This window comes from Physcomitrium patens, chromosome 3 (assembly GCF_059467195.1).
Source record: "Physcomitrium patens ecotype Gransden chromosome 3, ASM5946719v1, whole genome shotgun sequence".
Classification (NCBI taxonomy): domain Eukaryota; kingdom Viridiplantae; phylum Streptophyta; class Bryopsida; order Funariales; family Funariaceae; genus Physcomitrium; species Physcomitrium patens.
The window spans coordinates 16,857,693-16,929,781 of record NC_143412.1 but is presented as its reverse complement, the minus strand read 5'-3'; the positions used below and the strand labels follow the sequence as shown (position 1 = coordinate 16,929,781).

Below are 72,089 nucleotides of genomic sequence, written 5' to 3'. Positions count from 1 at the left end.
CTTTCTTAGTAGAGTGTGGATTACCCCTCTACTTGAAGGTATACTAGCATTTTTTAGAGGTTGCGGATTACCCTCCTCTAAACTGATATTTTCTCAATCACAATATCAGAGCTTAGTTCTTTGAAGCAGAGAGTGGACTACCCCTTTCCTTGGAGATACTTGAGCATTCTAAGGGTTGCGGATTACCCTCTCTTGGACTGATATTAATTCCTTCTTTTTATTTAGCATAGCTAGTAGAAAAGACTATTAACATCGATTTCAGAGGTTTGCCTTCTTGATAGAGTGCGGATTACCCCTCTTCTCGAAAGCATTGAGGCATTTGTAGAGGTTGCGCATTACCCTCCTCTAAAACTGAAATCGTTTAGTGTTTTTTTTTTTCTTTTCTCCGAGTAGGTTTTAGTGACAGGTAGTGCTACAATTTTCTCCAAGAGACTTAGCAATTTCTTCTTCTCTCAAAATTTTTCCATCTATTCTCTAAATATGAAAGTAGACTAGGTTATAGACAGTGCATCTCCACAAGTAGACAATAGAGTGGCAACTCTTGCAGATCTTCAAGCTCTTATGAATAGTGTACGAAAGGAGATTGCATTTCTTCGCAATCCAAGTAAAGAACCTCAAATTGATCTAGTGACCGAAGAAGCTAGACGCGAAATTCATAGCCTACAACAAGAGATTATTCGATTGAGAGAAGCAAGACATGTGTCACATATGACCCCTATAGATACTTCAAGGATTAGTACGAAAGAACCAAAAGCGAGTATGCCAGACAAGTTTGACGGAACAAGAGCCAACTTTCGAGGTTTTGTGCAACAAATACGGCTTTACCTACGCCTATATCCTTCTCGTTATCCGAATGGATTTACCCAGGTTGCTTTCATAGGTACTCTTCTATCAAGAAATGCTCGCTCTTGGTTTGCTCCACTATTGGAGAAGGATTCTCCAATATTGTACGACCTAGAGGCTTTCATAGAGAGACTTACTGCTGCGTTTGGAGATAGTGATGGAGAAAGAGTGGCTGAAAGAAAGATACAAAATCTGCGATAAGGATCACGTTCTGCTGCAATCTATGCTGCAGAATTTCAACAGCTTACATGTGATCTTGATTGGAATGATAAGACGTTCATGACACGATTTCGATATGGACTGAGAGATGATGTTAAGAACTTATTGATCACCATGCCTAAGGCGGATACTTTAGAAGAACTTATATCTCAAGCAATTATTTGTGACAACTGCCTCTTTGAATTACGACAAGAAAGACGATCAGGCTGGAGAAATGATGGAGTATTTGCTACATTTTCAAAAGGTCCAGAGAATCACTCCACAGATCCTAAACCCATGCAAATTGATGCGGTACGTTTCAAACCCCTCACAGCTGAGGAAAGGAAGCGACGGTTTGAACAAAACTTGTGTTTATATTGCGAAGAAGCGGGCCATAAAGCTGTAGATTGTCGGAAGAAACAGAAGCCTCAAACAACAAGACTCAGGAGTACAAGCATGCAGGAAAACAAGGACGCCTAGCCACAATAGGGACCGTATGGCTGGACATCTCAACATCCAAAATTAATCAAGGTCCCTTTCTCTCAGCTCAACCTTCAGATTGTTTTATGGTACCTTTACATCTGGGTATTCAAGAACTACAAGTCGATGCTTTATTAGACTCAGGTGCATCCGCTTGCTTTATAGATGAAGAGTTTGCCAAGCTTCACAATATTTCTCTTGTAAAGAAACTTAAGCCTGTCCATATAGAAGTCATAGACGGACGACCATTGTCTTCGGGCAATGTTATCCATGAAACTAAACCATTGAAGGTACGTCTTGAAAACCATGAGAGCAATATTATGTTTAATGTTATCAAGACCCCTTCATGTCCTATCATTTTGGGACTATCTTGGCTTGATAGATATAATCCATTGATAGATTGGAAGTTGCGGAAAGTGACATTTCCAACAAACTCCTTGAAGGTGGAATCTGCCAAGACAATGTCTAAAAACAAATCCTTGTTTATAGGTGCAAGGGCTTTCATGAAGGAAGCCAAGCAAAATACACCTCTTATCATCTTCGCAACTCCGACTCGAGAAGATGCAACTCCAACTTTGGTTATTCCAAAGCAGTATGAAGAATTCAAAGATGTCTTTGAAAAGAAGAATGCTGATATGCTGCCAGAGCATGGACCCTATGACTGTGCCATTGAATTGCAAGAAGGAGCACAACCACCTTTTGGACCAATCTACAATTTGTTGCAGACGGAGTTGACTGAGTTGCGGAAGTACATTGACGAGAATCTAGCCAAGAACTTCATCCGTCATTCGAAGTCGCCAGCTAGGGCACCAATCTTATTTGTGAAGAAGAAGGATGGCTCACTACGGATGTGCGTGGACTATCGAGGTCTCAACAAGGTGACAAAAAAGAATCGCTACCCATTGCCTTTGATCTCTGGTCTTCTAGAACAACTTGGGCATGCAAGGATCTTTACAAAGATTGACCTAAGGGGAGCTTACAACCTTGTGCGAATTAAAGAAGGAGATGAATGGAAGACAGCGTTCCGAACAAGGTATAGCCATTTTGAATACAATGTCATGCCATTTGGTCTTACTAATGCTCCAGCGGTCTTTCAACACATGATGAATGACATCTTTCGAGAGCATCTAGACGATTTTGTTGTCATCTATCTAGATGATATTTTGATATTTTCTAAGAACGAGGAAGAACATGAGAAGCACGTTCGTCTGGTACTCAAAAAACTACGGGAGCGAGGACTCTATGCCAAATTGGAGAAGTGCTTATTTCACCAAACTGAGATGGAGTTTTTGGGATTCATCGCGACTACAGAAGGCTTGAAGATGGATCCAAAGAAGGTGGAAGCAATCATGTCTTGGGAAGTTCCGAAGACGGTTAGGGACGTACAATGTTTTCTTGGATTTGCTAACTACTATCGGATCTTCATCAAGAATTATTCTCAAGTTGCTGCCCCTCTCACTCGGTTAACGTGTAAGGACAAGCTCGAATGGGGACCTATCGTAGAAAAAGCATTTCAAGATTTGAAGATGGTATTTACTACAGCTCCAATTTTGGTACATCCGGACTTTACAAAGGCCTTTTATTTGGAGACAGATGCGTCGGATTTTGCTTTGGGAGCTGTACTTTCACAGATGGGCGTAGATGAGAAGCTCCATCCAGTTGCGTTCTATTCTCGAAAATTCTCTGCTGCTGAGATCAACTATGAGATCCACGATAAGGAACTCCTTGCTATAGTAGATTCTTTCGAAGAGTGGCGCCACTTTCTCGAAGGAACTGCACATCCAGTGACCGTATATACGGATCACAAGAATTTGGAGTATTTTATGTCGGCTCGGATTTTGAATCAACGTCAAGCTCGGTGGAGTATGTCGCTATCCAGGTTCGACTTTGTTATTACTTATCGGCCTGGGAAGCAACAAGGGTTGTCCGATGTATTATCAAGGAGATCATATCTCGCGCCAAAGGCTGGAGATGCAGCATTTGATCAACAGTGCACGACATTGTTGAAGCCAGAGAAATTTCGGCTCAACGCAGCTATTGTACCAATTGATGCTGACTTCCTCGACCAGGTACGGGCCGCAAGCATTGAAGATTCTCTAGCCCTTGATATCAAGCAACATGCTAGTGATGATAAATTCAAGATGGAAGGAGATCTAGTATATTTCGAAGAGCGGTTGTATATCCCAAAAGGGCCAGCACGACTCCGAGTTCTTCAATCTCGTCATGACTTTCCAACTGCGGGACATTTTGGATTCAATAAGACCTTGGAACTTATTTCCCGCGATTTCTGGTGGCCTCAAATGTGGAAGGATGTGAAAGATTTTGTTGTATCTTGTGACATTTGTTCAAGATCCAAAAACCCTCGACATCGGCCTTATGGACTTCTACAGCCATTGCCTATTCCGCACCGACCATGGTCTTCGGTTTCCATGGACTTTATTACGGATCTACCACCATCGAATTCATTTGACAGCATTTTTATTATCGTAGACCGGCTTACAAAGATGGCGCATTTTGTCCCTTGCAAGAAGACATCGTCAAGCAAAGACACAGTAAGACTCTTTCTTGATAATGTGTATCGATATCATGGTCTACCAGATGATATCGTATCAGATCGAGGAACCCAGTTTGTGTCAAAGTTTTGGAAATCTCTTTTTGAAATATTGAAGGTGGATATCAAGCTTTCTTCGGCATTTCATCCTCAAACAGACGGCCAAACAGAACGGGTGAATCAAGTTTTAGAGCAATATTTACGTTGCACCATCAACTATCAACAAGATGATTGGGTCGCTTATCTACTGCTAGTCGGGTTCGCATATAACAACATCCTTCATGCGTCAACTCAACAAATGCCATTCTTTTCCAATTATGGATACCATCCGAAGCTTGACTTATGGAGTTCGTCAACGATTAACAATCCGGCAGCTGAAGGATTGGTGAAGGAGCTTTCACAGCTTCAAACTACATTGAAGCTTCAATTGCAAACTGCCCAAGAATCTTACAAGGCGTCCGCGGATAAATTTCGGAATCAGGCACCTAAATTCACGATTGGAGACAAAGTTTGGCTGCTTCGACGAAATATTAAGACCAAGCGGCCATGTGACAAATTGGACTATCGGAGATTGGGACCATTTGTTATCCAGAAGCAGATCAATCCTGTAGCGTATCATTTGGAGTTACCAGCTACTATGAAGGTACATCCTATCTTTCATGTTTCTTTGTTGGAGCCTTATCGAGAATCGTCTTTTCCTGGAAGAGTACAATGTCCACCACCTAGCATAGAAATAGAGAACCACGAAGAATACGAGGTGGAAAAGGTCTTGGATTCACGGCAAAGACGGGATAAATTAGAATACTTTGTGCATTGGAGCGGTTACGATATTAATGAACGAACATGGGAGCCGGCCGAAAATTTCGCGAATGCGCCACAAAAGGTACAAGAGTTTCATCGATGATATCCTGAGAAACCCAAGCCGGTTCGACGATAGCTTCTTACTGAAGCTTGCTCATCCAGAAAACAGAAAAGAGGAGAAAGCACCACCAAAATCCATAGTTGATGTAGTCATTCTCTCCAAGATAGCGTAGAACTTTGTTAGTAGCCCAAGTTTGTTCTTATTATTTTAGCCTTTGAATATGGATAGCCAAGATACTACACTTGTCATGTCATCTCAAGCAACTAGCTCACGAAGACGACCGCGAGATGAAGAACCGCCTGCACCACGACGACGTCGAAGGATTCCGAGCAATAGATCGTTGGTGATTGTATTTGAGGTCGAGCCTGCCTACAATGGTCAGCCAGAAGGAGTGTTTGCAGGACAATTTCACAATGAAGACACGGAGGTTCATGCTTGGTCAGAAGTTGAAGGCGTGGGCCACTACCGTTGGCTTCAAGGACCATTGAATCACTTGCCTCGTGAACAACAATTGGAGTTCATAGCAGAGGTTATGCGACAGATCTTCATTTTCTTGCGTTGGTATTGACTGACGATAACATTGCTTCTCGGAGACCTCGAAGCTAAAGGAGGAGGTGATGTTAGGGACATAGTCCTTAGACCTTTCTAGAGACAAGTTTCTAGAATCTTTTAGAAAGAAGTCTCTAGAAACTTCCAGAAGATTCATTGAATATTCTCTTAGAATATTCTTCAAAGATTCCCTAAAGATTCTTTGAAGATTCTCTAAAGATTCCCTTAGAAGGCTCTAGAAGATTCTTAGAATATTCTAGTAGATTCTAGGAAGTTACTTAAGAAGCTTCCTAGCTCTTGGGTAGTTGCTCGAGAAGCTTCATAGTTATTGGGAAGCTTCTTCATGCGCTTCCTTAGAACCATAGGCTAGTAGTATATATAGGAGTCGAGGCTGAAGAGTTCTTCAGTTTCGACAACACATCTCTTGGAGTTTTAGCTCACCTTTCTGGTGTTGTTCTTGTACTCATCTGTTTAATCTAGTTCTGCCACTTCTTCTTGAACTTCTTATTAGATTTCAAGTCTGTATTTTGTGTCCGTGACAATAAGTTTGCTCACAATTCTTAGTCTCCAATCAACCAAAGAATCCTAGAATTGTCATTAGTGCTCAATTTTGTGCCCCAAGTTCTGATTTTGACCTGATTTACAACGAGTCCTCTCTTGGTATCAATTCTTAGTATTTTGAAATAATTTTTGCTAAACCATATTCTTAACTCTCTTATAAACATGCCTATATTAATTAATTATCTTATCTACTTTGATTTGGCTCATTTATATTCCTATAAAGTAAGCAAGTCTTTTCTATAAAAAGGCAATATTAAGACTAAAAGTTTTTTTTAACCTTTCTATTGTTTATTCTTATTTTGCTACTATATCTTTCTATTTGGCTCTTTCATAATAAAATCCATATTTCTTTTTATCTTTCATTATATAGTCATGTTACCACATAATAGTAGTGCTTCCAAAGTTGTTATATTAAGTTTTGTTTTTATTTTTTATTTTCATTATAGTCTTAATTCTCCTTTCTACATTGAAAAGTTTTATGACATTTTTTGTGATTATAGCAATAAATTATGACTTATGTGATAGAAGTATTAAAATGATTGTTTTAGGAACATCTTTTTGAATTTTTTTTTGTATATTTTGGTTTTTTTAAAGAAAAAAATACATCTATATATATATATATAGAAGGCACTTGATTTATTTGATTATTTTTGCCCATCATATCATTTTGTTGTGGAACATTAAAAAGTCACTCTGTAAAAGTAAGATCACGAATTCATCCTTGGGATATTAAGGATAAGTGCCAAGAATCAGATAAACCTGATAATAGTAAAGTGACTTGTTACAAATTGCTAAATTTGCAATTTTTTGTAACAGCTTCGTGTAAGGTTGCTTGCTAGTTCTTAAGAAAGGCAATGACGTCATTATTCTTTGTCATTTGCATATGACACAAATGCTATTAATCAAGTCGGAACTATGGATGATACAGAAGCTGATCCTGCCGCTCAAACAGCCTGGAAGTTGAAAGACTCACAAGCCAGGTCTATCATTACTTGATTAGTAGCACTTGGGGTATGCGTTTCAATTTGAACGCTCCAAGTCACATAGTAATCAGCTGTAAGTGGAGAGATGATGTATGCACGCGGTATTGTTGAAGATTGTGCTGCTATGTTTTGGCAAAATGTTATGCAGCAAAACCTGTTTTAATCAACTCAACTTAGACACCTTTTAATGAGAATGCATTAGCTTCATTTTATAAGAATGGCACAACACAATGCTCTGAAACCACGTGTGAATTATGTGAAGGATAATATCATTATAATTATTAAGAGAAAGAGATACAATCCATTTAAGAATGTTGAAATGTCTTGACTATCCTTAACTAAAAGGGTGTGACGTTACCCAAGAGGTTGCAACTCTTACGCATAACCTCATAACCTCTATCTTTGAGCGACAGGGAGTGCGTGGTGTGCAAGGACTTGATCGCGAGGGCGTCAACGAGGACGAGAATGTGCTCATTGGTGAGGTTTTTCGATTTGAAGCTGGTGTAGAGGATGGGCAGCTCATAGCAGAAGAAGAAGGAGAAGAAAAGCAGCGTCATCGCCCAGCTAGATGACGCCATTGTTGCTGGATCAGAGCTGCGGTAATGGCCCATTTCTTTCTTCTTTTTTTATTCATATTTAAACTTCTTTTTCCAACTTGTGTTTATAGCTTTCTAGACGTGCTGCTGTGTTCCTCTAAAAAGTTGACAAGTTTTAGTTGAAGCTACTTGGTGGCTTTGTCATTCGCACCACAAAAGGGACGAGCCCTCCTCTGCAGTATCTGCTGACATTGTTTTCTGTTTCTGCAATTCAGCATGAAACTCCGCCAGCTCTAGCAAACTGCTTTGTCGATCATCAATGTCATCGCTAGCCATGACTTGGTACCCCTTCGGTGCCCTCTCTGATTCTGCTCTTTCAAGTCTTGCATCGTCAGCGATGTTTGAAACTTCAATGAATTTAAATTAAGTTCTGTTACCATATCTTTCCAATTCTGCACCTTTCCTGCAACATGATGGCATGTACACCTCTGTAGCCCTGTATAAACTCAGGCCTTTTGAATCAATGACTAAAAGTTGTGGTCGAAGTTGCATTACATTAGAGGAATGTAGGCGCCTTCGTGGCCTCTACAAAGAATAAGATAGACAACCATTTTAGGCACCCAGTCAAGCAATTGCTTACATTGTAACTCATGCTGATTTGCAGCTGGAGTCCACAACGTCAGAGAATTCCGTCGCAAGGGTGGCAAGTTATAATCAGACGCTTAGGTTTGAAACCTTTTCCAGGAGAGTATACACATTTTTTTCCAATTGTCTTGATAGTTCCATTGGTACTGCCCCAGGAGCGAGCCATTTTGTGAAGTTCCGCTGAAACTTTGAACTGCAAAAAACGAGTCTTAAGTTGATGTGGCTGAATTTAATGAAATACCAAAATTGATGTGGCTGAATTTAATGAAGACAAATGTCAAACATTTACTTATTGACCAACCATGCTTTGCTGAGACAACTATCATTGCCAAAGCAGATAACTTCAATGAATCCATAGAATGGTTCTTTGTCTTGGGGAATCAAATGTTGTAGTCTAACAAGATCGACCAATTCCTGCATTTTGTAGATTTTTTAAGATGTTCTTCATTTACCAGCTTATTACTCGAGTTAATAAGTACTACATTCACATCGCACACACATTGATGGGCAAAATCACAGACTAATGGACCAATTGACTGATTACTACATTCTAATTCTACCACCTTTCTAGTAAATCTCTTCAATTTGCATGCTTCAAAAAATAGCTTGTATTTATTCTAATATCTCATTTCTATAATCTCATTCATATCTTTGATTGATATATCTATTTTTTAAAACAAAGCCTTACAACCTTTACCTTAGCCAATTTGTTTTATTAAAAAATCCTTCATGTTGATTAAAAAGCTCTTATCAAATCAATCCTCAAAATGGATTCTATCAAAAAAAAAAAAAAAAAAGAAGATAAATACAAGTAAGAGTTTAGTAGGGTCAAAAATTATGGCATGGCCTTTATTTCTCTATTTGTGTAGGATTTTATTATTCATGATTTTTTTTTCTATAAATTAATTTTTATTTTTGAATATACAAAGATTTCTTTAAACACTGATAATACAAATATATATATATATATATATATATATATAATTGAAGATGTTATATTGACATAGGTTTTTAATAAATTGACCTACCTATAACAAAGAATATGGTAATCATATTGAATGTTGTTGGTTTTCATTGATTTTGGATCAAGTAGTGGACAAATGAATCTAGAGGTAATTTATTTTTCAAGATAGGTAGATAAATTTAGTAAAATATTGGATATATTTAATATTATATATATATATATATGTATATATATATATAATATTTATAAATATAATAATCTTAAAAAATTAAGTATTTGGAATTATTATTAATATCAATATCACACCAAATAAATTCTTAAACATATTATTTAGATATATCATGATTTTTTATTTTTATTTTTTATCTAGATATGAAATATTATCAATGGTTTAAGGGATTTATTATCTACTTTTGTAAAGAAATTAAAATTAAAATTAACACAATGCACAATTTTAAAAACTTTAGACTTCATTATAATATAAAGCAACTTCAAACTTGGTCTTTCTTTAGAAATATTTTTACCATAAAAGAAAATTTATATTACAAATATCTATAGTATTTTAGTAAGAAAAAAAATTACTTTATTACAAGAGACATAAATTTGTATAAATCTATAAAAGAAGCATCATACAAAATCAAGAAAATCAATCTAAAATAAGTATATTTATAAATTAAGAAGATACTATAATAGTTATTATTAAAAATAAAGAGAAAATATTTTTTTAATCAAAATTAGAATATGAGAAGATTTTTAAGATGGCCTTAGTTTCATTCCTATATATAATATCAAATAAGAAGGCTATGTAGAAGCTTCTTTAAGACTATAAAGATTATAAGTTAGATATATAAATTTCAAATTATTTCTACGATGACTTTCTAAAATTACAAAATCACATAGAGTTTATTTTTTGCAGTTATAAGATACACCTACAAATCCAATCCATATCTAAAATATATTTTGATATTTTTTTAAAAAATATTATATTTTAAAAATAAATTTGATTAATTTAATATTTTATTTATTTATATAAGTATAATATATATTTTTGAAATTATCCATTCTATTATTTTTAGATAAAATTTTTATTTTAAAAAATCTGTATTAAATTAGTTTATAGGTTAATAAAATTATAAAACAGTTACAAATTTTAATTTTACTTTATACAAAATTAATTGGTGGATCTTTTGAGCCATTAATAATATTTTTTTGAATAAAAAACACCATTAAATTATTTAAATAATATTAATGATTAAAAATAAAAGTTTCATCAAATAAATAATAAATTTTACTAATAAAAATAAATAAATAGATATTAATAAACTTATTTCTAGAATAATCAATAATTCGTAATGAGTAGATATTAAAAAGAAAATATAATTCATATGTTGTAGATATATTATAGTGAGCTAGATTAGTAGCTTGTGGCCTTTTTTAAGAAAATTATTTAATTATAACCAAACCTTTCTCTTAGTGGTTAAAATAACTTCATTTGAAATTTTGTGAGCATTAATTGCAAATTATGATTATAAATTTGATAGATATAAAGATCATAATTTAAATTCATAATTTTCAAATTTTTAAATCTATATATGGATTAAAATAATTGGTATACATGTAATATAAAGGTATTGATGAATATCTTATTTAAAAAATTAACTAAATTATAAAATAATAAATAATAAATTTATATCTTAAAAATATTTATACTACATTATATTTTTTTTAGCATTATATATGGAAAATTTTATAATAATAAATAAATATTTGTAATTTTTTAATTAAACTAAAAAAATTATTATAGATTTTAAAATAATAAATAAAGGTCTAATAAATAAAGAGACAAATATTTACATATGGTCATTAAAGAAGATAGAAAATATAGCTTTATTTTAATATTTAAAAATAATTAATTTATAAAGATTCTTAAAATATTTAATATGTTTAATTTTTAAATTAGAAAAAAATTAATTAAAAGAATCACTCTTAATAAAACTAAAGAAATTAAAGCAATAAAAGATATATTATATTAAATTACTATTAATCATCTCATACATGCCTCAACAATAAGAAGAATTGACTTAGTATATTTTAATGGTCAAGTTATTAAATTTATGATAAATTTTAGTTTAACATATTAATTTTCTATTAAAAAAATAATAAGATATATTAAGAAATATAAGATTTTTTAAACATCCATATAAAATTTAAGATCAAATTTATCTAAATTATGCTATTTACAATTAATCAAGAAAGTTGATATTAGTTTTTTTTGTTTTGATTTAATGGTAGTATTTTATTTTAGAAATATTGTTGGCAATCAACTATTTTTTTATCATCAATTAAAAATATATGTATTTCATGTACATCAATAACAAAAGAATTAATATAAATCAAATATTTTATCAAAATTATTAGATTTATTTAAATTAAACCATTATTTATATAATATAATAATTAATCTTATATTGTATTAGCAAAAAAGCTTTACAAGTTTTTATTTTTAAAATATAATAGAAGCTTCTATGAAGCTTCTCTAAAGCTTCTCTAAAAGACTTTAAGAAATTATTCTATATTTATCTATTTCTACTTAATCATATAAGTAACTATTGAGGTAAATATATATGTCTATTACATTATCCCTCCTTCTAATGACGAGTTCCACGAGGAGCGGCCCTCATATGTTGAGGAAGTCTAAGATGTGATGAATTGTATTTCCTACATACTCCGATCTTTGCTCTCTTCGAAGATGGTTGATAGGTCCTCTCAACTATCTATAGTGTCTCATACCAAGGTAAAAAGACCACCTTGTTATTTTGTCATTGTTGAGGTCTTCATAACTTCCTTCAAATAAAACATTTGGAACACCGTCAGGAGTTGTTCTTACCTCTAATAAAATCACTAAACATCGGGAGTTTCTTCCAAGGTTGTAATATTAAACACGTTGTATCTCGCCATCTATTCGAGGTAGGACATGTTGTTCTTGAGGATCTTCATCTCAATTCTGTCGTCTTCAAGGTTGTGACAATTGCAATGTCTTGTCTAGTAAGTCCGCAAATGAAAGCTCTTGAGTTGAATCTGCTGGTTGTTGGTACTCAATCTCATCACAAATACACAAAAGATACAATGAAAGATAGAAGGTAGAATGTTATTTTTCTTTTATCTTGTTTCTTTTATAGCAAAGGTTTGCTATTCTTCATCTTGGTTTTGATGGATATCGTTGATGAAAGACTTCAATTTTCTTTGCTGCATTTGCAAGATTCTTTAATGGCTCCTATGTACATTGAGTAATATCATATCAATGCCAATGAACAAGATATTCCAACCTATTTTGGTGCCACCTTGAATCTAAGAATTCTTCCACCTCAAATTCTTGGTTATTATCCACTTCTATAGGAAAAAGTGGCATTTGTCTTCTTCCTAAGATATTTATTGTCTTATACGGTTCTAAAAGAGACATGTGAAATACAAGATGGATCTTCATAGACTTTGGTAGATGTAATCGATAGGCAACATGATTGATTTATTGACAAATAAGAAAAGGTCCTAGCGTATAATAATCTAATTTATCACAAAGATGAGTAGTCTTGATATTATGATGAAGTAACTATAACTTATCATCCATATTATATTGTGGTTGCTCCTTGCGATAGGCATCCACATTGGTCTTTTGTCATTCTTGAGCTTCCTTTAATTGTATCTCCATTGTTGTATATAGCTCTGACAAACGACTTGCTAAATCTTTTGTCATAAGATTATCAACTTTTAAAAAGTCAAAAGTATGAAGACGTGGATGATAACCATAATTGGCAAAAAAAGGTGTTTGTTGAGTAGAAGAATATACCAAATTATTATATGCAAACTCTGCCAATGGTAAAAGAGTTGTCTAATCATCTTAATGATAGTTGATGGTACATCTCAAATACTGCTCTAGAACTTGATTTATCAATTCCATTTGTCCATCAATTTGAGGATGAAAATATCAAGAAAGCTTTATATCTATCTTTAAAATCTTGAATAGGATTCTCTAAAAACTTGATACAAATTGAGTCCCCCTACTCGATACAATATCCTTTGGCAATCTATGATAGCAATAGATATTGTGTCAAGGACAAAGACTCGATGAGGGAAAATATACACAAAAAGGCTATCTCGATATAATAAGTCAAAATATAAACAAGTAGGTATATTAAAAGAAAACTGGAATGGCTATTGCCACAAGACAAGAAACTAAAGACTCTTGAACCTGGACTAGAAGCAAGAAAGGAGTTGACAAGAGTGAAGAAGCCTTCACTCTTGTCTCTATATATACTATCTAACTAGGGGCTACGTAGCGACGTTCTATAGGACCTCCAATATGTGTTGACTTTGTAGGACACATGCCTTGACTTACAAGGCAAGTTTTTCTACGTGCGGGCCACATAGTTAGCTTGATCTTCAAGCTAACAACATGTGTGGCACATGGCCAACTTGTTGACCACGTTTCTAATCCAAAAAGTGAATTAAAGACACCTATGAAGTCAAAGCAGCGTCTAGGAAGTTTCTAAGAAGCTTCTATATTAAATATTATAGAATTAACTTACTTTTATCTACTTTTACTTACTTCTACCTATTTCTATATGTAATTATTAGCTTACATGATTATGGCCGTGACATTACCCCCCTTTCTAGAGACGAGTTCCACGAGGAGCGGTCATCATATGTTGAGGAAATCTATGATGCGACGAATTGTATTCGCCACATACTCTGATCTCTGTTCTCTTCGAAGATGATTGATAGGGCCTCTCAACCATCGGTAGTGTCCCATACCAGGGCGGGAAGACCACCCAGTTATTTGATCATTGTTGAGGCCTTCGTAACTTTCTTCGAATAGAATATTTGGAACACCATCAGGAGTTGTTCCTACCTCTAGCAAAATCACCAAACATCGGGAGTCCCTTTCCAAATCGTGATACCAAACGCGTTCTATCTCACGATCTATTCTAAGAAGAACATGTCGTTCTTGAAGATCTTCATCTCGATTGCGTCGTCTTGAAGGTTGTGACAATCGTAATGTCTCATCTGGTAGGTCAGCAAACGAAGGTTCTTGAGTTGAATCTACTGGTTTTTGGCTCTCCATCTAATTAGCGTCACAAATGCAAAGAAGTTACAAACAAGAATAAGAAATTGAATGTTATCTTGCCTCAATCTTGTCTCTTTTATAAGAGAGATTTTCATCTTGGTTTCGATGGATGTCGTTGATGAAAAACTTTGACTTTAGCTGATGCATTTGCTAGATTCCTGGATGGCTCCCATGTGCGTTCACTAATATCATATCCGCGCCAATGAACAAGATATTTCAGCTTATTTCGACGCCGCCTTGAGTCTAATATCTCTTCCACCTCAAATTCTTCATTATTATCTACTTCTATAGGAGGCGGTGGCATTTGTCTTCTTCCTTGTATATCCACTGTCTTATATGGTTCAAGAAGAGACACGTGGAATACAGGATGGATCTTCATTGACTCCGGTAGATGTAACCGATATGCAACTGGGTTGATCTGTTCAGAAACAGAAAAGGGGCCAAGCCTACGATAGTCCAACTTGTCACAAGGTCGAGTAGTCTTGATATTGCGACGAAGTAGCCATACCTTATCACCCACATTGAGTTGTGGTTGCTCCTTACGATATAAATCTGCATTTATCTTTTGTCGTTCTTGAGCTTCCTTCAATTGTGTCTTCATTATTGCATATAACTCTGACAACCGATTTGCCATATCTTCTGCTGCAGGATTATCAACTTTTGAAAAATCAAAAGTATCAAGTTGTGGATGATAGCCATAATTGGCAAAGAAAAGTGTTTGTTGCGTGGAAGAATGTACCGTATTATTATAAGCAAACTCTGCCAATGGCAGAAGGGTTATCCAATCATCTTGTTGGTAGTTGATAGTACACCTTAAATACTGCTCCAAGACTTAGTTTACGCACTCTGTTTGTCCATCAGTTTGATGATGGAAAGCCGAAGATAGCTTTATGTCCACTTTTAAAATCTTGAAAAGGGTCCTCCAGAATCTTGACACAAATTGAGTTCCCCTATCCGATATGATATCTTTAGGTAATCCATGATAGCGATAGATATTATCAATGAAAAGCTTAGCTGTTTCTTCACCTGTGATAGATTTTGTACATGGCACAAAGTGTGCCATCTTGGTGAAACGATCTACTATCACAAATATAGAATCATAAGATCTTGAGCTTGGAAGATCTGTGATGAAATCCATAGAAACAGAAGACCATGGTTGTTCTGGTATAGGTAATGGCTGAAGAAGTCTGTAAGGTCGATGACGAGGAATTTTTGATCTTGAACAAATATCACATGATTGTACAAAGTCTTTGACTGACTTCCACATTTGTGGCCACCAAAAATCTCTTGATATGAGTTCCAAAGTCTTATTATATCCAAAGTGCCCTGCTGCTGGAAAGTCATGACGTGCTTGAAGAACACATAAACGTGCTTCTCCTTCTGGAACATATAGGCGTCCTTCAAAATATAATAGATTATTCTTGAACTCGAACTTAGAAGGATCATGAGACTTGGAAGAATTATTCTCGATATCATGAATAAGAGGGTCTGAGGACATACTGGATTGGATTTGCTTGAGAAAAGTTGAATCAACAGTCAATGTTGATTTCATTGCTCGGAGATGAAATTGCTCCGGTTTCAAGAGGACCGTTCTTTGTTGCTCAAAAGCTGCATCTCCTTCTTTTGGTGCAAAATAAGAACGTCTAGATAGAGCATCGGACAAACCTTGTTGTTTTCCTGGCCGATAAGTGATAATGAACTCGAATCTTGACAAAGACATACTCCAACGAGCTTGACGAGGATTCAACACGCGTGCTGATATGAAATACTCGAGGTTCTTGTGATCTGTATACACAGTGACTGGACTAGAAGCGCCTTCTAGATAATGACGCCATTCTTGAAAGGAATCCACGATCGCAAGAAGTTCTTTATCGTGGATCTCATAATTCATCTCGGCTGCTGAGAATTTTCTTGAATGAAAAGCTATCGGATGAAGTTTGTCATCTGTTCCCATTTGTGATAAAACTGCATCCAAGGCAAAATCTGATGCATCTGTTTCCATAAAAAATGCCTTGAAAAAGTCAACACGATATAAGACTGGTGCAGAGACAAACGATGTCTTTAAGGCTTCAAATGCTGCTTTCGCTTCTTGATTCCATTGAAATTTATCTTTACTAGTCAAGCGTGTAAGTGGAGCTGCAACTCGTGAGAAATCTTTGATGAAGATCCGATAGTAATTGGCAAATCCCAAAGAACATTGGACATCTCTTACTGTCCTTGGAATCTTCCAATCCATGATTGTTTGGACTTTCTTAGAATCCATCATGAGACCATCATTTGAAATGATGTATCCTAAAAAGTCAACTTGAGTAGTGTGAAATACACACTTTTCCATCTTGGCGTACAATCCTGCATCTCTAAGTTTTTGTAATACTTGACGAACATGTATTTCATGTTCTTCGACGTTCTTAGAATAGATCAGGATATCGTCTAGATAGCAGACGATAAAATTGTCTAAGAATTCACGAAATACATCATTCATGAGATGTTGAAAAGCAGCTGGTGCATTCGTGAGTCCAAAGGGCATGACATTATATTCGAAATGTCCATACCTGGTTCGAAACGCAGTCTTCCATTCATCTCCTTCTTTGATCCGTACTAGATTATATGCTCCTCTTAGATCTATTTTTGTATAGATCTTAGCTTGATTCAACTGGTCAAGGAGTCCTGATATCAAAGGTAATGGATATCTGTTCTTGATTGTGATCTTGTTGAGTCCTCGATAATCAACACACATTCGTAAAGATCCATCTTTTTTCTTTACGAATAGAATTGGAGCTCCTGCTGGAGATTTTGAATGGCGTATGAAATTCTTCGCTAAATTCTCGTCAATATATGTCTTGAGTTCAGCCATCTCATCTTGCGATAAACTATAAATTGGTCCAAATGGTGGCTGTGTTCCTTCCTTGAGGTCGATTGAACAATCATATGGACGATGCTCAGGAAGAATATCTGCATTCTTTTTCTCAAAAACGTCTTGATACTCTTGATATTGACTTGGAATGCCACTTGAAGTCTTTACGTTTTCAGAAATAGGTGCAGCATAAATAGCAAAAGTTGATCCTTCTTTTGCTACGTGTATAAATGCTTTTGCACCTATCAGTACGGGTTTTACTATACTAGACTTATAATTTTTTACTTGGTTAGTAGAACTATTAATAACGCTCTGGAAAAAGTCAAGTTTACGTGAATTTCAATCTATTTGAGGGTTATATTTTTCTAGCCAGGATAAACCTAAAATAACTGGATTGGACGAAGATTTAATTATGTTAAAAGCTATGTAGCTATCATGACCGTCTATTGTTACTTTTATAGGATGAGTTTCATGAGTGACATCTCCAGAAGACAAGGGACGACCATCTATGACTTCTACATGTACTAGTTTAGGTTTCTGTATAAAAGGTATTTTACGACTTTTAACAAATTGTTCATCTAAAAAACATGCTGAGGCTCCTGAATCTAATAAAGCAGAGGCTTTGTAATTCTTAGGTCCTAAATATAAGTCTATTATAAAACAAGGAGAGGGTTCTGAGGAGAGGATACGACCTTCATTAGGAATTGTATAAGGTTCCAGCTGCACGGTCCCTATTGTAGCTGGACGAATCTGTTTTCCGACATGTTGTCTTCTTTGACCGTCGTACCCCTCATTTTATAGTTGCGTCGTTTCTTTGGACAATGTTGAGCAGTGTGCTTAGGTTCTTCGCAATATAAACATAATCCTTCTTGACGACGACGAATCTTTTCTTGCTCAGTTAGGGGTTTAAAACGTACCGCATCAATTTGCATGTCTTCTACTTCTGAATGTACGTTTGGCAAAGATGTTGATGTTGCCATTGAGTAATAACGTTGAGGTTCTCGTGAATGATTCTCGGATCGAAATTCGAAAAGTCGATTATCACATTTTACCGCAAAATTGATTGCTTGATTCAAAGTTTGAGGATCAGGTAAGTTGAGCATCAATTTCTTTACTTCGTATTGCAATCCATAAAGAAATTGACTGATGAGTGCAGCATCATCCCACTTGATGTCAATTGCAAGTTGTCAAAATTGTGAAGCATATACTGTTACTGAGCGATTTCCTTGTCGCAGAATTCGGATCTTATTTGTTGCAACACGAGTTGCATCGTGTTCACCATACATAGATCGAAATTCCACCAAAAAAGCTTCCAAATTATCCAATATTGGATTTCGTTGTTCAAGAAAAGACGAAAACCACGATAATGCAGAACCAGAAAGTAGAGTGCCAATAAACCTGACTTGTGATCCTGGAGTTGGATAGCTTTGCGGTTGAAGTTCAATTGCCAATTGTACTTGATTGATGAACCCTCGAAACTTAGATCTCGTACCATCAAATTTCTCGGGTAAGGCAATTCTTGGTTCTCTAGTGCTTACAGGATGTTGTACAATTGGAGAAGGAACGTGATTTGTTGTAGATGTTGAAGCAGCTCCGATCATCTCTATATCCCCACTTTCTGCTATTCTTGTTCTTTCATATGTTGGTGAATTGAGTTGATGCATCGCAAGTATTAACTCCCTCATTTGCTCTTGCATTTGTGCCATTGCACTCTTCATTTCAACAAGCTCTGCCATAATGACACTAAGAAAAATTTGTTTGATACTGCTCAAGACAAAAGAAAAGAAAGACTTGATAACAAAGAAGATACTAAGAACATTATCAATTTAGAAGTGGGTAATCCGTAAACTTCTAATATGCTTATGTCTTATCAAGAGAAAGGGGTAATCCACTCTCACTTAAGAAAAACAAAGCTCTGATATTGTAAGTGTACTCTTGTCAATCTGTCAAGGACAAAGACTCGATGAGGGAAAATATACACAAAAAGGCTATCTCAATATAATAAGCCAAAATATAAACAAGTAGGTATATTAAAAGAAAACTGGAATGGCTATTGCCACAAGACAAGAAACTAAAGACTCTTGAACCTGGACTAGAAGCAAGAAAGGAGTTGACAAGAGTGAAGAAGCCTTCACTCTTGTCTCTATATATACTATCTAACTAGGGACTACGTAGCGACGTTCTATAGGACCTCCAATATGTGTTGACTTTGTAGGACACATGCCTTGACTTACAAGGCAAGTTTTTCTACGTGTGGGCCACATAGTTAGCTTGATCTTCAAGCTAACAACATGTGTGGCACATGGCCAACTTGTTGACCACGTTTCTAATCCAAAAAGTGAATTAAAGACACCTATGAAGTCAAAGCAGCATCTAGGAAGTTTCTAGGAAGCTTCTATATTAAATATTATAATATTAATTAACTTACTTTTATCTACTTTTACTTACTTCTACCTATTTCTATATGTAATTATTAGCTTACATGATTACGGCCGTGACATATTGTCAATGAAAAGCTTAGCTGTTTCTTTACTTGTGATAGATTTTGTACAGATACAAAATATACCATCTTGATAAAATGATCTACTAACATGAATATAGAGTCATAAGAACCTTAGATTGGAAGATTTGTGATGAAATCCATAGAAACAGAAGACCATGGTTGTTCTAGAATAGGTAATGGTTGAAAAAGTCCGTAAGATCGATGACGAGGAGTTTTTGATCTTGAGCAAACATCACAAGATTGTACAAAATTTTTGACAGCCTTCTACATTTGTAGCCATCAAAAATCCTTGGATATTAGTTCCAAAATTTTATTGTACCTAAAATGTCCTGCTACTAGAAAGTCATGACGAGCTTGAAGAACATGTAATCGAGTTTCACCTTCTGGAACATATAGGCGTCTTTTGAAATATAATAGATTATTCTTGAATTCAAACTTGGAAGTATCATGAGACTTAGAGGAAGTATCCTTGATATCTTGAATAAGAAGATGAGAGGACATGCTTGATTGAATTTACCTTACAAATGATGAATCAATAGTCAATGTTGATTTTATAGCTCCAAGATAAAAATGCTCGAGCTTCAAGAAAATTGATCTTTGTTGATCAAAAGATGCATCTCCTTCTTTCGGTGCAAGATAAGAACGTCTAAAAAGAGCATTCGATAGATCTTGTTGTTTTTCTGATCGATAAGTGATCTTGAAATTGAATCTAGATAAAGACATGCTCCAACGGACTTGACAATGATTTAAGACATGTGCTGACATAAAATACTCAACGTTCATATGGTCTATATACATGGTAACTAGACTTGAGGTGCCTTCTAGATAATGATATCATTCTTGAAATGAATCCACGATTGCAAGGAGCTCTTTGTCATGGATGTCACAATTAATCTCGGCTGCTAAAACTTTCCTCAAATGGAAAGTTATTCGATGAAGTTTGTCATCTTTTTCCATTTATGACAACACGGTACCTATAGCAAAATCTGACATGTCTATTTCCATAAAAAAAATGCCTTAGAGAAGTCAACGTTGTCGAGGTAGAGAGAATTTGCCTCAAGAAAGCGCTGAGCTTCTGGCTGCCACTAAATGCTCAATCAAGTCTAAGATATAAAAGTAACAAGTTTATATATATAATATATTTCTTTTTAGGGCAATTACATCAATACATAAGCCCAAGTACCAAGAAAACACCCAAATATATGATAAAATATCTTAAAACCTTATATATCCTTATGAGAAATGTTTCTTGAACTTCAATAGATCATATCTCACGATCGGACCGTCCAAAAAATCCTAAATTTTACATGAAGTATTAAAATACTTTCAAAAACTATCAAAAAAATATTCAACTGCAAATTCGTTACGGATCTTGAGATATTACCAAAACCCTAACAATAGCTTGAAATCCTAGCTTACATACACCTACGTGCTATTTTCTTCACATCTCAAAAAATAAGTACTTAAATATTATGAAACTTTGATCTATAGCTTCTTAACTTAATAATTCACACTTATGGAAAATTTGAGCCAAAAATTCGTCCAGGAACTTAAGATATGGTTCCAACCATTATTATCAACAAAATGACTCACTTACTGCTTTTGAATTACATGTGTTGTCTTCAATGTCCTATAACTCCTTCATCCAAAATTAGAATTCATCAAATAGTATATGTTAAGTGTAGCTAAGAAAGTGTTCTCTTTAATTCTCATCGCCGATCTTACATTGCTCTCCATACGCATATGTTATACTTCAAAGAGTGACAATAGGTACAACTTTGATACCTTAACTTTGAATACCTATATCTCCTTCACAAAAACTCGAAATCATACAAACTCTTCACCCAAATTATACCCAAAACCTTGAAATTGCTGACTCTAGCCTCCAAAGCTCGAATGAATTTGAAAGTGAAACCCTAATCTCTAATAAGGCTTCGGGCAGCCTCCTTGAAGTCCATTGGGCGTGGCCTTCGACCAATAGGAATGAAGATCTCCATTCCTTGCCTTCATCCAACCATGCCTTGCTTTCATCCCTTCCAATAAGCCTCCTACTAGTTAAGATTTTCTTCTTTAGGCTCTAATCTCCTCTCAAGGCTTTATACTAAATATTTAGGTCTTACGAATTATTTTTTATATTATAATCAAAAAAGATAAAACTTAAAATAAAGTTTCTTAAATCCACTTTCGTTAAATTAATCTATTAATCATCTTAACATACACCAAGATTTATAAACATATTATATGTTCTAACTAGTTTTTACATACTATAAGTAATTACAATATGAAAATACAATATAAGATTTGTATAGAAATAAATTCTTTTTTTAAAGCATCAAATGATGCTTCTGCTTCTTTATTCCACTTAAGTTTGTCTTTATAAGTCAAACGTGTAAGTGGAGTTGTAACTTGAGAAAAATTCTTGATGAAGATTTGATAATAATTAAGAAAGCCCAAAAAATATTGCACATTTTATACTGTTCTTGGAATCTTCCAATCTATGATAGTTTGAACCTTCTTACGATCCATCACAAGGCCTTTGTTAGAAATGATGTATCCTAAAAAGTCAACTTGAGTAATATGGAATTCACACTTTTCTAACTTGGCATATAATCATGTATCTCTAAGTTTGTGTAACATGCAACAAACATGAAGCTCATGTTCTTCTGTATTCTTATAGTAGATTAGAATGTCATTTAAATAGCAAACAACAAAATTATCTAAAATTTCACGAAAAACATCATTCACAAGATGTTGAAAAGCGACTGATACATTCAAGAGTCCAAAAGGCATGACATTATATTCAAAATATCCATACCTAGTTCAAAAAGCAGTCTTCCATTCATCTCTTTCTTTGATACGAAGTAAGTTATATGGTTCTTGTAGATCTATTTTGGTATAGATCTTTGCTTGATTGAGTTAGTCAAGAAGTTTTAAAATCAAAGGCAAAGGATACCTATTTTTGATGGTGATCTTGTTGAGTCCTCAATAATCCACACACATTCGCAAAGATCCGTCTTTCTTCTTTATAAATAAGGTAGGAGCCTTGACTAGAGATTTAGAATGGCATATGAAGTTCTTTGCTAAATTTTTATCAATGTACTCTTTTAATACAGCCAATTCATTCTGCAATAAGCTATAGATTGGTCCGAATGGTGGTTGAACTCTTTCTTAGAGATCAATTGAACAATCATAAGGTCGATGCTCGGAGAGAATATCTGCATCTTTTTTTTTCAAAAACGTCTTAGAATTCTTGATATTGCTTAGGAATACCACTCGACATTGTTTCACCATTAGAAATGGGTATAGCATATATAGCAAAAGATGATCCTTCTTTTGCAACATGCATGAAAGCTTTTATACCTACTAATAAAGGTTTGGATGTATTAGACTTACGTACTTCTACTTTGCTAATGCAATCTTGGATTATACTATCAAGAAAGTTAAGGTTACAAAAAATCCAATCTATTTGAGGGTTATATTTTTCTAGCCATGATAATCCTAAAATAATCGGATTAGAGATAGATTTTATTACATTAAATACTACTACATTGTTATGATCTTTAATTTCTATATCTAAAGGAATAGTTTCATGGATAATATTTCCAAAAGACAAAAAATGACCATCTATGACTTCTACATTTATGGATTTAATTTTCTTTACTAAAGATATTTTTTAATTTTTGGCAAAATCTTCGTCTATAAAACATGTTGAGGCTCCTGAATCTAACAAGGCAAAGACTTTGTGATTATTAGGTCCTAAATATACTTCTATTATAAAACAAGGTGAGGGGTCTGAGGAGAGGATAGGACCTTTACTAGGTGTTGCATATGATTCTAGCTGCACGGTCCCTATTATAGTTGGAGAAACTCATTTTTTGACACATTATCTTTTTTAATAATTGTGCTCCTCATTTTGTAATTGTGTTGCTTCTTTGCACAATATTGAGCACTGTGTTTAGCTCCTCCACAACATAAATAAAATCTCTTTTGGTGACATCGAGTCTTTTCCTGCTTTGTGAGAAGTTTAAAACATATCATATCAATTTGCATTGGTTCTAGCTGTGACGAATACGTTTCAAGGAACTCGCGAGCTGCCACCATTACTTGACTTGTTCATCTCCAACTAAATCTTTGTTCTTGATGCTTTTCAAATAAATGATTGTCGCATGCAATGGCTTGAATAATAAATTATTTCAAAAATTCTACTTTTGGCATTGTTAATAACAAATCCTTGACTCTATCCTTCAATCCATATTGAAATTGGTTGATAAATGCTTTGTCGTTCCAGTCCACATTGCAAGTAAGGTTTTAGAATTTGACAGCATATATAGTAGTTGATCGTGATCCTTGCCATAAGAATAAAAGCTTGGTCTCTGCTACTCGTTCTTCATCACTCTCTCTGAATGCGGCAATAAATAATTCTAGGAATGAATTCGAATCATAAAGGAGACGTGAATCTTTTTCTATTAAAGGTATAAACCAAGAGAGAGGACTTTCTCATATTAGTGCGCTTATAAATCCGACTTAGGTAAATCCATCAAGATATTGGAAAGGGTGCAACCTTACATAGAGCTTGACTTGTTGCAAAAATCCTCCAAATTTTGATCTTGTTCCATCAAACTTTTCAAGCATACTAATCCTTGTCTCTGTCATACTTATAGAAGCAAAACTCCCTGGATTAGTTGTCACATTGATCTACTTGCTTCTTTCAACTACATAACTTCTTGCCATAGACTCTAAGCTTCTTCCATAGGTGTAGGCATAGTACTTCCATGATTCACATTGGAAATACGTGAGATTTCTACTCTTAAAGTGTTGACAAGCTCATGAAGATCTGCCATAGTTACAAATCTATTCTCACTTCTGTTGAGAGTAGCATCCATAATCTTTCCTTCCATAGACAACTCAAACAAATTCAAAAGTTAAATTAGAGGAGGGTAATCCACAACCTCTAAAATGAATCCCATAAAGAAGGATAATCCACTCTCTTTAAGAAAAAGATCAATGTCAGAAAATAAGTTTTTTTTGTTTAAAGGTGGGTAGTCCGTAACTTTGAAAATACAAAATAGAAGTGGAGTAATTTATTCAATTCTAGAACAAGATAGAAACAATATGTTAGCACTCTTGTCAAACTATCAAAGACATGAATCTTGAAGAAAGAGAATCCTCAATACACTCCTCTATCAGTAAAGAGAACTAGAAAGTCTCTCAAAAGGTGATGTAATATTAACTAGAATGGCTATTACTAAAAATAAAAAGACTAGAAAGTCTTGAAACAAGACTAAGACTCGAAAGGCATTGACAAGAGTGAAGAAGGCTTCATTCTTGCCTCCATATATACTATCTAACTAAGTGCTACGTCACGATGTCCTATATGACCTCTAATATGTCTTGACTTGCTAGTCACATGTCTTATCTTGTAAGGCAAGTTATCTATGTATGTACCACGTAGTTGGCTTGTTCCATAAGCTATTACATGGAGGTAACTTATTCTACAAGCTACCAATACATGATTAGCTTTTTGGCCAAGTTTTTGACCTACAAACACATCTAAAGTCAAAACCGCATCTATAAAGCTTCTAAGAAGCTTTCTAGAAGACTTTATGAAATTATTCTATATTTACCTACTTCTATTTAATCATATAAGTAACTATTGAGGTAAATATATATGTCCGTGACACTCACTTCTAATACAAAACAAAGACAATAAAAAAGCATTCTTATCAAAATATTAAGGATATGAATTTTTAAAATAATATTCTCAATATACTCTTATGTCACTCAAAAATATTAAAAAAATCACTCAAAGATGATAATATATTGAACTAAAATGGCTATTGCCAAAGATAAGAAAACTATGAAGTCTTGAAATATGACTAAAAACTAAAAAGATATTCATAAGAATTTAAAAGACTTCACTTTTATTTCCATATATGCTATCTAACTAGAAGATACATGCCAATATCCTATAGGACTTCCAACACATGTCTAAAATGCAAGACAAGACTTTTAACTTACAAGATAAGTTTCTTATATGTACATCACATCATTGGCTTATATGACAAGCTATCCATATATATAACATATTGCTAACATGTTGGCTAAGTTTCTAATCTACTAATTAATTAAAAATATGTATAAAGTCAAATATGCATCTATAAAATAACATCAAACTAACTTACATTTATCTTCTACTTAACTCTCTTTATCTAAATAAATATACATGTGCATGATAACTTCTAATCTAGTGATTTTTTATATAAATTACAAAAAAATTATGTCAAAGATATGAATCTTAAAGAAAGAATTCTTTAATATATTCTTTTTTTTACTTAAAAAGACTAGGAAATCACTCAAAGATAATAATATATTGAATTAGAATCACTATTGCCAAAGAAGATTAAAAAGTCTTAAAACAAGACTAAAGATTAAAAAGGCATTGACAAGAGTGAAGAAGGCTTCATTCTTGATTTTATATATACTTTCTAACTAGGAGCTATATGGCAATATTCTATAGGACGTCCAATACATGTTGACTTTATTAAATATGTATCAACTTGCAAGTCAAGTTATCAAAGATATTATAAAATTTATTTATTTTTACCTAATTCTATTTAATCATATAGATGATTATTGTAATATATATATATATATATATATATATATATATATATTCATGACATTACTTCACCTTCAAAGAACAAGTTTTACAAAAAACAATCATCATATATTGAAGAAATCCAAGATGTAGCAAATTGTATTCAACACATATTTTGATCTTTGTTTTCTTTGAAGATAGTTGATAAGTCTTCCTAGCTATTGATAGTATCTTATATTAAAGCAAAAAGACTACCATGTTATTTGATTATTATAAAGGCCTTCATAACTTCTTTCAAATAAAACATTTAAAATATTATTAAGAATCATTCTTGCCTTTAATAAAATCACCAAACATTGCAAACCTCTTCCAAGGTCGTGATACTAAACATATTGTATCTTACCATCTATTTGAAAAAAGACATGTTATTCTTGAGAATCTTCATTTTGATTATATTGTCTTAAACATTGTGACAATTACAAAATCTTGTTTGACAAGTCAGCAAATAATAGCTCTCGAGTTGAATCTATTGATTGTTGGTTTTCTATCTCTTTAATGCCACAAATACACCAAAGCTATAAACAAGAATAGAAAGTAGAATGCTATCTTTCTTGGATCTTATTTCTTTTATATCAAAGATTTGTTATTCTTTTTGTTAATTTTGATGGATATTGTCAATGAAATGCCTCAACTTTCTTTGTTATATTTGTAAGATTTTTTTTTGGCTCTCATACTAATTTATTAATATCATATCTATGCTAAAGAATACAATAATTCAATCTATTTTGATGTCGCCTTGAATCTAAGACTTCTTTTATCTCAAATTCTTGATTATTATCCACTTTTATAGGATGAAGTGGAATTTTTCTTCTTTCTAAGATATTCATTGTGTCATAAAAATCAAAAAGAGACATGTTTTTATATTATAAATATTCTTGCTTTAAAATGCACCAAGCACCTAGCTATAGAAGATAAGTAATAATACAACAACAATTCTACTAAGTCTAATAGAACCTTAAATAAATTTCAAATAATTCCTAATAATCTAATAAAAATTTAATCTATCAAAATAAATTTTAAAAAAATTATAAAATAAATATAAAAAATTCTAAATAAATAATAAAAATAAAAATATTAATAAAATTTTAATTAAAATTATAATTTAATATTAATCAAATCCTAGATCAAATCCTAATTAAAATCCTAATTGAATCTTTATAAAATTTTATATCAAATTCTAATAAAATCCTAATAAAATCCTAAATCCTAAAGAAATCTTAGATAAATTTTAAATCAAATTCTAAATAAATCCTAATCTTAACCAAATCTTTGATCAAATCTTAAATCAAATCCTAATCAAAATCTAGATCTTCAACAAATTTTTAAGAAATCTTATAGCAAAATAGAACATCAATAATTAATGATTGAATCATTGATATCAACTCAAAATTAGCAAATTTTTAATGTCTTAGTAAAACATAAGTACAAAAAAGATGAAATCAATTGCACTTATTAAGTGAGAGAAATGCAAGATAATCCAATTGGATGTTAGACGGCCTCCTATTTCAACCTAAATATTGAACTTTCAATGACAATATCTCTTTCTTGAACCATTGAATTGCTTTCAAATTTTACCTAAACATTGGAAATCAAATCTATTATCTATTTAAAAATATTTCAATTCAATTCACTTGAAAAAATTTTGAAGATCTAAAAAATACTTATTGATTTTTAAGTTCCAATTTTTGAGACCTCAACCCACAAAAACCCTCATATACTTCAATCTAACAATTTGATTGACTTCAAAATTTACATATATATTTACAACTAGCACATCAATACATTATCCAAATTTCACTTATATACACATTACAAAATTCAAGAAACCCTCAAATTTATAAACATGTTTTTATTTTTTAAATCCTAATTCTACCAAGAATATTATTAACTTTCAGAATCCCTCAAAATCTCAATATTTATTCAAACAACATGAAACCAATGTATAAAAATATCTTTCCAATTTTTCTCTCAAACTTCATTCTATAATCTATCAAAGAATTTTGGAATCATTATGGATGTGCAATTTTTTGCCTCAAGGTCTAATTTAGATCCAGGCTGATAAGTGATACCCTCTGGGTATCAATTCTTGGCTTCTTGAGATAAATTTTATTAAAATCTATTCTCGATTCTTTTCTATACATGCTTATATTATTTAATTTTTCAATCTACATTGCTTTGTCTTATTTATGGTACTACAAAGTAAATAGAAGCCTATTTTGTAAAAAAGTAGCTATAGCACTCTTTAGTTTTATTATCTTTTTTACTATTATCTATATTTTTAAGATAATTTTTTTATATAATTTAAAATAAGATCTTTTATAATATAATAATTTCTTATTTTTTTTATCCATTGGCTGTTTTACATCATGACAATATTGAATATGGGATGGATTTTCATAAACTCCAATAGATGTAATGAATAAGCAATAGAATTGACTTATTTACAAACAAGAAAATGTTCAAGCTTATAATAGTCTAACTTGTCAAAAAGACAAGCAATCTTGATATGGTTATAAAATAACTATATCTTATCATTCATATTAAATTGTAATTATTTCTTGTAATAAGTATTTGTATTCAACTTTTGTTATTCTTGAGCTTTTTTTAACTATGCCTTTATTATTATATATACTTCCAACAAATAATTTTCTAAACGTCTTGCTATAAGATTATCAATTTTTAAAAAATTAAAAATATCAAGTCATGGATAATAATAATAATTGATAATATAAAATAGATAATGAATAAAAAAAATTATGCTAATTGATAAAATAAAATAAAAAGGTATTTATTGCATAGAAAATGTATCAAATTATTATATACAAACTTTTTCAATATCAAAAAAATTATCTAATAATCTTAATAATAGTTGATATTACATCTTAAATACTACTCCAAAACTTGATTTATCTATTCCATTTGTCCATCAGTTTGAAGATGGAAAGACAAAGAGAACTTTGTATCTATCTTTAAAATCTTTAAAAGAATTTTTTAAAATCTTGATACAAATTGAATCTTCCTATCTAATATAATTTTCTTAAATAATCTATAAAAATAATAAATATTTTTAAAAAAAAGTTTAATCATTTCTTTATGTGTGATAGATTTTGTCTATGGTACAAAATGTGGTATCTTAGCAAAATGATCTGCTATCACAAATATAAAATTATACAAACCTAAGATTAAAAGATCTATTATAAAATCTATAGAAAGAAAAGACAATGATTATTTTGAAATATATAATGGCTGAAGAAGTCCATAGAATTAATGACAAGGAGTTTTGGATCTTGAAAAAATATCATATGATTGTACAAAGCCTTTGATTTTCTTCTACATTCGAAGCAACCAAAAATCTCTAGATATTAGTTCTAAAATCTTATTTTATCCAAAATATTTGGCTTTTAGAAAGTCATGACAAGCTTAAAGAATATATAATCATGATTTGTCTTCTTGAATATATAAATATTTTCAAAAATTGAATACATTATTTTAAAATTTGAATTTAAAAGAATCATGAGACTTGGAAGAATTATTCTTAATATTATAAATAAGAAGATCGGAAGATATTCTTGATTGAACTTACTTAAAAATTATTGAATTAATAGTCAATGTTGTTTTTATTGCTTGAAGGTGAAAATATTCTAGTTTCAAAAAAATTATTCTTTATTATTTAAAAGGTGCATTTCTTTCTTTTGTTCTAAGATTAGAATGTCTAAAAAGTATGTTTAATAAACATTCTTGTTTCTTGGATTGATAAATGATCTTGAAATTAAATCTTGATAAGGATATGTTCCAATGAACTTCGTGACAATTTAAAATATGTGTCGACATAAAGTATTCAAGATTCTTATGATTTATATACACACTGACTAGATTTAAGGCTCTTTCTAGATAATGATGATATTTTTGAAATGAATCTCTGATTATAAAGAGCTCTTTGTTGTAGATCTCACAGTTAATCTTAACTGCTAAAAATTTCTTGGAATAGAAAGCTATCGGATGGAGCTTATTATTTGCTCTCATTCATAAGAAAATAGCACTTATAGCAAAGTTTAATGTATTTGTTTCTATAAAGAATGCCTTGAAAGAATCAACATAATATATAATTGGTGTAGAAATAAATGATACCTTCAAGGCTTCAAAAGATATTTTAGTTTCATTGCTCCACTTAAATTTGTCTTTGTATATCAATTATGTAAGAAGAGTTACAACTTAAGAAATTTTTTTAATGAAGATTATGTAATAATTGACAAATATCAAAAAATAATACACATCTCTAATTATTTTTAGGATCTTTCAATCTATTATAATTTAAACCTTCTTAGGATCTATTATAAAACCATTGTTTGAAATGATGTATCTTAAGAAGTCAACTTGAGTAGTGTGAAATACATACTTTTTCATCTTAGTATATAATCCTACATCTCTTAGTTTTTGTAATACATAACAAATATAAACTTTATATTCTTTTATATTCTTTGAATGGATTAAGATGTCATTTAAATAAAAAAATAAAAAAATAAATTAAAAACTCATCAAAGATATTATTTATTAGATATTAAAAAACAACTAATGTATTTATAGGTCCAAAAATCATGACATTATATTTGAAATGCCCAAACCTAGTTCAAAACGTAATTTTTTATTCATCTCTTTTTTTTCAGCATACCATATTATATGTTCCTTATAGATCTATCTTTGTATAGATCTTTGCTTCATTTAATTGATTAAAAAGTCTTAAAATTAAAGATAGAGGATACTTATTCTTAATGGTGATCTTATTGAGTCTTTAATAGTCTACAAACATCTACAAAGATCCATCTATTTTTTTCACAAATAAGATAGGAGTCCTAGCTAGAAATTTAGAATGGTGTATAAAGTTCTTAGCCAAAATATCATCAATATATTCCTTGAGTGGAGCCAACTTAATCTGTGATAGGCTATAGATTGGTCTAAATGGTGGTTGAGGTCTTTCTTGAAGATCAATGGAACAATTATAAGGACAATGCCGTGGAAGAATATCTACATTTTATCCTTCAAAAACATCTTAAGGATCTTGATATTAGCTTAGAATCCTACTTGAAATTTTTTTTTCTATCAACAACAGGTATGGCATATGTAGCAAAAGTTGACCCTTCAATTGTAGTAAGCATGAAAATTTTCACACCTTCCAATATTAGCTTGAATTTGATTATGAGATTAATCTACTTGCTCCTTTTAACTACACAAATTTTTGGCATAGACTCTAAAAAAAATTTATATGTATAAAAATAGTAATTCTATTATTTACATAAAAAATATGTGAGATTTTTATTCTTAGAATATTAACAAGTTTAGAAAGATTTATAATAGTTACAAATCTATCCTCACTTTTATTGAAATTAGCATCCATAATCTTTTCTTTCATAAAAAATTCAAAAAAATTCAAAAAGTTAAATTAGAAAAAATAATCTACAATCTCTCATATCAAATGAAAGTATCTACAAAGAAAAAATAATCTACTCTATTTAAGAAAAAAATAGTTTTAAAAAACTAAATTATTAATTTAAAAGGTAGATAGTTTTCAACCTTCAAAATAAGATAATAAAAGTAGAATAATTCATTCATTTCTATATATATATATATATATATATATATATAAATTAATATTTTTATAAAATTATCTATGATATGAATCTTGAAGAAAAAAATCCTCAATACACTCTTATGTCACTTGAAAAGATTAAAAAATCACTCAAAGATAGTAATATATTGAATTAGAATTGCTATTGCCAAAGAAGTCTAAAAAGTCTAAAAAAAAAACTAAGGATTAGAGATGCATTAACAAAAATGAAGAAGTCTTCACTCTTGCATTTATATATATTCTCTAACTATGAGCTATATGGCAATATTCTTTAAGATTTCTAACATGTGTTGACTTTATCAGATACATATCTTAACTTGCAAAGCAAATTATCTATATGTACACCATATAATTAGCTTGTTTTAGAAGAAACTAACATATGTGATACATGGCTAATTTTTTGACCAAGTTTCTAATCTACAAATTAATTATAAATATTTATAAAATCAAAGCAGTATCTATGAAGCTTCTAAGAAGCTTTTTTAGAAGACATAATAAAATTAATATATTTTTACCTACATCTACTTAATCATATAGATAATCATTGTATTAAATATGTCTACTATGACACCTTAATTATTTTATATCGATATATGTTCTAAATTATTACTAAGTTCATTAAAGCATGTCTTTTTTATGATAACTTATTAACCAAGAAAATAATAATTTTTATTAAAAGTCTTATTTAGATGTTTTATCTTATACTAAAAGAAAGAGATGCAACTTTCAATTAATATAATAAAAATAAAAAATAATAAAAAATAAAATTGAAGCTATAGAAATTTCATATTTGAACTTCAAAATAAAACATTGATTATCAATTTAAATTTTTTAAAGAAAATTCAATAAAATATGTTTCTAAATCTTCTTATTTATAATATAAAAAATAATCCTTCTAAAACTTGTCACAATTTTGAGTTTGAATTCAAGAACAAAATACTTTATTATGAAGGATACTTATATGTTCCAAAAAATGAAGCATAATTTCTTACTTTTTAAGCTTGTTATAATTTCTTTAGTATATGACATTTTTGATATAACAAGACTTTAAAATTAATTTCAAGAAATTTTTTGTAGCATAAAATATGGAAGGAAATTAAAATCTTTATATAATTGTAAAATATTTATTTAAGATTAAAAACTCATTATCATTAGTTTTGTGGACTTTTTTAACTATTATCTATAGTAGAAAAATTATAGTCTTTTATTTCAATACATTTTATCATAGATTTTTAAACTTTAACTTCATATAACTTTATATTTATAATAATAAATTATTTTACCTAGATGGCATATTTTGTACTATATATAAAATCTATCACATGCAAAGAAAGAGCTAAAATTTTTTATATTAATATTTATAGATATCATAGATTATCATAGAATCATTCATCAAATAAAATAATTCAATTTGTATTTAGGTTTTGAAAAAACTTTTTTAAAATATTAAAGCTAGATATAAAATTTTCTTTGATTTTTTTCTTTAAATTTATAAACAAAAAAATAAGTAAATCAAGTTTTGAAATAATATTTTAGATGTAACATTAAATGCCATCAACATAATTAGAATTTATTTTTGCTATTATAAACTTTTTTTTATATAATAACATGGTACATTCTCCTATTAAATAAACTATGATAAGTTGGATTATTGTAGATTTTGATCATTTTTTTATTTATAAGAAAATCAATTCAATTATTTATTAATTATATCTATAAAATTTTATAAAGATCTATCATTTATTCTATGTATCTCTTTTTGAGCCATATAAGATAATTGATATATTAAAAAGAAGAAAAATGCCACTTTTTCTTATAGAAGTAGACAATAATCAAAAAATTAATGTTAAAGAAGTCTTAGACTCAAGGCAACACCAAAATAGGTTACAATATCTTATACATTGGTACAAATATGATTTTAATAAATTTACACATGACCTAAGCAAGAATCTTATAAATGCGGTAAAAAATGGATGTTTTTCATTGAAAATATCCATTCAAATCAAGAAAAATAGTCAAGCAATTTTTTTTCTAAAAGAAGCAAGGTCCAAAAAAATTTCATTCTATCAAAACAAAATATGATTTTTGCATTTTGTGACACTAAAAAGATAAAAAATCAAAAATTAATATATTTAATTTATGAATTATTATTTCTTAGATTATGAAATAATGCATTGACATTGTTATAGCCTTCAAAATAACATAATAGAAATAAAGGCCTTCAAAAAAGATTCAGTCTTCTTTAAATAAATAGTGTGATATAACATATTTAATATCACAACCTTGGAAGAAAATTTTGATGTTTGCTAATACTATTAGAAGTAGAAACTATTGCTGATAATATTTCAAAAGCTTTATTTTAAAAAAATTACAAAGTTTTCAAGAATAATCAAATATCAAGGTGGTCTTCATGTTGTGATATAAAACACCATCAATAGTTCAGAGGATCTCCCAACTTATTGAGAAGAGATCAAAAATCAAAATACATAATAAATACAATTTATTATATTTTCAATTTTTTTAATATATAATTATTGCTCTTTATAGAATTAATCTCTAGAAATGATAATATTTTATACTTACATAATTACCTATATAAGCAATATTAGATAGAATATAAATATATATATATATATATATAATAATAATTTATAGAAAAATTTCTTAAAAACTTTATAGATACAAATTTGACTTTAAATGTATTTTTAGTTGATTGATAGGTTGAAAATTGTCACGAAGATATATCTATTATAATTATTACCTAAGTAATATGAATAGGTAGAATTAGATAAAAATAAATTTATTTCATAATACCTTCTAGAGAAGCTTCTTAGAAGCTTTATAGATGTTATTTTGGTTTTACATATGTTTATAATTGATTAATGAGTTAGAAATTTAGTCAACAAGTGTCACGGACATATACATGTAAGCCAATAATTATCTATATAAATAAGTAGAAGTAAGTAGAAGTATGTAAAAATAAGTTAATTCTATAATATCTTCTGTAAAAGCTTCCTAAAAGCTTCATAGACATTGCTTCGACCTTATAGGTATTTATAATTGACTTTTTTGGTTAGAAAAGTGGTCAACAAATTGGATATGTGCTACACATGTTGTTAGTTTAAAGATCAATCTAACTATGTAGCCCACACGTAGAAAAACTTACCTTGTAAGTCAAGGCATGTATCCTACAAAGTCAACACATATTAGAGGTCCTATAGAACATCGCCACATAGCTCCTATTTAGACAGTATATATAGAGACAAGAGTGAAGCCCTCTTCATTCTTGTCAACTTCTTTCTTATTCTAGTCTAATTTCAAGAGTCTCAAGTTTTCTTGTCTTTTCACAATAAGCCATTCCAGTTTTTTTTTAATATACATTTTATTATTATTATTATTATTACTCTTTCTTTGATATAGATTTCATTGATTTATGCATTATCTTTTAGTTCATGTCCTTGAGAACAAGCTATCCATGTCCTACATGTATTAATAGCTTGCAGAATAACCTAACTATGTGGCATCCATATAAGAAATTTATCTTACAAGGCAAAATACTTATCATGCAAAGTCAACATGTTTTTGGAAGTTCAATAGAACGTCACCACATAGATCCTATGTAGATAGTATATATATAGGTAAGAGTGAAGCCTTCTTTATTCTTGTTAATTTCTTTCTTGTTTCTAGTATAGATTCAAGAATCTCTAGTTTCTTTATCTTTTGGCAATAGCCATTTCAATTTCCTTTCAATATACATTCTTCTTTATTTCTATTTTGTCACTTTTCTTTTGACACAAATTTCCTAGGTTTATACATCTTCTTTCAGTTCATATCCTTGACAAAAACTTGACTAATAAGTTAGTTATGTATTGCACTTCTTGGTAATTTTTAGTATAAGGTGGCCATGTGGCATATATATAGGAAGCTTGTCTTCTAAGTTAAACATGTGTCTTACAAGTTGGATACATATTAGAAGTCCTATAAAACATTGTCATATAGCTCTTAATTAAATAGTATATATAGAAAGAAGAGTGAAGCCTTCTTTATTCTTTTCAACACCTTTCTTATTTTTAATTTTGTTTCAAGAGTCTCTTCTTGTCTTTGACAATAGTCATTATAATTTTTAATACTATACTACTTTTCAATGAATATCCACTTTTTTGAGTGCATATCTATTCTTTGAAAGACACAAGAGTGTATTGAAGTTTTTATTATTTATAATTGATGTCCTTGAGATATTTATATGTTTTATTTTATCTAACAAAAGAAATAGTTATAAATGTATTAATCAAGATTTTATGCAAGTTCAGACATTTTAGTATTTAAATAAAATGAATATTAAATTAATTTAGTTTTTAATCTATAGAGGTTAAAGGGAGGCACTAATTAGTAATCTAGATGAGTAATGAAGAGATGCTACTCTTAAAGGTATTGATGGGTGCAAGCATCACATACACATACAAATCTTGTACCTTTCATAACATACATCATGAATATATCTTATCAAAAAGACGTCCTTTGGTTTGAGTACCAAGCTCTATTGATGTATTAGAATGAATCCATCTGACATAGTGAGTAATTTAGTTCGAGCTAAAGCAGTTCAAATAGGCAGTGTGTTGTTTTCGACACGACAAGGGCTCGGAGTGTTTTCTATCTTCTGAAGAAAGATTCGAGCATCGGCATTGTCACACTTGGATGGTCACTGCAAATCGTCACCATAGAAAATGAAATGAATGAATGAATTGGAGAAATAATTCTGGTCGACGATAACGATTCTCACTATGATGTCCCACATCGATCGTCGAAATACTCGTGACACTTCTCTCAAGTTTGACAGAGGGATCTGCATGTTGCGACAATTTAATCTTTACATTCCTCGTGCAATCGGGAATCACATGCGTTATGAAAGTTGCCACCTGAGGCATTCAAGAGCTCTGAACAGTCTTGCACCAACCGGTATGTCTTTATAGGAGGTCGTAGGTTTGCCCATTATCCTACAAACCATCATGGCAATGAAGAAAATTCATCAGTGGTCTCTAGTTATGAACTTTACAGGCGCCAATCAATTCTTTGGATCACTAGTACAAGCATCAGAATGACCAATGCCGAGCATGAAGAGATGGACGAATTATTACTCACGGGACCTTTCACATAATATCGTGACATCACTTGGTTGACTGCTCCATCCATGAAAGGAAATGAGCAGACCAACGGTTTGGCTTTGTGGATTCAGCGGTGGGTTTCGGCTCTGCGATTAAGTTCTAATGTTCAAGGCCTGTGTGCTTTTTTCTGAGAATCTTGCTTACCTGCACGCTGAATAGTAGAGAGGAAGAGGAGAATAATACGATGTTCCAGTAACGTGCCCAGGCTGTGTGTAGTAGACTATGAGAAAGAAGACCAACTGGTGCGTTAAAGAATCCACTTTGTACAGGCAAATTCGTGGGTCTTCAGTTGCAAATAGCCATCCAGTTTTTAAAGTTGACCACCATGAGCTCGTCGGCAACGTGGCGCACGCTATCCTCAACTTAAACCCGATGTCTCCGGTGACCGCACTAGCACTTGTCACCTTCCATGGATCTGTCGTCGCGTGGTTGCTGCAAAGCTGTGCCAGTGGTGGATCAAACCCCCATAAATGGTCCCAACACTGCTCTGGTCGTCTGTTGCGCCATTGGAATTGCTCACCATCAGGCGGTCAACGAAACGTGAGGCCTTATTGGATGCATGTTCGGGAATAAAGCTGCTGGCAAAGGCTGTCAGTGCGCACTGATATTCATAAAATTCCACTGTTATTTGGTGTCCTTTTCCCACCTTGCTCAGGTTTTTACTGTATAAATCTCTCTCTCTCTCTCTCTCTCTCTCTCTCTCCATGAGCCTCACATGTGAACACTTTCGTATTTTTCTCGTCAAACGAGATTCAATGGGAGCTGCAGCTTTGACTTCAAGAAAAAGCACAGGACACACTTCTGACCCAGGGCTTTGTTGTCACTGATGTTTACAAGAACAGAATGTGCCCCATCCTGGAAACACACACTCACTCACAGACACACAAAAAGCTTTGGTCAGCATGTGGAGAATGAAAACCATCCACAGAGGCATGAGAATCTTAACACCCACAAGCTCACACAAACTTAACAAAACAATAACAACATCAACTGGAACAAAGTAGTACCCTGACCTGACCATCTCTGACCATGTGAAAATGGTTTTGAACTGGAAGGGGGTTGCTTCATTGACTTTCTCCAATGGAGTGATATAAGCTTGACAAGGACAGCAACATCTGGAGAAGTGGCTCTGCTGCACACTCTGCTAGGCTTACATACTGTGATCCATGGGCCATGAGATTTAGGTGCACAAATCCCTCATTTTGTGTCCAAGGTTCACATGCCTCTTGAGTCACAGTTTTGGTACCCCAAAGGAGGCACCCCCATGGGATTCATACCCCCTTGACTAAGTCAAAACCCCAGCTCCAATCACAAACCATGCTTTACTCAACATCAATGGGAAACTGCTAGTGAGTGCTTTGTGATTGTCACCCATCTGATGTACACTCCTATTAATTTAAATCTAGTTTCCAAGTTTGATAAGGGTTTCTTTTAACCCTAAACTTCTGCAAAGGGCATGTTTGTAAGGACTTCCCCATCTTGCTGCTGTGCTTGTGTGGGTGTAGGACATATGGTTGAAGTGTCCAGCTTTGTGGTTCTCCAAAAGTACAGAGTTGCAAGCTGTCATACAAGTCTCACAGTGCATCATTTAGATTGAGAACCCTCTGAAACTCTAGCCTTCTACTTTTTAACTAATAGGCTTGAAGTCTTTGTATGGATGTTCAGAGATACTCATGGGTCATGACAATGGTGCCCCCACCCATTATGAAAAATAAAAATAAAAGATGTTTGATCAGGGCTTTCTGTTCTAAGTGCACTTGTAACTGTCCATTTGTATTGTTTATTATAATTAAAAATATTAGTAGTAGTAGTAGTAGTAGTCCTGGAAGTGGTTGAAATCATAATTGGACCCATTTCATTGAAGAATTACAAAATGAGAACTCCATCACTAGTACCAGGGTGATCAATACCAATAGATTGAAAAATAGAAAACAAAAGCATTCACATGTGTATGTGTTTGAAAATAAATGTATTTGTTTATTTAGACTAAAATATTAATGTCACCGTTTTAGAATTCAAAAAGACAAGATCATGGCACATTAGCCACAAGAGTTCCAGACCTCCAAATGAAGGAACAGGAGAACCTGAAGTTGGGGGATGGGGGCATGCTGACCTAGTAATATTCTGATTGTTGTGGACTTGAATGTGTGATCCAATCTGACAAAGGAGATTGGCTTCACTTGGCTTATTTTGGCTGCTATTCCTATGTCCAAGCTGCAGTGTGATCAACTACTCCCTACCTCCTGCAAAGAGTGGGGCCCCTGGCAGCCTGGTGAGGCAGGCCCCTTCAATCAGGGCTGAGATACTTGAAAACACTTTGCCCTTCCTTATGTTTTCTCTCTATTTATCTATCTGTAAATAAAACATTCATTTGGGCCTCTACTCAAGAGGAGTCATGGCCACTTTGATAATAATAGTAACAATGATGCATAAAATCCAGACTTCCCACTCATTCATAAAGAGGAAGTTGAAGCTGGCTTCAGACAAAAAGAGCTGACATATGCATCAACGCATCACATTCACCTCTAGAATGTTTTTTCCTTCCTTCTTTTTCAGTGGTCTCCTTTATTTATTATTAATGTACTCTGTCCAAATTAGAACTCATAATAATCTGGAATCAATTGCCTTGTTTTTGTTGCACAGAAACACTCAATCACTAATTTTGAATGGACAAAAACTCTATAAAAGTAACAAAAATCAGAAATTCAGTGCATGTCAGATAGTTAGAAGGGTGTGTGTTTCATTTCTTTCCTTCCTTTACTCAAGTAACATGATACATACTTCTTCAGCAAGTATAGCTGTGGACAAGACTTGCCTGCTCTTTACATGTATCTGAAGCTTTCAGTCCAGATTACATTCTTTCCTTGCATGGTGGATGGAGAAAGTGACTGTGATAAAAATTAACTAAGATGAGATCCTTTTTAAAAAGGGCAAGTGGAAGAAGATGTATGTGAATTGTACAAGTTGAAAGAGTGCAATCATAGCAAGAAGAATAAAGGAACCTTAGGAGAAAAGATGAATTAGTTGACAATGCATGCAACTTGACAAGCAAGAATCAAATAAATAAAAAGAGAGAGCATAAGTATTGTCTCTAGTGCTGCACATGTGCAGAAACTATGTTTTTATACATTATGAATTTATTTTTATATATTCTTTTAAATTGTAAGTTGATTCAAATTTCTTAAAAAATAGTGACGATCAAAATTGGAAGTCCTTGATAAAAAAATTAAAAAAAAAAAAAAAAATCAAATCAAATCAAATCAAATTCAAATTAAACAAACGACTATCACACTTTTAGCTAATTTTTCACCAATCAATACTCAAACCTGCAAAACAATTATATTGGAAATTAAAATCTTGTGTATGCTTGCTGGGGAAGGAAAGAAGGAAGAAAAGAAAAAGAAAAGAAAAACACACACACACACACACACACACACCATTGTATCCTCAAAATACTACATATATATATATATATATATATATATGTATAGTTTTTACATGAATCTATATGCACAGCCCAGGGTGTTAAAGAAACAAGTAACTCCTTCACTGCTTAGGAATCATCCATCCATCTCTCTCACTCTCTCAATCATTCTTCCATGAATCACCACGTTACAGGTTTCTTTATTTTTACTGTTAATAAGTCAAAAGATTAATTATAATACATTTCAATTTTAAAAAAATAAAACGGGGAGGGGAGGTAAAATAGAGCTTGAAAGTGAGAGAGGGGGGGGGGGGAGTCTGCTACAGATTCTCCTGTGGGTCCGCAGGTTCAGCATCTCTTTTCTGATTTTGAATTAGTGTGCAATAGACACTGATCTAAAGAAAGCCACTGTGGGAACTCCGAGCCACACATGCAGAAGCTAGTTGCAAATGCAAAAAGAAAGCTAGAATCAGAGTAAAGGAGAGAGAAACTCTCAAGGAAAAAAAGAAATAGAAAAATTAGAAACAGCAGAAGAAGAAGAAGCGGCTCGAGTTTAATTCCATTCTGCTTTCGTCTGCAAGCAACTCAACACCAGGTTGACTTGACAGTGGCCCGCACCTTCCTCGCGCCTTCCTTCTCTTATGGCAAAAAGTCATCGCCCCCTGTCACCGCCCAGTCATCCAAGTCAGCCTGCACTGCCCGTTGTGTCTTCAGGTGCCACTTCAACCCTACCGGCTGCACTTGGTAGGTAGGTAGATAGGTAGGTACCTAGTGCGGATGATTGGCTATTGTGATGGGGGACGAAAGGGAAGAATATTAGTCGCAGTGGAGTTGCAGCAGAGTGTATTAGAATTAAGAGGAAGTCAACTGAACCTTCCTTCCTCCCTTCCTTCTTTTTTCTTCCTTCTTTTTCTTTCCTTCCAATTGTGTAATCATATTACATTGTCTTTATCGAGTTATGCTTTTTCTTAGTTTCTTTTTCTTCTTTTCTTTTTCTTTCTTCGGACTTTCAGCGCTCTTCATGCGAAAGGCATGAAATTCCTTCACCTTGTTATTCTTGTAATTTGTTATTGGTATTATTGTTAACACATGTGTATGTTTCTTAAATTTTTTATTTTTAGATTATCAAAAATTACAAATAAATAAATAAATAAATAAATAAATAACCGAAAATATTCTTATTATTTTGATTTATTACTATAAATTTTGGTGTTTCTATTATTGATGTTTTTATTTAATTATTTTGAAGTGAAATGTGAAAACAGTTTTGAGTTTGTATGATTTTACTTTATTAATTTTTGGATGCAAGCTTCATAATCCGTCTCAAAAAATTTAAATAAATGGTTCAGCAACATACCCTTGGTAATTTTTTTAAAAAATATCTCTTATTTGAATACATATTTGATTCACATCATTTTCTTATTGCCTGGGTTGCTTCTTGATGTTGTAAATACATTATTCAGTTATTTGGAATTTTAGTAATAATTGCATTAATAATATCAAGCACAATACTTTTGTTCAATGTTTTTTTGAATGTAAGGTGTGTTAAAAATACTATCAATCCATCTTAGAATAATAGTAATATTTCAAGTTAACAAAATCATCTTTTATTGTACAATTCATTTATTTTGAAACTTTACGTATCCATTTTTTTAATTAAATTTTTACATACAAGTGAGTAATTAATAAATGCAGTTAACTTTAAATGAATATATTATGTAAACACTAAAAAATTTAAAAATCCACATTTTTATATAGTTTGTGGTTATAAAATTTTAAAAACAAATATACAAATTTGGTTAGCTAATGAGTCTTAATTTTCATATTAGATGGTATAATTAGAAAACCGATATTGTAAAGTATTTAAGAAGATGGTCTCTTTTTGTTTCATCCCCCCCCCTCTTTTTTATATGTTTATTTCATTTTATTTTATCTTTTGGTTAGTTCATAAGAGAATATAGATTATGATTTTGTAAATGACCATGAAACTCTTAGAAAACTCTATGAAAAGAATAAAAATGTAATACCGTAAAGACACTAACATTTCTAAAGGAGAAGTAACTAATTTTTTTTATGAAATTCAAGATATTAATTACACATGCAACATGCATATTATTATTAAATCTAATGTACAAAATTTACATGCAATATTATATGATTAATCTAATGAAGACCAAATGCATAAACATGTAAGAAAAAAACATCATTACCCAAAAGATTATTTTCCAGTAGAGAACTACAAAATCTTTCAAACACAACTCAATCTTCCCTGGCCTTCATTCTCTTTATAAGCATACAGACATGCCAAGCTCCGAAGGATACAGACTTCATAAGCGTCACTACTACTAACTATTATTATTATTATTATTAGTATGAATATCACGACCATTATTATACAACAACGTACAACGAAACAAAACCCACACCCAAGGCAAGTCCCCCCCCTCCCGATGTGATAGACACCCTGTGCCAAAGCCAGAAGGGGAGGGGGGGGGGGGCGGTAATAGGCATAGAAGGTCCGGTCACCGCAGAAAGTAGTGGATTATGTGGGTAAGGAGGAGGAGAGTAGAAGTAGTAATAGTAGTAGGGGTTGACTTGGTGGGGAGCCCTGGTCGCTAACAGGGAGAGAGAGAGAGGGAAGGGAAGAGAAGGGAGTATATGATATCACAGCAGTGTTTTTTCTGCCAGTTGCTGGACTCATCTACTTGCTTGCTTACTTATTTACTTACTTACTTACTTACTTCATCACTGGAACTCCTCCACCTGCTCCTCCTCTTCCTCCTTGTTTCCGTCCTCACCAGAATTATAACAACTCCTTTTATCCCGTCCTTAACAGCCATTCAACGTTAAGGGCATGATAGATCTCTGAAGACGCAGGGAATCTAGTTGTGTTGCCAGTTTTGTGGGTAGTGCGGTGCTGAGGAGATGGATGGCGTTCACAAGGGGGTGTTGAGACCTGGGAATTGAAGTGGGTGAGCCTCGCAGGTGGAGATGTTGGACGAGAGTGAGATATGGGTTTAGGCTGTGGAGACCATGGTGGGTTGGTTGGTTGGTTGGTTGGTTGGTTGACTGCGTGGTGTGATTGATTGCCGAACGTGTAGTTGAAGGTGGGGGTTGCAAGAGGGACGAGCGAGCGGAAGTGTGTTCGTGAAGGAGGGAGACTGGGTTTTTGGATGTGTGGATGTTTTGAAGAGTGGTGTGGGGATTGTTAGTGCATGGGGTTTGACATGGCGCTGGGCTCCGGCCTGCATGCGCCGGAGAGGGCGCTCTTGACGCTTCAAGTGCCGCAGCAAGTGGTCGTCCCGGCGTTTTTTCTGTGTCCGATTTCGCTAGAGCTGATGCGGGATCCCGTGACGCTGAGCACAGGAATGACGTTCGACCGGTCAAGTATCGAGAGGTGGCTTGAATTCGGGAATAACACCTGCCCTGGGACTAATCAGGTGCTCGAGAACCAGGAGCTCATTCCGAATCACACTCTCCGACGTCTCATTCAGAATTGGTGTGTCGCGAATAAAGCATACGGCGTGGAGCGAATCCCCACGCCGAAGGCGCCTCTGCAGACCGAGAAGGTGAAGCAGTTGCTAGCCGATATCGGTCAATGTGAAACGGCGGGATACAATTCCTTGAAGAAGCTGTGGAGCTTAGCTAAAGAGAGTGAGCGGAACAGAAAATGTATCGAGGAAATTGGGGCGGTTCCCATCCTTGCTGAAGCTTTGGCTCAACTTGGGGTGGATATGTGCTACTCTTCGCGTTGCAACAGGGACCGGGAAGAGGCTTGCGAAGATGTGTTGGCCATAATTGCGCTAATGCGGGTCGGCGATGGCGACAAGAAGGCGCTAGCTGCCCCGAAGTCATTGGCGTGTTTGGCATTTGTCCTCGCTTCTGGAAGCCTCGAAGCCAAGGCTAACGCTGCCGACGTTATTCATACCCTTTGTGAAGAGGATCCTCATTTGAAAATCGCGGTGGGTGATCTTCCTGGAGCTATCGAAGCATTCGTAGATCTCCTCAAGGAGAATTTGTATCCGAGGGTAGTTCAAGCAGGTTTGCGGTGCTTGTTATCCGTCTGCCTTCCTCGGAGGAACCGCGTCATAGCTATTGAGTGCCGAGCATTAAGCGTTCTGGTGGAGCTTCTTCCAAACACTGAGAAACGAAATAAGGATTTGGCATTTGAAGTTCTGGAGATTATGGCCAACTGCGCTGAAGGTCGGGAAGCAATATCCAACCATGCCACGGCCATCCCTATGATCGTCAAATCAATGCTGGGCGTCTCTCAACGCGTGACGGAGTGCGCTGTGTCTACCCTGTGGGTGGTTCTCTCTTATGCCTCCAACCGAAATGTTATCAACACGGCGCTGCAGGCAGGCGCTTTTACCAACCTGCTCGTGTTACTACCCAGTGAGTGCAGCCAACGCACAAAGCAAAAAGCCCGCGACAGCTTGAAGCTCCTCAACGAGGTCTGGGGCAGCTACACTTGCAGACCCGCTGACGAATCTCGCATCGTCAACAAGCGAGATATGAGGCAGCTGCGATTTAGCACCGAGTTAGTGTAATTTTTTAAGATAGTTCTTTTTCTAGTTCTAAGAGTCGACGCCCGCTCCAGTTCATTTGTTCGAAGACCAAGTCATTGATCATCTTGGAGCGTCACATTACTCTTCATTCTTTTCGGGCGCCATGATTACCGCGCCCTTGGTCACATTGAATAGCACTAGTACATCAGATTAAAAACGGCCTTGCCCCCGACTTGTAGAATTGGCTTCCTATTACGTTTTGTTTACTTTTTTTTTTTTTTTTTTTTTTTCCATCAATCGGTAGGATTGGTGTTGGGGTTTACGTTAATGAGACGAAATGTAGCCGCGCCTCAATTAGGAGCACGCTGCTGGTCGAGAACACCGCTGCTTGGAATGTAACACAAGGTTACATCTGGCCGAAACAAGTCGCCATTACTTCAATCATACAATTTTCAAGCTTTGACTGAAAATAAAAAGAAAAGAGCTTTGCGAAATCCACATCTGCGTCCTTCCCTGTTAACCTTTTTCCCGCTTTGACCAATTTTCCGCGTCGCTTACCTGATATTCCTTCCCCCTTCCTCCCTCAGCTACAATACTCTGACAGCTGCATCCTAACATCCACTCCAGCCACACTCTTCCAGAAAAGCGGCCGCGATTCTCCCGTGAGACTACTCAAAACTTTCAATTGCTCTTATCAAGAATGGCTCTGCAATATTCATCAGGTAACGTAACGTTCCGAGCTAAATCACCTCCGGCGGCGTCCGTCACGCAAGCGGTGGTAACATCTCAAGCTGCTTGTGCAGACTTGAATTGCTCCGAAGAATTAAACTTCAATAACTTGGGCTGATTGATTGCTCGATTTTAGCCGCCATTACACTCACCTCCCTTGACACGCTTACTAATAAATTTTGAAGCCAGTTTGAGAACTGGGACCCTCACGTGAGCCTGTAACAGTTGCTTCGAGTCCTCGTTGAATGCACAAGCATGTGATCTAATCAATTGTGGAGCAATTTTTGACTCATCAACCAGGAAGGCATGGACGCAAACTTTAGAACTGCATGCGAGGTTTTCAACGTCTGTCAGATAAAGTACTGCATGTCATCTTGATGTGCAAGGCCATTCAGAGAGGCTTTTAGGTCTGAACTCTCTTAAAGAGAGCTGTGTCGCTGTGTGGCTCTGTCCTGACTCTTGGTGCAGGAACATACAGTCGACCAATTGACTTGGTCGCTTTTAGGGTCTGACCGCCCACTCTGCAACTCAAGTGAGAAGTCGTAGTCGACCGTGGAGCGGAACTTTACACAAACAATTAGACCCTTGTTAACTCCTTCACTGTGAGACATTTCAACAATCCACTGTGCACCAGCCACAATGAATGTACTCTCCAGTATACGGCAGGAAATGAGTGCCTTTGTACTTCCATGAATCAGGTCAAACTAAATCAAGTTGTCACCTTGCACATCGAGAAACATTATAAAACTGGGCAGAGAATTGTCTGTACAGGATTTGACCCAAAATTATTACGTCCGTTTCTGGCGCAGATACATGTCATCTGAAAAGTGAGTGAGGTAATTTGACAATACCCACGACCTTCACCTGATCGATGCACATCTTCGGTTGTGATTAAGATACAAAAGTCTATGGTAATCATCGAACAGAAGCTCTTGGGTTAGATGCAAGCAGCCAGGCGATTTCTGATTAGTTCCATGCTCATGCCATTGTGTTGAGCGCTCTTCGAATGGTATTTAAGCTGCCACCCACTTGTGGATCTCATCACTACTTCCACAGTTGTAAACGGTCATTATGTCGGCCCATGAACACTTGGAGTCGTGGCATACTGTGAAGTATCATCGGCACGTGGAGGTATTTCATGGCGCTAGGGAGATTTTGCAAAATCCCCAGCTCATGGAGTCAACTCCTGCAACATACTATACTGCAAACAGTGCGGAGCATAGGCTTGGGTGAGCATACACTACAATTGGGAGTGGACTGCTTCACTATAACCGTAGCCTTTTGGACTCTGTCGAGGTTGTGAAGAGCGTCCACTCAACCCACATCACTGCCACTGGCAGCCTCTGTAAGAGGTACCGCTCAAACCAGGTCAAGATGTTAATCATCCGGAAGGGTCGATTGCCAGGTTTGTTCATAATGGTGCTCAGGGCACTGAAGAAATGGTAGGCTTTCATTTTCTCTTTGGCTAGTTTCACGACTCCATGACACTTGCAATGGTGTCAGGCTGGCCGGTAAGAGACTTGCAGCAGGGGCCCAACAGTTATAATACGGAGGGGACGACGGACTAAGCGACCACCAATTCGAAGTGTGGGTGAATCTGACGTGTATGACCAAGTCAACTGGCTACACTTCACCCACCGCAATCGTTACGCATCACAAAATGCGGCTTTGACTTGGGCTCGGTGGATCGACCTTGCGTTGCAGATCGCAACTGTGCAAACTGGAACAGGCGACTCAGCATGTTGCTTGAACAGTCGTGTGGATTTGTTGTCGCTTGCAGAGAGAGTTTCGGTTGCCTAGGATCAATGCAGACTCGGCATTGACTCCCATGTGACGTAATGCCCTATTGTCATTACTAGGAGGGGCATCGACATCCTTTGATTTCAGTGGCGGAGATTTTGCTGCAGAAGGTTGGTGGCCACCTCAGCACTCCCATGAATGTGGGGACCAAGTGATCGCACTTTCCAGAGCGTGGCTAGTGTCCATTTTCTATTGGTATCTTTGTTGCAGCAATTTTTACAATTTTAGCAATTTGTATTGTTGCAATCTTTAGTTTGACAAATTGGAGCAAAGAAATATATTTGACAACCTTAAAAGTAAGAGATTTATTTAGTTATTAATAGTAAATCAATTGATTTTTTTTTTTTTTCTTTTTTTTTTTTCTTTTTATAAAGACTACACTTGTTGGATGTTGTTAGATGCTACTTAGACATTTATAAGTTTTTATAAGTAGAATGTTATTAAGATATGATAGAAGAAAATATTGTTATGCAAAAATACTATGTGCAAATACTACATTATGTAATTATATGAGAATTGATAATTTGGAGACTAATCAAAGAAAATATTTAATATGTACTATATCCATCATCCTACTATTTGCATGGTTGACAATAACTAACAATGGACATATCTATATTCTATATTAAGTAAGTTGTGGTAATTGTCTTATTGCCATCATATGTATATGGATTGTAAAAATAAGCTTCAACCACTTTATATATAATATGATTTGAAAATTATGTCTCAACTATACATACTTACCTTAAATTCAAAAGAAACCTTAAAGAAATTACAAAAGAAACAATAAAAAATCTTAAAGGAGTTCAAAAGAAATTCACAATAAATCTTAAAAAAATCCTTAAGAAATCCAAAAGAAATATTAGAATAATCAAAAATATATCTTAAATAAATCCCAATCAAGTTCTAATTTAACCCTAATTAAAACTCTAATGGACTTCAATCAAATCCTAGGACAAATCTTAAATCTTAAATCTTAAATCAAATCTTGAATAAATCCTAAATTAAAAATCAAACCCTAGATAAATCTTAAATTCTAAATCCTAAATCCTAAACCAAGTCTTAGATAAATACTAAATCCTAAATCAAATCCTAAATCCTAAATCAAACCCTAAATAAATTCTAAATCCTAAATCAAATCCTAGACAAACTCTAAACCTTAAACCAAATCCTACGTAAATATTAAATTGTAAATAAAATCCTAGACAAATCTTAAATCCTAAACCAAATCTTAGACAAACACTAAATCCTAAACCAAATCTTAAACAAATTCTAAATCTTAAACCAAATTCTAAACAAACCCTAAATTCTAAATCAAATCCTAAACAAATCCTAAATCTTAAACCAAATCCTAAGTCACATTAGATATCTTATATCTATTGATTAAATTGTTAATCTTGCTTGAAAATTTATACACCTTTTAACTTCTTAGTAAAAAAATAGTACAAAAAATTTGAAGATAATTGCATTTACCAAATAGAAGAAAAATCATATAACTTGCTTGAATATTGGCCAATCTCTTACTCCAATCTGGATATTGAACTTTCAATGTCAATATCTCTTTTTTAAATTATTTAATTATTTTTAAATTATATATATATATATATATATATATATTTAAAATAAAATCTATTGCTTTTACACATAAATTTCACTCTAATTTAATCAGTAGATTGCTAAAGATCTTAGAAATCCTAATTGCCCCTCATAGTCCAATTTTCGAGACCTCAACCTACTTGAAATTCAATAACCTTCAATTCAACTATTTGATCAAGCTCAAACTTACAGCATACATTTCAGACACTTATTTTTGTAAGTCTTCAAAATTTAAACTGTAGATTTACTACCAAACTTATAATTATCCAAAACAAAATATTCTTTTTTATTTCACAAACTTCAAAATCACCTAAAACAACCATGACTTTGCAAAACACTTATAATATCATCACATACTCAAATCACTCAAATTACTCAAAAGAATTTCTTAAAAAAATCTTATTAAGTTTGCTCCCAAACTTTACTCTTTGATCTATAGAAAAATCTTGGAATTGCTGTAATTGCTTAGTTTTGTGCCTTAAGGTCTGATTTTGACCTAGGTTGATAATTCATCCTCTTTGGGTACCAAATTTTATTCTTTTGATTTAATTTTTGCTAAAATCAACTTCTAACTTCTTCTTACATATATTCATATTTCTTATTTTTCTAATCTATCTTTTTTTGCCTTATTTATGGCCTTATAAAATAAGTAGAACCATATTTTGTAAAAAGATAGCATTTACATATTTAGTTTTACTTTCTTTAGGCTATTATTTATTTTCTAAGATAATTTTCTAAAATATTTGAAGTAAGACCTTCAATAATAAAATAATTTCTTCATCCTTTTTACTTATAAGTCATATTACATTACAACAATATGATAAGTCCAAATAGTTCAATCATCTTCTTTTTCAAAATCCAATTTAATTCCATTTCTTATACATAACATCTTAGATACTTTAAAATGTCTCTTCTATCAAATTGATTAACTTTGTTATATACTGCTTGTAATGCTTTGGTTACCAAAGCTTCTTTTTAATTATTGCTTTGCTATTATTTGAATAGGTAATTGTCATGGACATACACGTATATGCAAGTAATTACCTATATAAATAGGTAGAAGTAAATAGAAGCAAGTAAAAGCAAATTAATTTTATAATATCTTCTATAAAAGCTTCTTAGAAGCTTTATAGACACTACTTTGACTTTATAGGTGTCTTTAATTGACTTTTTAAGTTAGAAACGTGGTCAACAAGTTGGCCATGTACCACACATGTTGTTAGCTTGAAGACCAAGCTAACTATGTGGCCTACACGTAGAAAAACTTACCTTGTAACTCAACGCATGTATCCTACAAAGTCAACACATATTGGAGGTCCTATAGAACATCGCCACATAGTCCCTTGTTAGATAGTATATATAGAGATAAGAGTGAAGCCCTCTTCACTCTTGTCAACTCCTTTCTTGCTTCTAGTCTAGTTTCAAGATTCTTAAGTTTTCATGTCTTTTGGCAATAAGCCATTCTAATTTCTTTTTAATATATATACTTGCTTATTTTCATTTTGTTACTCTTTCTTTAACATGGATTTCATTGATTTATGCATCATCTTTTAGTTCATGTCTTTGACAGATTGACAAGAGTATACTTACAATATCAAAGTTTTATCTTATCTTCATTAAGAGTAGATTACCCTTTTTTCATGATAAGACATAAGCATATTAGAAGCTGCGGATTACCCTCTTTTAAACTAATATTGTTCTTAATATTTTTTTTGTCATCAAGTCCTTTCTTCTACTTATCTTGTGTGATATTAGATATTTTTTTGAGGGTTATTATGGCAAAACTTATTGAAATAAAGAATGGAATGGCACAAATGTAAGAGCAATTGAGGGAGTTGATTCTTGTGATGCATCAACTTAGCTTACCATTACAAGGACCAACAAGAATGGCAAGAAATGAGGATATAGAGATGATTAGAGCTACTTCAACATCTACACCAAATCATATTCCTTCACCTATAGTAGTACATTTTTTAAGTGTTGGAGAACCAAGAGTTATTATGCCCAAAAAGTTTGATGGTACGAGACCCAAATTTGAAGGATTTATCAATCAAATACAACTTGTGATTCAACTTCAATGTCAAAGCTATCCAATTCGAGGATCACAAGTTAGATTCATTGGTATACTTCTTTTAGGTTCAACACTATTATAATTTTCATCTTTTTTTGAACGATGAGATCCAATATTAGATAATCTAGAGGTATTTTTGGAAAAATTTTGATCCATGTATGGAAAACATAATGTAACTCGTATTGCAACCAATAAGATTAGTATTTTGTGATAAGACAATCGATCTATAATGTTATATGCTTCAAAATTTTGACAACTTATAATTGATATCAAGTGGATGATGCTACACTTATCAGCCAATTTCTCTATAGATTACAATATAAAGTAAAGAAATTGATGCTCAACTTACCTAATCGTCAAACATTGAATCAAGCAGTTGACTTTGTTGTAAAATATGATAATCAACTTTTTGAATTTTGATCTAAGAGTTGTATAAATAGGCCTCAAAATTACTACAATTTGATGGAAATACCAACATCTCCTTTATACATACATTCAAAAGTAGAAGATATACAAATTGATGTGGTACATTTTAAACCTCTTACCAAGCAAGAAAAGACTCATTGTCGTCAAGAAGAATTGTGCTTATATTATGGAGAACCTAAACTCACTGCTCAATATTGTTCAAAGAAGCAATAAAATCACAAAATGAGGAGCACATCTATTAAAGAAGACAATGTGTTGGAAAATGAATATGTCCAGCTACAATAGGGATTGTGCAACTAGAATCTTATATAATTTCTAATGAAGGTCATATCCTCTCCTCAGAATCCTTTCTTTGTTTTATAATAGATGTATATTTAGGACCTAATAATTATAAAGCCTGCACTTTGATAGATTTATGAGCCTCAACTTATTTTTTAGACGTAGAATTTGTTAAAAGTCATAGAATATTGTTAGTATAAAAAATCAAACTTGTTCATGTAGAAGTCATAGATGATCATCCGTTGTCTTTTAGAAATGTTACTCATGAAACACTTCCTATAGATGTAGTAATAAATGGTCATAGTAATTGTGTAATCTTTAATATAATTAGATCTCCCTCTAATCTAATTATTTTAGATTTATCATAGTTAGAAAAATATAATCCTTGCATAGATTGGATTTCTTGTATACTTGACCTCTCTAAAAGCATAATTAAGAGTGAAATTAATATATATATATATATATATATATATATATATATAGTGCAAGAGCTTTCTTGCTTGCTATAAAAGAAGGATCACCTTGTGTAATTTATACCATACCTGTTTTTCTAATGATGCCAAGACTTCAAGTAGTATTTCTAGCCAATATCAAGAATTTCAAGATGTATTTGAAAAGAAGAATGTGGATACTCTTTTAGAACATCGTTCCTATGACTGCTCAATTCACCTTCAAGAAAGAGTACAACCGCTATTTGGACCAATCTATAGTTTATCATAAAATGAATTGAATGAACTCAAGAAATATACTGAAGAAAATTTGGCCAAAAATTTCATATGCCATTCCAAATCACCACCAAGAACTCCAATCTTATTTATAAAGAAGAAAGATGGATCATTGTGGATGTGTATTGATTATCGAGGACTTAACAAGATTACCATCAAGAATAGATACCCTCTACCTTTGATATCTGGACTTCTCGATCAACTGAATCAAGCTAAGATCTATACAAAAATAGATCTATAGAGAGCATACAATCTAGTACATATTAAAGTGAGAGATGAATGGAAGATTACGTTTCAAACTAAGTATGGGCATTTTGAATACAATGTCATGCCTTTTGGACTTACAAATGCATCGACAACTTTTTAATATCTAATGAATGATATTTTTTGAGAGTTTTTGGATGATTTTGTTGTTTGTTATCTAGACGACATCTTGATCTATTCTAAGAACATAGATGAATATGAACTTCATGTTTGTCGTGTGTTACAAAAATTAAGAGATGCGGGACTTTATGCTAAGATAGAAAAGTATATATTCCACACTACTCAAGTCGACTTCTTAGGATACATCATTTCAAATGATGCACTTATGATGGATCCTAAGAAAGTTCAAAAAATTATGGATTGGAAGGTTGCAAAAATGATAAGAGATGTTTGATGCTCTTTGGGCTTTGCCAACTATTATCAAATCTTCATCAAAGACTTCTCTCGAGTTGCAGCTCAACTTACACATTTGACTTACAAAGACAAACTTGAGTGGAGTAAAGAAGCTGAAGCATCTTTTGAAACTTTGAAGTCAACTTTTATTTTTGTACCAATCTTGTATCATATCAACTTTTTCAAGGTATTTTTTATAGAAAGAGATGCATCGGATTTTGCTTTGGATGCTATATTATCACAAATGGGAGCACATGATATACTTCATCTAGTAGCTTTTCATTCCAAAAAAATTTCAGTAGTTTAGATCAACTATGAAATCCATGACAAAGAGCTTCTTACAATCATGGATTCATTTCAAGAATGGCATCATCATCTAGAAGGCACTTCTAAACTAGTCATTGTATATACGGATCATAAGAATCTTAAGTACTTCATGTCAACACATATTTTAAATCATCGCCAAGCCCATTGGAGTATGTCTTTATTAAGATTTGATTTCAAGATCACATATTGATTCAAAAAATAATAAGGTTTGTTAGACACCCTTTCTGGACATTCTTATCTTATATCAAAAGAAGGAGATGTATCTTTTCATTAGCAAAGAATAATTCTCTTGGAGCTAGAGCATTTTCATCTTCGAGTAATGAAATCAATATTGACTATTGATTTGATCTTTATGAAATAAATTTAATCAAATATGTCTTTTGATCTTCTTATTTATAATATCAAGAATCCTTCTTCTAAGTCCAAAGATACTTCTAAGTTTGAATTTAAAAACAACCTACTCTATTTTGAAGGTCAATTATATATTCTAAAAAGAGAAGTATGATTACATGTTCTTCAAGGACATCACGACTTTTCAGCAGTAGGACATTTTGGATACAATAAGACTTAGGAGCTTATATCTAGAGATTTTTGGTGGCAACAAATGTGGAAGGATGTGAAAGAATTTTTTTTGTCATGCAACATTTGTTCAAGATCATAAATTCCTCATCATCGATCTTATCAACTGTTTCAACCATTACCTATTCTAGAATAACTATGGTCTTCTGTTTCTATGGATTTCATCACGGATCTTCCAAACTCAGGTTCTTATCACTCTATATTCGTGATAGTAGATTATTTTACCAAGATGGCATATTTTGTACCATATACAAAGTTTATCACATGTGAAGAAACAACTAAGCTCTTTCTTGACAATATCTATCGCTATCATGGATTATCCAAAGATATTATATTGGATAGGAGAACTCAGTTTGTATCAAGATTTTAGTAGAATCTTTTTAAGATTCTAAAAATAGATATAAAACTATCTTTGACATTCTATCCTCAAATTGATGGATAAAGAGAGCGTCTTAATGAAGTTTTGTAGCAGTATTTAAGATATACCATCAACTATGAACAAGATGATTGGACAATTCTTTTGCCATTAGCAAAATTTGCTTATAATAATATGATACATTCTTTTATAAAATAAACACCTTTTTTTATCAATTATGATTATCATCTACGATTTGATACTTTTGACTTTTCAAAAGCTAATAATCCTATGGCAAAAGATTTGGTAAATCATATATCAAAGCTACATGCAACAATGAAGGTACAACTAAAAGAAGTTCAAGAACAAGAAAAGATCGATGCAGATGTTTATCGAAAGGAACAACTACTATTCTACATGGATGATAAGGTATAGTTACTTCATCGCAATATCAAGATCAATTACACTTATGACAAATTGAACCATCGTAGACTTGAACCATTTCCTATTTCTACACAAATCAATCCAGTTGCATATCGTTCATAGCTATTAAAGTCAATGAAAATCCATCTAGTATTCTTTGTGTCTCTTCTTGAACTATACAAGACAGTGGACATACCAAGAAGAAGAAAAGTTCCACCTCCTCTTATAGCAGTAGACAATAATGAAGAGTTCGATGTGGAAGAAGTTCTAGATTCAAGGCGGTGCCAAAATAATTTGGAATATCTTGTCCATAGCCACGGATATGATATTAGTGAACATATATGGGAGTTAATTAAGAATCTTGTAAATGCAGCAAAGGTAGTGGAGACTTTTCATCGACGACATCCATCAAAATCAAGATGAAAACCTTCCTTATAAAAGAAACAAGATCTATGCAAGATAACATTCTACTTTCAATCCTTGTTTGTAACTTCTTTATAGTTGTGATGCTAAGGAGATGAAGAATCAATAACTAGTGGATACAACTAAAGAGCCTTTGTTTGCTGACTTGCTGGACAAAACATTACAATTGTTACAACTTTCAAGATGACGCAATCAAGATGAAGATCCTTAAGAATAACATGTTTTTACTCAAATAGATGGCTTGATACAACGCGTTTGGTATCACGACTATGATTGCTCATTTTACTTATTCCAAATTAATCTAATGGAAATAAATCCGTATAGAGGGATTCGAACATGGAAAATAACTAGTTGCTTAAGCGTTCATGTTAGGGTCACACAATCAATTACCTCGTGAATGTATTGTCTCTATTTTCAATATCTGAACACACAAAGTAACTATAATCTCCTCCTTCACCTTATCGGTCTCTTCCTTACAGCAATTCAGTCATACCAATAACTGTTATTTCCACCAATATATTCACCCTCATAATCTCCAACTGTAATACTGTGCCCTCACAACTTTCAACACACAATTGTGCTCATTTCAATCACTGGAATTCTTCACACAGAACTGCCATTCACATTATGGTGTTTCACACAAACACAGACTCATTCTCTCTAGTGAACTACAATCAGATTTCAGCTTTCAATCTTTCTTCTTCTCAAATAATACCAATCACATTTCCATTTCATAATTCACTTCACAATATTCAGAAACTCTCAATCCTCTTATTCAAAGAAAATAACAAATAAAAGAAAAGAGATAGCACTAAGCTTACCCCGGCTCACAATTATTACAACAATGGTACCTTAATTAACTTCTATAACTCTTATATACTTTCCCCTAATTTTCTAGATTCTAACCATAATTCTGTAATTAACTGCTTTTAAGAACTAAATCACTCATTCGTCTTCCTGAATTTCTTATTATATAGACTATTAATATATTTTATCAATATCTTTCAAAAATGAATTAATATCTATTCTACATAGCCCCACTTCTATTTAAGCAGTGTCCTCACAAACACTCAATTGATACCTATCTAAAAATTATCTAACAAAACTCTACAAAAATTGTGATCCCTCTGGCTTATCTAATTTATCAATTATCGCACTATCTGTTATTGGTTCCACTGATTCCGGTTCCAACTACAAATCTTCATCCTCGTCCAATCCTTCCATCGGCTCTTGCCTCAACTGAGCTAAAAGGTCTTCATTATACTTGCCCAGTTCAGAGACTTGAGCTTCCAATTTCAGGATCTGGGCATCTCTCAATTCCAACTAGCGCTGAAAGTGACTCCTCTCTTCTGGAACTTTGAGAACTGGCAATGTCGATACTTGTGCTTGACCAATATTGACTAAATTCTCTTTCAATCTTGTCACCTTGGCGTTCAAGGCCTCAATTTCAGCCCTTAACCGCTCCGTTTTACATCTATATTGGTCACTCAATACCAATTTTTCTTGCCCCAATAACTCGGTCTTTTCTCGTTCTATTACCAACTGATTCTTCGCTTTTTTTAGTTCCAAAATTGAATAATTATGAGCTCGGAATAGTTCTTACCTGTGGGTTTCCACCATGCGTTCTCTTTCTTTGTCCCAAGATTCATGTTGTTACCCAATTTTTTGCTCCAATAGCAGCTTGGATTTCGCATTCGTCTGGATGATCTGCTCTTGCTCTTCAATTCTTTGGGTCTGTTCCAATATCATCCAAAATTTTAACACCAAAAAGAAACAAAAATAGAATACGACACCTGAGAATGATCGTAAATAGGTGCCCTACTCCTATTCTTTTACCTAGTGGTGATAACAACGATATGTTATCCCTACTGTCCGTTTCTCACCTCCGTCCCATCTGACACATTAGTAATTACTAACTATCCTTTCAGCCACCTCTACACCCTAACGCACTCAATTAGTTCTATCCTAACTACATTCGACGTGACCTCTTCTAAAAATTGAAAATCCGTTCTGAGTTTTATATATGATATAATCATAATCAGTTTCCATTAATGCGGGTACTAAATCGATGATCCATGAAATCGTCCAATTGAACAGACCCATTAGAAAATCCTTCAATCACATGATATGGCCCATTATTTATGAGGGTGAGGGACATTTTGTTACAGAATGACCGTGGCCCTTACAATTACTGCACCATACATTGGTCCTAGTATTGGTAGGCTTTTGCCTCTTCTCCTTATCTTTGGCCATATTGACGGCCATTTCTTCTATTTTCTTCATCAAATTCAATAACAAGGTTTCATTGGAATCTTTTAGGGCTGATATTATTGGTATCTCTGCCATAGTTAATGCTTGTTGTTGATATAGAAAATATGGAGCATACGCTGTTGTCACGTTCGGTGGTATAGCTTGTAATGGGGTGCCATTAACTGGCCCCTGAATATTGGTATTGGAATTGGCCCTTGTTTCTAACATCTGTGGATAACTATCCACTGATTCGTTCCAAGTTAGATTTTGATATCTACCTTGAACTGGAATCATCGTGGCTCTCGCAGTTAAAAATTGATCAAAATGGCATTCCTCCTAAACCTTGATTCTATTAAGGGATGCAGCCATCGTAACGGTTTGAACTTCCTTTATAAACATCTTTAGCTCTGGTGGGTGCAAACCATTGATTAATATGGATAAGATAAATGCCTCCGACATTTGGTGATTTGGCTACTTACTGAGTATATCAGCCACTCGGCCATAGTACGATTCCACTGCCTCCTCTAGGATCATTTTGCTATTCATTAACCTCTCTCGAAGGCGGTCCTCAAAACCAATTAGCCAAAAATGAGATAAAAATGTATTCTTCAATGCTTCCCATTTCAAAAATTGACCCATTGATTGGCAGTTGTATCATTCAAATGTCGTATCTTTTAAGGTCACTGGCAGCCATTACAACCAAATATCTTTAGTTCTGCTATTATTAGCTACACATGCTGTAAGAAACTGAGACAAATGTTGATCAAGATCTCCATCCAAAAATCCCCAAAAAGTAGGTAGTGGCACAACACTAGTCATACGATCGCCTACTGCACCCATTTGTACTGCAATCGGAATGGCTGGTCCTCCTGACGCCATTGAATTTCTTGTTTTGCTAAACTCCATTTTAAAATAATCTCTGCTTTCCCTTATTCTAATTTTCGAGCTCTTAGTGCTCCTCGATTTACTGTTATTTTCTGCAAATAGTTTTGTTGGTTGAATTGCAGGTGAAAACGTCAAATATTGAAATACAATATAGTTATCTTTATTAGCGACTAATTTGTGCCAATCTGAAGATCCACTATTGCTCGTTTCAACGGTACCCCTTACTGGAAAAATATCCAATGGAGTACCAAATTCTTCTACGCCTCCTTTTCTTTTAGTTAATGGCCTCAAGATTTCCACTAGAATGTTAACAAAATTTCTTGTGAGTGTTCTTGGTAGTTTTTCTAACAGTACATACGGTTGCAGAATTAATAGTCTGTCAAGTTCGGATGAGTTGATAAGCTTGCAACCATGATTTAATCCAATTCTGTCGATGCTTCCTTTTAAGATTACGTTCTTGCTCCTCTCTATATAAGTTCCTTCCTTGCACTCTTCTCTATCTTTCTCTCAACTGATTTATTTTCCTCGATGCAATGCTCTTATTCTTATTAACAATAATCTTGCTTCAAACACTATTGAAATTATCTTCTATTACCAATTTTCTCACATGTTTGGTAATTAATTCCTAACACTCAAAGCTATTATCACTCCTCGGCAGTGGCGCCAAAATGTGATTGCTCGTTTTACTTATTCCAAATTAATCTAATGAAAATAAACTCGTATAGGGAGATTTGAACATGGGGAATGACTAGTTGCTTAAGCGTTCATGTTAGGGTCACACAATCAATTACCTCGTGAATGTATTGTCTCTATTTTCAATATCTGAACACACAAAGTAACTATAATCTCCTCCTTCACCTTATCGGTCTCTTCCTTACAGCAATTCAGTCATACCAATAACTGTTATTTCCACCAATATATTCACCCTCATAATCTCCAACTGTAATACTGTGCCCTCACAACTTTCAACACACAATTGTGCTCATTTCAATCACTGGAATTCTTCACACAGAACTGCCATTCACATTATGGTGTTTCACACAAACACAGACTCATTCTCTCTAGTGAACTACAATCAGATTTCAGCTTTCAATCTTTCTTCTTCTCAAATAATACCAATCACATTTCCATTTCATAATTCACTTCACAATATTCAGAAACTCTCAATCCTCTTATTCAAAGAAAATAACAAATAAAAGAAAAGAGATAGCACTAAGCTTACCCCGGCTCACAACTATCACAGCGATGGCACCTTAATTAACTTTTACAACTCTTATACACTTTTCCCTAATTTTTCAGATTCTAACCATAATTCTGTAATTAACTGCTTTTAAGAACTAAATCACTCATTCGTCTTCCTAAATTTCTTATTATATAGACTATTAATATATTTTATCAATATCTTTCAAAAATGAATTAATATCTATTCTACAACGACCTTAGAAGAGACTCCTAATGTTTGGTGATTACTAGAAGTAGGAACAACTCCTGACAGTGTTCCAAATGTTTTATTCAAAGGAAGTTATGAAGGCTTTAACAACCATCAGATAAATGGGTGGTCTTCTCGCCCTAGTATGGAATACTATCAATGATTGAGAGGCCCTATCAACCATTTTCGAAGAGAACAAGGATCTGAGTATGTGGCAAATACAATTTGTCACATCATAGATTTCTTCAACATATGATGATTGCTCTTCGTGGAACTCATCTCTAAAAAAGGGAGTAATGTCACAGACATATGCATGTAAGCCAATAATTACTTGTATAAATAAGTAGAAGTAAGTAGAAGTAAGTAAAAACAAATTAATTTTATAATATCTTCTATGAAAGCTTTTTAGAAGCTTCATAGATATTACTTTAACTTTATAGGTGTCTTTAATTGACTTTTTGGATTAGAAACGTCGTCAACAAGTTGGCCATGTACCACACATGTTGTTAGCTCGAAGACCAAGCTAACTACGTAAAAAAACTTGCCTTGTGATTCAAAGCATGTGTCCTACAAAGTCAAGACATATTGGAGGTCTTATAAAATATTGCCACATAACCCTTAGTTAGATAGTATATATAGAGACAAGAGTGAAGCCCTCTTCACTCTTGTCAACTCCTTTCTTGCTTCTAGTCTAGTTTCAAGATTCTTAAGTTTTCTTGTCTTTTGGCAATAAGCCATTCCAGTTTCTTTTTAATATACGTACTTCCTTATTTCTATTTTATTACTCTTTCTTTAATATAGAAGATCTTCTCAGAGCTCCTTCAAAACTCTTGCTCTCATTATCACTTTAAAAAATAAAATAAAATAAAAAATAAAATAAAATCTCCACTACCTTCCACCCTAAGCTTTCATGTCGAATTCAACTCTTATGTTGTATTACATATATTCTTGCTTGAAAATATATCAGGCAACAAGTTATGGAAGATAAGTTATGCAATAATAATCCTACCAAGTCTAATAGAATCTCAAATAAACTTTAAGTAAACCTTAATAATTCTAATCAAATTTTGAGCAATGTAATATAAATTTCAAAGAAGTTATAAAATAAATACAAAGAAGTCTTAAATTAATCTTAAAGAATTATAAAAATAAATCTTTAAAGAAATAATAATAATCTTAAAAAATATTAGAAATAAAAAATTTAAAAATAATAATAAAGAATCCTAAAAAAATATTAAAAATAAAAATTTAAAATAAATCCTAATTAAATCCTAATTTGATTTTAATTGAAATCTTAATGAATCTTAATCAAATCCTAGGTCAAATCCTAATTAAAATCCTAATTGAACCTTAACCAAGTCCTAGGTCAAACCTTCATGAAATCCTAATAAATCCTAAATTCTTAACAAGTCCTAAACCAAACCTAAGCAAATCCTAATCAAACTCTAAATCTTAAATAACTCTTAATGAATCTTATAGCAGATTGAAATCTCAACAATTTATGATTGAACCATTGATATCAACTCAAAATTTACAAACTTTTTAATACCTTATTTAGAAACAAGTAAAAAAAAGATGAAATCAATTACACTTACCAATTGAAAGAAATACAAGATAATCCAATTATGTGTTGGATAACTTTTTACTCCAATCTAAATACTAAACTTCTATTGCTAATATCTCCTTCTTGAACTATTCAATTGCTTTTAAATTTCATTCAAATTTTGGAAATCAAGTCTAATATCCATACAAAAATATTTTACTTCAATTCAATTGACAGATTGCTAAAGATCTTAGAAATACTCACTAATCCTTAAACTTCAATTTTTGAGACTTCAACCTACAAAAACCGTCAGAAACTTACATCTAACCATTTGATTGACTTCAAAAAAATTATACATATTAATAACTATGACTCCAATACACTGCTAAAATTTGACTTGTATATATATTACAAGAGTCAAGAAACTTTTAATTTTGTAAATATATTTTTATTTTTTAAATCCATATTTTACCAAGAACATTATTAATTTTCAAAATTCCTTAAAATCTCAGTATTGATTCAAATGATATGAAACTAATGTCTAAAAATCTCTTGTCAAGTTTGCTCTCAAATCCTACCTACTAATTTATAAAAAATCCTAGAATTTCCATATAGGCACAATTTTATGCCTAAAATTTGATTTTGACTCTAATTGACAAGTGGTCTTTTTTTAATATCAATTTTTAATAATTTGAGGTAAATTCTACTTTAATCTATTTTTAATTCTATCTCAAATATGTTTATATTAATTTCTTATAATATTTACTTTGATTTGGCTTATTTATACTTTTACAAAGTAGATAGAACTTCCTTCTATAAAATGTAGATTTAAAACTAAATCTTTTATTATCTTTCTATCATTTATCTTTATTTTTTTACTGCATCTTTTTATTAGGCACTTCTATAGTAATATCTATACTTTTATTTTTTATTATATATTCATGTTACTACACAATAATGATGAATATCTCTAAGGATAAATTTAAATCATAAAAGAGTTATGAATCTTTTCTAATCAAAGGTACAAACTAAAAGAAAATATATTAAAATAAAAGTGTGCTTATGAATCTAACTTAAATAAATCCATCAAGGTATTGAAAAGATGCAACTTTAAATAGGTCTTGACTTGTTATAGAAACCTTCAAAATTTTGAACTTGTTTGAAATTAAAATTTAGAGGATATTGATTCTTACATCCTTCATACTTGTAGTAGCAAGATTTCTTAAATTCAATTGTGAGGTTGACCTACTTGCTCTTCTCAATTACAATTTTTTTTTGATATAGATATTAAAATTCATTATTGATTTATTTTATAAGCATAGGAATAATACTTCTATGGTTGATATTAGAAATATGTGAGATTTTGAATCTATAAACATTGACAAGCTTGTAAAGTTCTATAATACTTGTAAATCTATTCTTACTTTTATCAAGTGTAACATCTATGGTTTTTTTTTTTCTATCTCTTTAAAACATAATAAAAAAGTAGCATAATTCACTCACTTTTAAAATAATATTAGAATAGTGAAATAATAGTCTTATTTAAAAGCTAAGGATATGAAACACAAAGAATTAAAGGATTAATACACGCTTATGTCAGTAGTTAGGAATAGATAATCATTCAACAATATTATAGTATTTATTGAGATTTCACAAACACACATATTTATTCTAATATTTATCCATATAATTACATAGAAGTAAGTAAAATAGATTAATTTTATTATATCTTTTAGAGAAGCTCCCTAAAAGCTTCAAAGATATAATTTTGACTTTATACATGTTTTTAATTGATTGATAGGTTAGAAACTTGGTCAATAAATTAACCATGTGTCTTACATGTTGATAGCTTGTGGAACAAGCCAATTATGTGGCATACATATAGATAACTTGCCTTGCAAGTTAAAACATGTATCTAACAAAGTCAACAAATGTTGAAGGTCCTATAGAATATTGCCACGTAGCAACTAATCAGAGAGTATATATGGAGGCAAGAATAAAATCTTCTTCATTCTTATCAATGCCTTTCTAGTCTTTAGTCTTATTTTTAAGATTTTTTAGTTTTCTTCTCTTTAACAATAGCCATTTTAGTTTAATATCATATCATCTTTGAATAATTATCTAGTCTTTTCGAATACCACAAGAATGTCTTGATCTTTTAATTCTTCAAGATTCATGTCCTTGATACTAGAATAGCTATGGCTATAGACAAAAAAGTTAAAGACTCTTAAAACAAGACTAAACACAATAAAGGCATTGATAAAGATGAAGAAGGTTTTACTTTTACTTCCATATATACTATCTAAGTAGCAATTACATGGCAACATTTTATAGGACTTCTAATATGTCTCTTACTTATAAGACAAGTTTCTTATATGTTTGCTACATGACCAACTTGTATTAAAATTCATTAACATGTGCAATATGTGGCTAACTTATTGGTCAAGTTTTCAACCTATCAATCACCTAAAAATATATATGAAGTCAAATCCATGGTTATAAAGATTCTAAGAATCTTTTATACAAGATATTAAAAAATCTTCTTAAATTGAGTTTCTACATAATACTTCTTTTGAATGTAATTATGTATATTTGTGATACAAAGCTATTAAAGTTATTAATAACAAGATTAAAAAATTAGTTGTAGCATTGTATGTTTTTTTGAATATTTTTTTATTAATTTATAGAAGTGAAAAAATAACAAAGAAAAAATAAAAAATAAAAAACTTAATATTTAAATATAAAATTACTTTATATTAGAAATTATTTTATCTTATTTTAGAATATATTGATATATTTTAAAATATTATCTTATTTAATATAACTTAAAATAATAATAAAAATTATTAGTTGCATAAAAATCTAAAATTTTAAAATATTTTAATTAAAAATAAAAAATACTTATGTATTGATATAGGTCCAATTTTTATTAAAGAGTCATAATATTTTAATATTTTTAGTCACTATTATCTTATATGATTAATAATATTTTCTAATAAAAATCTTTAAAAAATAATTTATTAGATATTTTAAATTTAGCTCTTTATATATATATATATATATATATATATATATATATATATATATATATATATATATATATATGTATATTTAATGTTTTAAGTCCAACACATGACTATAAGATTATACTTGTTGTCTTAGTGTCTTTAAAGAAAATAATATTATATTATCATTTTTAAAATATAAATTGTACAATATATGTATAATTTTTTTTTAATTTTAAAAATGTTATCTTAGATCGTTAATTAATCTATTTTACAAATAAATATAAATAAAAATACAAATAATGTACTAATCTTTTAATAAAATCTTACATGCCCATTTAAAATATAAATTATGTCTCTTTAAATTATGCTCTACTACTTTATTTTTTAACATTTTTTTTTGATAAAGTTAAAAATTGTTAAAGGCTTTTATAAGTATAATTTTTAATCTAGAATAAATGGTATATGAATTTCATGAAATTAATAGTGCAAAACTATAAGATGAATTAAATTATAACCTTGTAAGTGAGTTCCAACAACAAAATATTCAAAACATTCTTTAGAATAGTTTTTGTATATTTTTTTTTTAAATTTATAAAATAAATTATTTAATAATTATTTATATTATTTATTTATATTTGATATATATATATATACATTATAAAAATATAATAGTATAAACAAATTACAAATTTATAAATATCTACCTAAACCACATCACTATTGTTAGCAAAATTGGTAAAACTTATGCATGCTTATTATGTCTAATATATTGTCCATCACAATTTTGTATTATATAATTTTTTTGATAATTCTATGTGTTTGATATATAAAAAAATTGTAAAATTCTTAAAATTATGATAGATGTCATTTAATAAGATAAAACTTTGAAAATTATATTTCTATGTCAGAAATAAAATAATAAATTAGAAATAATCTAAAAATAATTTTAATAATAAAGTTGACAGGAATTTTTTTGTATTTTTTTTTACTAAAGTATAAAATGTAGCAGAAAATTAAAATTTTTTAAAATAAATTTGGTATTTAATTTTTAAGAGCTAGTTTAATTTTAATTTTTAATTTTAATGATTGTTATAACTTTTACAAAAACATTAGTTCATATTACTGAAATATGTTATAAAAATTACCTTTTATTTTAAAATAAAATGTATTAGTTTTCAGTAACATTATATTAATTTTTTTAAAGCAATTAAAATGAAATTCATAGATGTTTAATGATAATATATAAAAGCTGATTTATTAATTTTTTAATTTTTGTTAAGTGTTTTTGATTCTATTTTATATGAATGTATTTATATTTATACTTACAACATAATTTTTGAAATTTTTATCAATCTTTGTTAACTTTCATATATTTTATATGAAATATTAATTGATAAGTATAAGGTTTTAATAATGATACTATAATAGTTATCAAATTTTTTGTATATTGAATGAAAATATTGAAAAAACTTTCATTGTAGGATAGGTTATTTTATATGCTTAAATCTGTTTTTTATGTCATGGATGTAAGTCACATAGTTTGAAATTTTTATAAATTTGAGTGCTTATAAAAAAATTCCAGATGTAAAGAATAGCTATTTCAAAGTTAAGGCGAATCTATTACTAGTAAGACAAATACCTATTAATTTTATTTGTTAAACAAAAAAAAAAAAAAAAAAAAAAAAAAATCCACTTTGTTTTAGTAATGTAAAATTGTTACGGGTTAAGATCACACTTCTGAAACTTCATTTCTGATGAATTCTTAATAATTGAATTATCCATCAATTTTATTTTTGTCATCAAAGTTTCTTACTTTTAATTTTTCATATTTTGAAATTTTTTCACAGGTTGGTATTGTAGGCATAAAATTCTCTCCACCTCAACTTCCAACATGCAAAAGCCCCAAAATCTAACTACCTTTTGCAATTGTTTTGAACGCATTTATACTTGCCAATCACCACATCATTACATATTGTCATACTCTACCCCATCAACACATCACATCTACAAAAATCCTTGGTTTAGAGTGATAAGAATAACCTCTAGTTCAAACACCACCAAGCCACAAACGTTGAAAAGAGACACTACAAATCAAAGCATTGGTGTTCCAATGTGGAAACAATGGATTCAAACAACACGATCACAAATGAGGACTCATGGATTGCAAAAAAGCACAAGAGTCCTTTTCGACGGCCACAAGGTTTTATTGTTCAAGGATGAGCTGCGGCGACATGAAGGCATCCATGAAAAGGTAATGGAAATTCTGCACGAAAAGTGCGAGGTATTGGCGTGTTTTCAGCGTGAACTTCAACGCCGCAGCGTCTCCCTTTGACTGAATCCACCCAGTTCTAGCGTTGTCCAGGGCTGCATTTGATTATTTCGACTTCAGCTTATCGATTCAGCATGTGGGTTCCTCTTTGATTCCGCCGTGTGCTTCGATTACGTCTTGCATTGGGCGCTTGTGGCACGGCAGGGCAGAGTGGGTTTGGCTCTGGATGGATTGGAGGCTGCAGGAGGAGCTCAGGAATGTGGATGTCAAGGTGCGGAAATTCCTTGCGGGAGGTTGGCGAAGTGTTGGGTAGCATTGACAGAGAGGGGTAGAGAAGCGCAAGGTGATTGGACCGAGCAGGTGGGATGAGCCAGACCGAGAATGGGGCGAGGAGAAGGAGCAATAGGCGAGGCGTGGGTAGAGAGATGGAGGACGAAGAGGAAGGTCCTGTGCTGCGAGCCAAAGTGAAGCACCTTGCTCAGCTCGTGCGAGAGTCCAAGTATGCCGTGGTATGCTTTTTGGGTGTTCTCTCATTGTCTCCTTGTGAATTGAACATCATCATCTGGATCATGAATGTGATTTTCTTTTAATTTGTTGATTTATTGAATTATTGTTTAATGTAGTACATTCTGTGTTTTGGATATAATTGCAGCGAGAGGAGGAGGGATTAGTGAGTGAGTAAACGCATCATTTTAGGGTTAGTTTGTTGTATTCTGATAAGTACTTGATGCTTCGAATTTTTCTGAATTTTTATGATTATGTAAAAATTCTTGTTATCAAGTTGTGGTCTCTCTCCGGAGGTGATCACGTAAAGATGCGGCATGAGTTGGAATTGAGGAGAGACCAATGTTGATTGTATCCGAAGCAGCCATTTCTCAGTATGTTCTCGTATGGACAATTACGTCTTGTCCTCGGGGCACACTGATTGACTTTTGATATTAGGGTTTGTGTCAGTAGTGCTAAACGGCCCATTGCAGGTGTACACAGGAGCAGGCATTTCTACAGCAGCAGGTATTCCGGATTTTCGTGGCCCATCCGGTGTCTGGACCCTTCAAGCCAAGGGTAAAGTAGTTGCCGAACCAGACTTCACCAAGGTGTGACCTGTTCTCAAAGTGATTGCAGATTTGTGGTGTGAGAGCCGGATATCCTTCAACTATAATTGTGCTCTCGCAAAGAAACGAAAATCCCAAGCGGCATCTTTGTTTTATATTTTCCGTAGCATCAATTGAGTCTGACACCTTCATTTTCACTTACTCTGTGCAGCTAAATCCAACGTTGACCCACTATGTTTTGAGAAGTTTCATAGAGAGAGGCCACTTCCATTATATTGTTACACAAAATATTGACAGTTTGCATCTCCGAAGTGGTGTACCATCAGAAAAGCAAAGTGAGCTTCATGGGAATTACTCTTTGGAAACCTGTCCACTTTGTGATGCCCGTTACTTTAGATCACATGCAGTGTGGAAAGGGTTGACAACTCCCACCAAAAATCCTTCAACAGCTCGTAAGGACTTGAGGCAAGGCTCGACACAGGGTGATGATAAGCCACAGAGGTCCAACAAGAGGCAAGTGCGCAATATCGATCATAGAACCGGGCGTTTATGTGAAGCCGACGGCTGCGCAGGAGAGCTAGAGAGCTCGGTGGTTCTCTTTGGAGAAAGCTTGCCGGCGAAAGTATACTTCAAGCCTGTTTCCTCTGGGCTTACGTCAAATCAGAAGTTTGTTTCGTTCTTTATGTATCTTTTATGCAACAAACTTTCATGCCCGGCTATCATTGTAACTGTAATTGTGATATGCATTTCAGGAAGTGAACTCAGCTTGGGACCATACATACAAGGCTGATCTTGCGCTTGTTCTGGGGTCCAGTTTGAAAGTAGGACCTGCTTGTGACATGCCTGCACAAGTGGGCAAGAACGGCGGAAAACTTGTTATTGTTAATTTACAGCATACGCCGTTTGATGGACGAGCTTCTCTGGTATGTGACAACCTCTACTCTTTCCTTGTGAACTGATAAGAGCATGACACTTCTCTTGCTCACAAGCGGGGTGAAGTTTTAATCGGAATCTACAATCTTAAAAACTGTGCTCTTTCCCGTTTTGTGAGCATGAAATTAAACTAAAAGTTCCAACCGTGGTTTTATATTATATCAATCAGTGATCAACAATCTTGCTATGATGGGGTACACTCTACAGAAAAGAATGACCAGTGCTACTCTCAAAGCACTACTCCTTTGGCATCCTTTGGCATGAGTTCCTATGGTTCTGCCGTTCAGTGCCAACAAGTCTTTTCCTTTCTACCAGTTTGTACGTAAAACTTTTGAGCGCCTTTGATGATTTTTCTGCAAACAAGGGGATAGGACATTTACACAAGATAATCCTGGAAGTGCAGGTGATTCATGCGCGTTGTGACGATGTCTTACGATTACTTGCTGAGGAACTAGACCTTTCAGAACAGAACCCATCACTTGTCTCCTCAAACCGGGCTCTGGAACATGACGTAGGTGTGCATGAAGACATGTCTTCTGAATGTTATGACCAGAAACTCGAAGAATTTGAACGGAGTTTTATGGTGCAAACGACAAGTTTTGCTCCTCGCACTTAGCGTCCTCACTTTCTACTATTTATAACTTAGTTTTATACCACAGCTTAAACTTACATTGGTAGTGTAGAGTACTGTGCCGACCATTGTGAAACACATCACTTATTTCAGGATGTTTCACATGTAAATTACATGTTGCGAGAACAAATGGTTAGTGTTCTGAAGAATTGATTTACTTAGGAATTTTTTCAATGTATCACTATTATGTTCAGTGCTTCACAATCAATGTCGGTCCACTTTGTGCGATACTCATAAGCCATTGGTTTTAAACACAGCACTCACCTAAGTTATAAAATCCTCTTCTCGTGTTGAAGAGGATCTTTACGCGGTTGCGGTCTAAGGCTCAATATCACGCATTGATGTATGTTTACTAAATTCGTTTAGAACATCCTCGAATCGAGGTAGGGGACCTTTCAGAAATCACAGTAATATTTTTTTATTCATTCCACTTGCTCCAGGAATCCTAAAATTTTAATGGTCAAATTCTGATGATGGCGTCAGTAACAGGGCCGAAACAGAGAACAGATGTGTGTAATTACAAGCAGAAAAACCCTGTTCTAATTTCAGGGAAGTGACCACCGTCTCTCAATGTGGAATCCTTGTTCATCTTATGACCCATTAGCAAAATTATGCAGCTTTTATTTTTTTATGCTTTTCTTCTTATGCTCTCTATTTTATTTTCATTGTGTGTTTTTGCAACTTTATTGATATATATATATATATATATATATATATTCATACATAGATAGGGGAATGTCAAATAAACCAAGGCTTTTACAAAATTGATCCACCCATCTTAACCATCATGAAAAAAAAATGACATCTATTATCATTTTTCCACTATTGGGTCCAAAACCAATGAAAACCAACCACATTCATAGTGATTACCATATTCTTCATCATAGATAGGTCAATTTAGTAAAAACCTGGGTCTATTTAACATTCTCCTACATATATTTTGCAAGTTTTTAACCTATATTTTCTTTTATATTTATTTTTATATTTATTTATTTTTATCTATTACTTCTTTTACTAAAAGCTTGATAAGTTAGTCACCTTCAATAGGTACTTCTTTTTATAATATTTTTTGAATAATGGACCAATATTAAGCCTTATATTTATAATCTATCTTCATTTGGATATCTTGCATTTTTATGATATTTATTTTGATTTATTTTTTTTATTAGTTGCATATATTTGATATCAAATAATATTTCCTATTTAATCTCAATACCAAAATATGTATATAAGTTTTTGTATATATATTTATTAAGATCCACTACTTGATATATTTTCTTCTTCTTCTTTGTTAGATTTAAATTTATTTATTTCTTCTATACTACATAATTTTCTTTTTTGTATATTTATCTCTTTTTAATAGTTTTTTGATAACTACAACAATACTTTGCCAATTTCTCTCATTCTTCCAACAATAGAATATTAAGGTCAATTATTATCATTTAAATCCTTAGTAATATCATTTTTTATGATAATTTTTATAAAAAATGATTTCTTACCATAATCACATTTCTAATGAGACCTCATTTACAAGTTTATTTTCATTGGATCATCTTTTATTGTAGATTTTGGTATGTTTCTTTTGATATATCTTTTACCTTCTCAATTTACTTTTTTCTTTGACAAATATCATCATTTGTACTAGTATAGTTAGTTTACCTATCTATAATTTTAATTAGTTAAGTAATGATAAATTAAAAGACATCTTATTACATACTATTACTTCTTTTATTAGTACTTGCTTTCTTATCTCAACAAATATTATTACAATGTAAAGAGCTCTTGATAGTAAATATAATCTTTATTAATACATTATAGTAGAAAAATATATTTAGATTAAAGATATTTTATAATTTATTCTCTACCTTTCTAATTGTTTTATGTTGAGTTCAAAATAATTTTATATCGTTAAAATAAAATTTGTAATGGTTCTTTAGATTGATATAAGGCCTCATTTTTGGCTTGCATATTTTTTCAATAAAAAAACCTTGGTTACCAAAAAAATCCTATATTTAGTAATTAAAATATATTGTTTTCAAATTTTTCTAGCTTTATCTATAATTTTTTTTTTTTTTTTTTTTTTTTTTTGCATCTATTGAACAGATATTACTACTAAATCAAAAAATCAAAAATAAAAGAAAAAAAAATCTATATTTCTCAATCTCAAGATTTTAAATCAAACCTATTGAATTCGGTATAATTTCTTTAATTATTTGGATTCTAATGGTTTCTCTAAGTGGATTTTAAATGTGTATTTATATTTTATAAATTATACTGTAAATATCATATATCTTGGTCTTTATATACATAATTTTTTTCTGATTTTTCATAATACATCTCACCTTATTTCCATTAAACAATTCTCCTGTTTTTAGTTTGATTTGATATATAATAATAAAACTGAATATATTACTGGTTTAAAAATCCATTGTGGTTTTTTTTTGGAAAATTCGATATTTTTATAAAACAGAGTATTTTTAATTAATTAATTAATTTATTCTTTGTTTCTACAAATTGTTGAAATTCAACTTCTAATCTTCTTGAGACTGGTATATACTATTTACATTCTGCCAACCTCATAGGAAGAGGATATATATCAAATTAATAGCTTCTATTTCTAATTAAATATTCTTGGAAGCCTAATATATTTTGTGGTATGTACAAGGTATAATT

General features: G+C 32.4%; 3 protein-coding genes and 1 long non-coding RNA gene across 6 annotated transcripts; 3 read left to right on the top strand and 1 right to left on the bottom strand.

The window, feature by feature from the left end:
• Positions 1 to 35,492: 35,492 nt before the first annotated feature.
• LOC149989535 (uncharacterized) lies at positions 35,493 to 38,356 on the bottom strand. The gene is made up of 3 exons (XR_016502194.1): positions 38,108 to 38,356; positions 37,077 to 37,949; positions 35,493 to 36,926 (listed from the first exon to the last, which is right to left on the bottom strand). It is a non-coding gene; the product is annotated as an uncharacterized LOC149989535 (long non-coding RNA).
• A 4,768-nt stretch (positions 38,357 to 43,124) lies between these two features.
• LOC112279479 (E3 ubiquitin-protein ligase PUB23) lies at positions 43,125 to 45,524 on the top strand. The gene has a single exon (XM_024513955.3). It carries the CDS (start codon positions 43,734 to 43,736, stop codon positions 45,066 to 45,068), a length of 1,335 nt encoding a protein of 444 aa, XP_024369723.1. The 5' UTR covers positions 43,125 to 43,733; the 3' UTR covers positions 45,069 to 45,524.
• Positions 45,525 to 66,599: 21,075 nt separating this feature from the next.
• Positions 66,600 to 67,113, top strand: LOC149989534 (uncharacterized). The gene is made up of 2 exons (XM_090249030.1): positions 66,600 to 66,782; positions 66,894 to 67,113. The coding sequence occupies exons 1-2, from the start codon at positions 66,688 to 66,690 to the stop codon at positions 67,111 to 67,113; spliced, it is 315 nt and encodes a 104-aa protein (XP_090105156.1). The 5' UTR covers positions 66,600 to 66,687.
• On the top strand, positions 66,842 to 69,624 carry LOC112279451 (NAD-dependent protein deacetylase SRT1). Of its 3 annotated transcripts, none has more exons than XM_024513900.3 (5): positions 66,842 to 67,309; positions 67,778 to 67,894; positions 68,064 to 68,474; positions 68,605 to 68,775; positions 69,189 to 69,624. In XM_024513900.3, the coding sequence occupies exons 1-5, from the start codon at positions 67,166 to 67,168 to the stop codon at positions 69,399 to 69,401; spliced, it is 1,056 nt and encodes a 351-aa protein (XP_024369668.1). In that variant the 5' UTR covers positions 66,842 to 67,165; the 3' UTR covers positions 69,402 to 69,624. The 3 variants fall into 3 exon arrangements, with proteins under 3 accessions (XP_024369668.1, XP_024369669.1, XP_024369670.1); XM_024513901.3 differs by having other exon boundaries at positions 67,014 to 67,309; positions 67,788 to 67,862; XM_024513902.3 differs by having other exon boundaries at positions 67,170 to 67,309; positions 67,778 to 67,862.
• The last annotated feature ends 2,465 nt before the right edge of the window (positions 69,625 to 72,089 follow it).

Bases quoted from the DNA above. Each gene is read 5' to 3' on its own strand.
- LOC112279451 (XM_024513900.3), top strand. From the start codon at position 67,166: ATGAGCCAGACCGAGAATGGGGCGAGGAGAAGGAGCAATAGGCGAGGC. The intron at 68,475-68,604 runs GTATACTTCAAG...TATGCATTTCAG, and splicing joins GAGAAAGCTTGCCGGCGAAA to GAAGTGAACTCAGCTTGGGA. The intron at 68,776-69,188 runs GTATGTGACAAC...CTGGAAGTGCAG, and splicing joins TTGATGGACGAGCTTCTCTG to GTGATTCATGCGCGTTGTGA.
- LOC112279479 (XM_024513955.3), top strand. From the start codon at position 43,734: ATGGGGTTTGACATGGCGCTGGGCTCCGGCCTGCATGCGCCGGAGAGG.
- LOC149989534 (XM_090249030.1), top strand. From the start codon at position 66,688: ATGGATTGCAAAAAAGCACAAGAGTCCTTTTCGACGGCCACAAGGTTT. The intron at 66,783-66,893 runs GTAATGGAAATT...AGCGTTGTCCAG, and splicing joins ATGAAGGCATCCATGAAAAG to GGCTGCATTTGATTATTTCG.